This window comes from Antechinus flavipes, chromosome 4 (genome assembly GCF_016432865.1).
Source record: "Antechinus flavipes isolate AdamAnt ecotype Samford, QLD, Australia chromosome 4, AdamAnt_v2, whole genome shotgun sequence".
NCBI classification, from domain to species: Eukaryota; Metazoa; Chordata; class Mammalia; order Dasyuromorphia; family Dasyuridae; genus Antechinus; species Antechinus flavipes.
The window spans coordinates 1,838,636-1,907,937 of NC_067401.1; the positions used below are offsets into that span (position 1 = coordinate 1,838,636).

Below are 69,302 nucleotides of genomic sequence, written 5' to 3' on the forward strand. Positions count from 1 at the left end.
CGTGGCCCTGAAAGTTTGCTCTGTACACGTGCCCTCGTTTAACCCCCACAACATCCCCTTTTCACAGATGGAGAAACCGAGGCTGATGCTGAGCAGGCTGATTTCAGAAAAGCCTGGAAAGACTCAGGCAAAGGGAGCAGGACCCAGCCCTTTTCCACAAATGGTGTCACATCCAGAGAGGATTGTGGGACCGAGCCAGGTCCGGGCCGAGCATTTCGGCTCCTTGCTTGCTGGCTCCTCCCTTCTCGGGCTTTCCCCCTTCCGGCCTGATATTGCCAAAGTGCCAAAGGAAATCTGGTGATAAGAATCGGGCTTGTATAATCTCTATCAGATTGCCGCTGTCTTGGGGAGGGGGAGGGAAGGGAGGGAGAAACATTCGGAAGGCAAGTTTTACAAGGATGAGTGTTGGAAACTCTCTGAACATGTCATTGGAGAAACAAATACTGTTGAAAATTTTAAAAAGAACCTTGGAAGAATCAGAGAATCCTTGGAAGGACGAGGCTGGTCAGTCACTCACCTTGCGTCTATTGCAATTATTGTCATTATTATTATTATCCAAAGGCAAAGAAAGCAGCGAGGCAGAGTTAGGAGGAAAATCAGAAGGTTTTGCCCCAGGTCACTCAGCCAGCGCCCAGAGGGAAGTGACTTGCCGGTCTCACAGCCAGGACACTCCCGATGAGAGCCAGGCCCATTGCTGGGTCCATGGTTCCTGCATGAAGACGATCAGACCGGCCCCCGATCTGCCTTTAGCGACCGGCCCCTGGCCTGCCTTTAGCGACCGGCCCCCGGCCTGCCTTTAGCGACCGGCCCCCGGCCTGCCTTTAGTGACCGGCTCTGCAGCTGCGGCCGTTGACGGGAGAGAAAGTGCAGAAGGCCCCGGCGGCGCCCCCGGCTCCCGAGGCAGTGAGCTGTGCCCGCGGCTGGGCTGCAGAGGGGGCCGAAGAGCGTCCTGCCGGTCGCCTGGCTGGGATGGGAGGGGAAGGGCCCGAAGTCTCAGGGGCTCCCCCTGGTTCCCAGAGACCAGCTGGCTTCAGGGACATAACCTGGGCAGTCCCACGGTGTCCTGGGCACGTGGCACCGTCACCAGGGGGGCTCCAGGAGCTTTATCAACATCACCTCGTTTGCTCACCTGCTCCCTTTGCCTAGAATAGAAACAGTGCAGTCAAAGCCCATTTGGGGCTTGGGGGGGGGGGCATCAGGGGCCACATGACCTTGGAAGGGAGAAAACCCCAACAGAAGGTCCCTGGCCAGATGCCAGAGGCAACAGTCAGATCAGAGGTCAATGCCCATGACTCTCCATTTCCTACCCGTGAATCATGTCCTCTTGTCCGCAGGGAACGAGACCTTTATCAGGCATCTTGCTGCAAAGGTTTGCTCCAAATGACCTGTTTCCCTTATAATTTTAGCTGCGTTTGGTTCTGTTCCTGCAAAACTTGTTCTGAAATTTAATGCAATAAAAAGTTCCCATTTTATCATCTATAAGCCTCTTTGTCCTTTATTTGGTCGGGAAGTCTTCCCCTTTCCAAAGACATGAAAGGTCATTTCTTGTTTCTTAAATTGGTTTATGAAGTGCCCTTTCCTATATGAGTCAAGGATCCATTTAGACAGAGCTTCACTTGGTTTATGAGTTGAGATACTGATCTAAACCTCACGTCTTCCCAACTGCTTTCAAGTTTTCCCAGGAAATGGTCCAGTTGCTGAGATGTTTTTGTTTATCAAACAGGTTCCTTTCCAGGGGTATGCTGTGTACCTATTTTATTCCTCTCATCCACTTCTGCATCAGTTGGACCAATCCTTGGTCTGGGTTTTCTTTCATTCATTTGTAACATTTTTCAATTCTGAATTCTTTCCTCCAATTTCTTTCTTACAGAGAAAGAAAAACAAAACCCATTGTGTGTGCGTGTGTGTGCGTGTGTATGTGTGTGTGTGTGAGTGTGAGTGTGTGTGTGCAAGTGTGAGTGTGTGTGCGAGTGTGTGAATGTGTATTGTGAGTGTGTGTGAATGTGTGTGAGTGTGAGAATGTGTGTGTGAGTGTGTGTGTGTGGGTGTGTATGTGTGTGCGAGTGTGTGTGTGAGTGTGTATGTGTGTGCGAGTGTGTGTGTGAGTGTGTATGTGTATGAGTGTGTGTGAGTGTGAGAATGTGTGTGTGAGTGTGTGAGTGAGTGTGAGTGTGGGAGTGTGTGTGAATGTGTGTGAGTGTGAGTGTGTGAGAGTGTGTGTGTGCGAGTGTGTGTGAGTGTGTATGTGTGTGCGAGTGTGTGTGAGTGAGTGTGTGTGTGTGAGTGTGTATGTGTGTGCGAGTGTGTGTATGTGTGAGTGTGTGTGTGTGTGTGTGTGTGTGTGTGTGTGTGTGGTCAAGGGGCAAAAATCTCAACTTCTCCATGTCTAAAAAAGTCCTTCCATTTGTAGTGGGGATGGGCAGCGTGTTCCATCACGAGTCCTCTGAAATTGTGGCTGGTCTTTGGGTTGACCAGAGTTCTTGAGCCATCCAAAGTGGTTTGGCTTTACAATGTTGTTATTGCCCCAATTTTTCTCCCAGTTTTGCACACTTCATTTTGCATCAGTTCATACAAATCTCCCCAGGTTTTTCTGAAATCATTTCATCTAGCACAATAATCTTCCATAGCATTCATGTGCCATAACTTTTCAACCCCAGTGGATGAGCACCTCACCTCAGCTCCCCATTCTTTGCCACTCCAAAAAGAACTACTATCGATATTTTGGTACATTTGGGTCTTTTTATGCTTTTTCTTTTTATATCTTTGGTATAAAAACCTAGCAATAATATTGCTGGGTCAAAATGTCTGCACAGCTTAATAGCATTTGGGGCATAGTCCAGAAGGCTTTCCAGGATGGATAGATCAGTTCACAACTCAAACAGCAATGAATTTATGTACCTGTTTTCCTAAAGCCTCTGAAGAATCTTCCATTGTATTTTTCTCCCCCAACTTTGCCTATCTGATAAGCTGGTGCCTCAAGATTGTTTTAATTTTCATTTCTCTAATTTTAGAGCATTTTCATTCATATTATTATTTATATTATCAATTGGAGAAAGTCTTTTAGTTGTGTAAATTTAACTCCGTTCCCTAACTATTTTAGAAATATTGAGAAACTTGCTGCAAAAGAATTTCTCATGTTTCTATTTCTTTTCTCATTTTTCCTGAATTGGTTTAGTTTGTACAAAAAAAACTTTAAATTTTAAGTAAGCAAAATTGTCCATTTTATCATCCAATTTTTCTATCTGTTTAAATGTTTGGCAATGCATTCCTCCTCTAGCTTATGATTTGACAGTCAGGTCCTTCCATGGTCTTCTCTTATTTATGACATTAGTCTATTTTTCTAGATGATGAACCCACTTGGAGCTTGCCTTAAGCTATGGTATGAGATGTTAGTCTATACTTTGTCACTGTTGATCAGTCATTTTCAGTCATGTCTGACTCTCTGAGAACCTATTTTGGGTTTTCTTGGCAGGTACTAGAGTGGTTTGCCATTTCCTTCTCCTGTTCATTTTACAGATGAGGAAACTGAGGCATACAGGATTAAGTGACTAGCTCTGTGCCCTGCAATACCTCCTAGATGACCCATTCCTATGCTTAGTCTTCTCCAGATCACTTTTCAACTTTCCCAACATTTTTTTAAAAATCACATGACAAGTTCTTGTATCAATATATGGGGTCTATGAGTTTCTCAAACACTAAGTTACTGCATTCATTTGTTTCTACATGTTGTGTACCTAATTGGTTACACTGATTAGCCTCTCTATTTCTTATCTAGTCCCAGATTGTCTTGATGATTGCAGCTTCATAGTATAGTTTGAGATCTGGTACTGCTAAATTCCTTCTTTTCCCATTTAAAAAAAATTCATTATCTGATATTCTTGACATTTTGTTTCTCTAGATAAGTCTTGTTATTTTACTTTGTTTTCTATAAAATAATAAGAAATATAATGAAATGATTTGTCTTAGTCTGAGAGAGATAAATTGAGATCCCCTCATTATTGCAGTTTTACTATATTTTTTTCTTCTCATAATTCATTTACTTTTCTTTTAAGAATGTGTACAGTTACAAATCATTTTTATGACTACCATCTATGGCCTTTTCATGAGCAGTTAATATTTCTCTATGCCTTTATTTCTATAAAGTGTTTTAATTATATTAATATACTTTCTTAGTGTGTGTCAATGGGTGTTTTCCAAGTATTCCAAAGTATTTATATATTCTGCAGTTATTTAAAATGGAATTTCTATTTATTTCCCCTTTTGCTAGATGTTGTTGCTATTACACAGAAATGTCGATGATCTATGTGTATCTCATTATTTCTGTGACTAGACTGAAGTTAGTAGTTATTTCAATTAAATTTTAGTTGATTTGCTAGGGTTCTCTAAGTAAACTCACTTCATCTATAAAAAATGACCATTTCATTTCTTCTTTGCTATGATTATTCCCTTAATTTCTTTTTCTATCTTGACCCTGACATAGTGATATCGTTTTGCTTTTCTTTGAGCATGAAAGATAACAATTTTAGATAGGTAGATAGATACATGCATAGATACATAGATAGATATTACATATATGAAGAAAATAACAGTATCAAATACATATTCATGTATCACATTTGTGTGTATATATATATAAAATGTAATTTCTCTGTTTATCTCTTTTAGTTATGTACATTTTTTGCTGTTGCTTTATCTCCTGCCTTTTTTTTTAATTTCAGCTGAAGCACAATAAATTTTGCTCCAACTCTTTATTTTAATTCTGTATGAGTCTTTCTGTTTCAAGTTCATCTCTTGAAAACATGTTGGTTAATTCTGGTTTTCTAGGCCAGTTTGTGAAAAAAAAAAAAAACCTGAAATAATATATTTTCCACTTTTCTAAACTTTCGATTTTGGTTTAATTTTTCTTCTTGTCTCATGGAGCCATTAATTTCTATTTGGTCACCATTAATAGTACTATCTTACAAATGAAGAAAATGAGGCTCTTGAAAGTAAATTGGTTTGCTAGAATCCCATAGCTATTCGCTGTCAGAGCTAAGACTCAAGCACGGGTCTATCCGACTCCACAGCTCCACTCCAGCCTCACGGCAGGGCTTCATCAAATCCATTCATTTTCAAATTCAGAAAGGCCAATTATAGCTTTTGGGTGCAACCAGTCTTGGCACAAATGTGACTGAGAAATAAGACCTGGAAAAGGGCCTCAGTTGGTGAGTAGGAATAACCAAGTGATGCTTTCCAAGCACAGCCAGTAAGTGATGGACCAGTGAGGAGAGGATGATGAGTCAAAGCTGGGAGGGCCAGTCCTGGTGACTATGGTCTGATTCATTCCTAGCTTCCATCAGTCACCCTGCTGCCGATGTGACCCTGGGGAGAACTACCACCGGCACCAGCTACTACAAGCTGGAGAAGGAGCCTCTCCAGACACAGCCCCAAGCCCATTCAGAGACACTCCAGTGAAAATAGCTCCAGACGCGGGGCCAGGAGGGAGATTTGCTCCCAGGAAAAAAGTGTGATCTGTATAAATGAGAGGGAAAGTCTCATCAATAGCTCCATTATTTCCTTGGGAGGGCCTGCTGTCTGGCAGCAGAGTGAGGGGACTGGCGTCCAAACCTGTGCTACGTCCAAGGAGAAGGGCAGCACGATGTGGGACCGCGCGAGCCTGTTTCTTCACTTCCTATGGAAAGAGCCACGAATGGCTGGGCTAAGCACATGTTCTGAGGCTGACTGGACCCCGCAGGAACAAATAAAAATAGCGCCCCGGGCCCAGCCCTTGGGGGCAGCCTGGCCGGCGCAGCTGGGGTAGCGTTGGGAGGTGGCTGACATGTTCAGAGTATCACACCCAACGGCTGGACCGAGCTCAGGCCCAGGGGGCCACTCCGGAGCTTCTGGCCTTGGTCAGCATCAAAGGGTTTGTCCTGAGAGGCCAGTCGGTAATTCAGAAGCCAGTTTACCCAAGATAGAACGTTTCCAAAACAGTAGGAAGATCTTATCAGGGCCAGGAGAAGGGATCTCCGGTCCAGGGGCGAAGCCATAGAATGATCCAATCTGCGGCCAAAGGATTCTAGTTTGTTCATTCTCCAAAATATCTGCTATGGGATGGAGAGACCTGGGTTGGGGGGGGAATAGCTTGGTGAGGTGAGGGGAGCGCTCCCGGCAGAGAACCCGGGTTTGGATGCTGGCTCCGGGCTCCTCGGACCTGTTTCCTCCTCTATAAAAGGGGAGGATGGGCTGGTTGACCCCCGAGGCTCTTTAAAGCGACATGTCCCTAGACATCAGAGTGACCCAGGACACAGCCCCTCTGAAGACTGGCTGCATAAGCACAGGTCACAGAGACTCTGAGTGTTAGAAGCGGATGTTGGAGACCTTGTATTTCATGTAGTTCAACTCTTTCACCTTACAGAAATGGAAACTGAGGCCAGCAAAGTAAAGCGGATCATCCAAGACCAGAGAACAGCTCATCGTAACATCGTAAACATATAAGACTCGTAAATCTCCATTCAGAAGACACCCCCTTCTGAGAGCTGGAGCTCCATGTAGCTGTTTCTGTCTCTCTGTGTCCCTCTCTCTGTCCCTCTTTTCATTCTGTGTGTCTCTTTCTCTGTGTCTCTCTGTGTGTCTCTGTCTCTGTCTCTCTCTGTCTCTGTTAGCTCCATATTAAATGGAGCCCCGTAGAAGAGACCCTCCCCCAGGGCCCAGGTCAAGGCTCAAGACATAGTAAGAAGCTGATGCCCATTGAATCCCATCCACTTAAGCAAATGTTTGTACATTTGTATAAACGCCAGTATATACAGCAAGTGATTAATTAGTGTTGGTGTGGAATGGACAGACCCAAAGCTGCTGGAGATTAATGGCTACCCAGAGGATTGAAAGGGGGAGTTCGGAGGGAACATTGTGGGAGTTTCCCCTCCCACCCTGGCCCCAATTATAGCACAAAGGGGGCTATGGAAGCAGAGGGCAGGGCCCCCTCCCCCACCTGCCCCACGCACGTGTGCTATGAGGGGGCCATGGAAAGCAGGGGAGTGTGGGAGCCAGGAACATTCTCCCCCTGAATGAGTCATGTTCTGGGGGAGGAAACACCATTTGGTGACTGAGGGTCTCCCTTGTGTGCTCTTTGAGACGTGCATAAGGGCAGCTGTGTTCCCATGAAGCCACGCCTCTGCAGGGCCGGCCCGGCCCAGGTAGCTCCCATTTCTAATTCTGGGGACTTTGGGGCTGAGGGGCAGATGCGGGGCTCCCCACCCCCAGCCCCTGGACCACAAGCGCCCCTCCCACACGATGGAGCCTTCTGGACTTCCCGCCCCCACCCTCCCCCAGCCAGGCAGGACCCAGGGCCCAGAACGGGCTCCCTCAGGCACCCTGGCACCCACCCCGGGGCACCATGGGACCTCCCTGCACCCACCAGGCTATGGTGACAGCCTCCTGGCTTCTCCCTCGGCTCCCGGCAGCCTGCCCCCCCCACCTCTCTTCTCTTTTTCGTTTCTCTCTTGTCTGTGTATGTGTCTCCTGTCTCTCTGTCTCTGTGTCTGTCTCCTCTCTCCCCTCTCCCCTGTCCCTTCCCTTCCCCATCCCTCTTCTCTTTCTCTCTTCGCTCCTTTTCCAGCCCCTTCTTTCCTCAGCGTCTCCATCCCCCCCCCATCTGTTCTCCTGGCCGAAGACCTCTGGTTTCTCAGCCCCCACCTGGGCCCTTCCCCCACTCCACACCCCTGCACCCCTGGCCCTGCAGCCTAGAGGGCGCTGCTGCTCTTCCCTGGGCAGCTCAGCCTGCGGGCGTTGGCCCTGGGGTGGGCGGGGGAGGGGCCCCCCCCCCCGCAGGCTGGGGGGGGGGAAGAGGCCTGTGTCTGTGATCACTTTCAGCTGGGCAGCTCCTCCCAAATATGGGCAGAGGCCTGGGCTGCACCCCCCCCCCAAAGCCCGTGCTTTTATCACCAGGGTAGGTCGCTCCTCGAAGCTGCTGAGTTGGACTGTTTAAGCCCGAGACTGGGGTTCCGGACTCCCTGCGGGGGCTCGTGGCTCTTCTGGGGCCTCACAGGCCTGTGGTCCCAGAAGATCCATTTCTTATCCTGATCTCCCTCCCCCCCCCGGGCGTTCTGTGCTCTCCCCAGGCCTCCCAACACCCCCCCTCACCCCCTTCTTAAAGCAGCTGGAGAAAGCAGTGGCTGAGAGCCCAAAGCCAAACACACGAATCCATTTTATTAAGCAGACTCCGCCCTTCCGGCCCGCGGCCCACCCCACCTCCAGAATCGGTCCCCATTCTGGCCATGAGACCCCCGGCCCTACCAGGGCCAGAGCTGAGGTGGAGGGGGCAGGGAGACCCTCCCCATAGCCCTTCTTTCTGGGCTCCCCCCTCCCAGAAAATGGGCTAGGTCCCGGTTCCCGTTCCCCCATCTGAAAAGTCGGAAAGGGAGAGAGAGCCACTGTGTTTAGGAACCCCTGCCCAGGACTCCGCGATCAAAGGGGCCCTCTGAGGACACACGTAGCCAATGGGGGAGAGCCCCCCGCCAACAGAACCTCAAAATCAATCTCAGAGGCACAAGGGGCTTCTGAAAGCATCTAGGCCACAAAGTTTAAGGCGTTCTGGCCCCCTTTAGAAAGTCTGGGGAAGCCTAGGGACATCCTTCCTGCCCCCCAACACCCACATGAGTGTGGGGGCACAAACACACACACACACACACACAAACACACACACACACACACATACAAACACACACACACAAACACACACACATCTTGCTCAAAATATTGAAGAAAATGCCAAACCTTACTGAGAGTTCCAAGTTTCCAGACCCTCAGAAAATTTCAGGCCCCAAGGGAGGAACTCTTGCTCTAGACCAAGGCGTTCAGGCAGTTTTCAGAAGAAGAAATCCAATCCAAATCTTTAGTCATCTAAAAAATGCTCCAAATCACTATTGATTAGGGATATGCAAATTAAACAACTCCGAGGTTATTCGATGGACTGTTGCACGCTAGATTGCTTCCTATTTTTTTGCTTTTTTTTTCAGCATGGTTAATATGGAAATAGGTTTTGCATGATTTCACATGTGTAACTGATACTACCTCTGTAGCCTTCACATTGGATGAGGGAAGGATGGGAAGGACGGAGAGAATTCAGAACTTTAAAAAAATCGAATGTTTAAAAAGAAATAACACTTTTTGTGAAGCTAGACTGACCCACGATTGAGCAGAATTCTCTGCTCAACAATCCAGACAAATGGTCACCCAACCTCTACTTAAAAACCTCCAGGAAAGGAGACGCTACCACCCCCTTGAGATTTCCCCTTCCATGCTGGGACAACTCTCCTGGTTAGGAAGCCAAACAAGCCTAAATCATCCTCCATAATCTTCCCCCACTGCTTATGGTGCTGCCCCAGGGGTGAGATTGATCCCTTGTCCATGTGAAGTCCCTATAAACACTGGAAAGCTTTCTCCTTTTCTCCAAAAGGCCCAGTCCTTAAAAAAAAAAATTGGCCTAGAACATGGTCCCCGGCTCTTCCCTGCCCTGGCTGCCTTTCTGGGGATGCTCTCAGCTGGCTTGTTCCCCATCCTAAACCATGGCTCTTAGACCCCATTCGGGGACTGACGAATCAAGTCGGGGCAGGGACCAGCCCCTCCCTGGCGGTAGCCATGACGCTTTTGGGCCCCCTTGGAATGACTGCTGCTTAATCTGGCCTCCCCAGTTTTGTTCTTGCAGAAGCCATTTCTCGAACACAAGCTTAAGACTTCTGGTTTTTCTCTACTGAGTTTCGTCTTCTTTCAGTTCAAGCCAATGCCCTTCTGTGGCGAGAACGTTTGGGTTTTCATCTGATCAGACACGACAAGGAACAGTTGGCGTAAGCCAGTGGACTGCCCAAAGGCTTCCCCCGGTGCTCCCTTAGAATAAGAGGCTCGGAGCGAGAAGGGCATCGGCGCCCCCTCGGAGGAGCGTGTCCTCCACGAATGCCCGTCCAGCTTCCATCTCCCTACACTCCCACTGCTCCCAGAGCCAGCCGTTCCCTGCCTCGGACCGTGTCAATGTTAGAGCACTTTCCAAAGCGTCGCTCGCCCTGAGGCAACGGGAGAAGATGGAGCCGAAGACGTGCTTTATGTGACCTTGAGGTGGAGCACAGATCTCAGCCGACTGCCTCCATGTCCACCAGCGGCTATGGGGAGGAGATGCTTCCTATCTGCAAGGTGTTCAGAGGGAGGAGGCGTCATGGCAACCTCGGGCTAAGCCATGGTCCCGGCCCCAGCATCAGAGAGGTAATGCAATCCCCTTTGCCGGACCCACTGGCCTCCTGGGTCCTTGTCACCCACGAGCTCATGCTCTGTTTCTAGGGGCCCTTGGCCTTTGTGTTGCCTACTGGGCTCCTGGGCATGGGAAATGTGGCAGATGCTGGTAAAGACGCTGGCGTCCGATGCCCTCTGGGCTCATAGTTCCAGAGCTAGTCTCTGCCACAGGGACACACGCATCCACCCTCACACAAGTTGGGCAGGAGCAAGGGAGCCAGCCTTTCCTTTCAGAGAGCATCTTGCTGCCAGGGTGCTCACAGTCGGTGCTCAGCGGGGGGATCCCTTGGGACCCCTCCAGCAGTTACTGATTTAAGAAATTGAATTGAAAAGAATTGAATTTATTAATTGATTTCACATGTATTTACATTTCTCTTTCTCAAATATTCATACCAGCACCTTTTGAGACAGGAAAACAGGGAAACAAAGTCCCTGATGGATGAACATTATGGAGCCACAACTAATGAGGAACGTGATGAAAGTAGGCAAGCACTGGCAAGTTTGAGCAGAGGGCAGAACGCAGAGCCAGGAAGGCTCCAATAACGTGAATAACTTCAATTTTGCAATGGCCAGCTGGAAATTAGCTGATAAAACATAATCCCCTCTGATTGGTAAAGAGTTGGGGGATCACAGAAGCAGAATGTTGTAACTGTGATGAAATATGGGCTGCAATTCTGCCTCAGACACTTAGGAGGTGGTCACTCAATGGCTCTGTGCCTCAGTTTCCTCACATGTAAAAGGTACCCACCACAGGGTTGTGAGGAGCGAATGATACCTTAAAGCACTGTAGAACTGTTAGCTGTTATTATTACTACATCATCAGCTCTGATCAATTGGTGAATTGGGAGGTTTATGGGCTGGGGGTGTCCATTAGGAAATGACTTGTGTAAAAAACCAAGTACCTTTAAAAATAATACAAGGCCTCTGTGTGTGTGTGTGTGTGTGTGCGTGCATGTATTGTGTGTGTGCTGATGTGCACGTGTGTGACGTCATTGTGTACATTGTGCACATCTGGGCGAGTGTGTGTGTGTGCATGTGTGAGGTCACGTGTGTCTTGTGTGCACTGTGCACATCCAGGTTGGGGGGGGGGTCTCTTAAGGTCTGTCTGTGAGTGTGAGAGTGTGTCTCTGTGCATGTGCCCAGGTGCACACTGGGAAGTCGTGTGTCCGGGGGCGTCTTATGCACATCTAGGTGGGGGGGGGGGGGTCTCTCGGTGTAGGTGTGGGTGTATGTCTATGTGTGGATCTGTTCGTTTGCACAATTCAAACCAGTCAAGAATTTTAACGAGAAGGGGGAGGGCAGTGCTGAGCCAGATGGGGGGGGGGGAGCTGGAGGATAATCCCATTGCACACAGAATGAAGAATTTGGCAGGAGGAAGAGGAATGCTCAGAAGACAACGCCCAAGAAAGGGCAGGAAGGAGGTCAGCCTCATCAGGGCCCGAGCTCAAGCCAGAGGGCAGACAGGGTCCCTGTCCCTCTTCCTGGGGTAGACAGAAGCAAACATAGGCTGATTGCAGGGGAGCAGCACTGGACAGGGCAGATGATCTGAGGCTGCTGGGGGCACCAGGAAGGTGGCAGAGGTGGCTGCCCGGAATGGGGGAAGAGTAAGGACAGCCCGCCGGGCAGACTCTGTATCTCTCCATCCTTCATCTGCTTCTCTTTTCTCTCCCAAGGAGAATGGATTTGGGACTAAGGAGGGAAGAGGAAATGATAATGGACTTAAAAGATCCTGTGCCCCTGACATTTAGGTGTCCTGCTTGACTAAGTTAGCCAACAAGCACCTGTTAAGCACCTACTATGTGCCAGGGTATGTGCTAAGTGTTGGGAATGCAGTGAAAAGGAAAAACAGCATCAGGAGCTTCCTGAGGACGAGGAGGTGAGAAGGGAGCCCCCAGGCCTTCTGCCCCTGACAAGTCCCAAGTCCCTCATTCCAGCACTGCATAAGACTGGGCCACAGGGCTCCCCTACCCTGCACTGCCAAAGGAGAGTGAGAGGACTCCATGATGGCTGTGCCCCTTATCGTTGCTTTTCTCCTCAACATCCTCATGCACCGGAATGTCCTGCCTCTATCCAGGCCCTATCTTTCACATCCTCCTCTTCTTCCTAGGGCCACCAACTAGAAGAGTTCTAATTGGAATGGGGAAAACATTTATTAAGCATTCATTTTTTGTCAAGACGTGTGCTAAGTTCAGGGGAATTCAAATACAAAAGCTGACAGTTTAGGGGACTCACATTTAAGAGGATCAAACTTTACCTGGATGGTAAGGCCCCAGAATCCTCCTCACCAACCTGGGCAACTAACTCCTGCCTCCATTTTCACCCCTCCTGTCCTCAGACACCTCAGACTTTCTCCTGGAACCACTGCCAGGCCTTTCACTACAACTGGAAGGGCCATGCCTCTGATCTATAACCATAATAATAGCCTTTCCTTATCCTATTGTTCTCCAAGCTTTTCCCACAACAAGCCAGAAATGGAAGTACTACAAGGATCTTTAATCCATTTAATGGATGGGGAAAACAAGGCTCTGGGAGGTTAAGGGACAGACTCATCTAGTCATCAAAGGGAGATTCAGAACTGAAACCCAAGGCTTACTTCATATTCCTTCAGCCATACTTTTGATATCCCTATTGAGTCAATCCATCTATAAACATTTATTAAGCATCTACTAGGGGTCAGGCCCTGGGCTAACTTCTGGGGATACTACAAGAGGCAAAAGATAATCCCACACCTGAAGCTTATGATCAAATGGGAGAAGCGATATGCAAACAAATCTATGGAAAGCAACCTAGATACAAGATAAAGAAAAAGTAAGGGAGAAATTAGAATTAAGAGGAGTTGGGAAACACTTCCTATAGAAGGCAAGATTTTAGTTGGGACTTAAAGGAAGCCAAGAAGCTCAATTGTTGGAACGGAGAAGGGGAAATGTTCCAAACATGAGGGACAGTTAGAGAAAATGCCCAAAGCCCGGAGACTTTGGCTCAAAAGTCTCAAAGAATATGAGAAGACTGGAAAGGGAGGAGGGGCCTGGGTGATGAAGTCTCTGAACACCAAATTAAACATTTTGTATTTGGTCTCGAGGGCAATGGCGAGCCTCTGGCATTTACTCAGTGGCGGGGAGGAGGGTGACAGTTGGATCTGCACGTTAGGAAAATCACTTTAGTGGGTGAGTAGAAGATGAACTGGAGTGGAGAAAGCCTTAAAGCAAGTAGACCACCCCCCCCCCCAGCAGCAGGGTCTGCATCAAGCGGGAATAGCATTAGAGAAGAGATGCAGCAAAGATGAAATCGACAAGAGATGCTGCTCAGGCAAAACCAACGAGCAATGCTACACAGGCAAAATTGACAAGAGATGCTGCAGAGGAGAAATCGACAAGAGATGCTGCACAGGTGAAATTAACAAGAGATGCTATACAGCCGAAACCAACAAGCAAAGCCACACAAGGGAAATTGACAAAAGATGCTGCAGAGGTGAAATTGACAAGAGATGCTGCAGAGGTGATATCAACAACTGTACAAGTGAAATCAACAAGAGATACTGCAGAGGTGATATCAACAACTGTACAAGTGAAATCGACAAGAGATGCTGCAGAGGCAAAATTGACAGATGCTGCACAGGTGAAATCGACAAGAGATGCTGGACAGGTGAAATCGACAAGAGATGCTGCAGAAATGAAATTGAAAGGCTTAGGTACCATGTGGAATCTGAGGGGCGGGAGGAGTCCAGGATGATTCCTAGGTTGGAAGCCTGAAAGAGAAATAGAAGAGAGGTGGAGTTTAGGAGAAAGATCATGAGTTCTGTCTGGGACATGTTAAGTTTAAGATGTCTACTGGACATCTAGTTCAAAATGTTGAAACAGTTGGAGATTTGAATTTGGAGATCATCAGAGAGATTGTGGGAAGAAAGGTAGATTTGCGAACCATCAGCATAGAGATGGTTATTAAATCCATGAATGCCTGCAGATACTTTAAAATGCCATCTCCACCTAATCATCCCAGTAGTAATTCGAATCAACTGGCATTTATTAATACCTATTGTGTACCAGACATTGTGGCAGATATTGGAGATATGAGGGGAAAAGTGAAGTAAATGTTAACCATGGGGAGCTCACTTTCATTCTACTATGTATATACAACATGTAAAGAGATCATTAAACATAAAATGAAATTAATATAAAGTAATTGGGGAAGGAGGCACGCTACCCTAATAATTTTGGGGATCTCAAAAGGCTCTTAGAGAAAGAAGGTGACTGATTCTCCTTTTCCAATCTTCTTAAACCCTGCTCCACAGCACATCCTGCACCACAACCAAGACTCCATCTTTGGGTTCTCAGTATTTTCTCTAGCCATCCCCCATTCCTGATGCTCTCCTTGATCTTTGAAGAGATCTAGAGATTAAAAGAGGCAATGGGAGGGCATGTCAGACATGGGGAATAAACTCATCAAGAGCCTAGAAGTGAAAGCTGGAATGTCATGGATGATGATGCAGAGTAATGTATGAGCAGCCTGGAAAGGAAGGGGGAATAGAAAGGACCCCACATTCCTGGCTCAGGAGTTGATATTTGATCCTAGCTAATTCTGATTGGCTTATATCTCTGAGGCATTCAGAATGTATTAATATATTGCTTGGTCCTTGAATTTGCTGTCTAAACAAGCTTCCTATTAAACACTAAACTCCTTGAAGGAAGGGAGTTCCCAGTGCTCTGCATACAGTAAAAGGATATTGTGAACTAAATTGTCCTGGAATGGAAATGGAGGCCCTGGGTGAGGGTCAGTCCCTTGTCCTTCCAGGGCCTTTTATAGAAAGAAAAGACAAGACCATGGCAGTGTGAACACTTCCCTGGGGTAAATACCTTAACCATCCAGCCTGTTGTCAGAACATACAGGCATCTGGGACAGGGGAGAGTACGAAGCACGGTACCAGAAATCACGAAGCCCGAGTTCCAGCTCTAACTGTCCCTTTCCTTCTGGGCAAGTCAGAAAACGTAAAACAAGAGGACAAGCGGGACTGGAGGGGGGACACCCTGGGTTCCTCACCAATCTCACAGCCAGTGATCCTTTGAGTCCCTTCCTAGCTTTTTCTGTGGGGAGTGGGGAAGACCATGGCAAAGGCATCATCTCAGGAAAAATGAGCAAATGAACAAATATTTTGTTTTCACCTAGTGAAAAGGCAACTTCTTGTTGAGTCTTTGCCTGGCTCACGGAGCAGAGAAAATCACTGATGGAAATCAGATCATTAAAAAGAATAGTAAATACAGAGGGACAAGCCCAGAGACACAGACGGAAACAGAGACAGGTAGAGACATGGAGACAGAGCAGACAGCAGAGAGCAAGAGAGCCTACAGGGAAAGGCTGGACCTTCCAGGCTCGTCATTTCTGCACATTTGGGACTGTGAGCAGCCCAAACTTTTCTGAAGCTGCTCCCAGAGACTAGATGGCAAAACTCCGTCCAAGTGTGTCCCGCTTAACGCGGCTGGGGGATGGTTGGGAGGCCCGAGCAAGGCCAGTTTCTCAGAAAGGCGTGGTGTGAGCCTTGGTGACTAGATCCCAGAGAGGTGACGGACGAGGGGAAAGGGAGAGGCTCACGCAGCCGCAAGAGTGGGGGAGGGAAGGAGAGAGTGGGGGAGGGAAGGAGAGAGAGAGAGGGAGGGAGGGAGGGAAGAAGAGAGAGAGACGGAGGGAGGAAGAAGAGGATGCGGGAGGGAGGGAGGAGAGAGAGGGGGATGGAGGGACTGAAGGAGGGACGGAGGGAGGGAGCCTTTCAGTGACTCATTCTCAGACCTCAAGTTGAAAAGCAACTGCCAGAGAAAGCGCCCTCCCCTCTGAGCTCTGGAAAGCGCTCCAGCTGCAGCGTCCGCCCTCCCTGTCTCCGAACTCCCTCCCTCTCTCTTTCTCCTCCTCTCTCCCTCTTTCCCTCCGTCTCTCCCTCCCTGCCTGCCTCGTCCTACTGCAACTCCGGGCGAGGGCAGAAAGCCAGGAGGGGCAGCTCTGTGCTGGGCGCCGGGGTTAAAGGGAGCGGAGTTCCAGGAGGCGGCAGAGTTGGGCTCGCTGCTTCGTCGGCTCCTTCCCTCCTCCTCCTCCTCCTTTCCGTCCTTCTTTCCCCCAGCCCGCCCTAGATGAGCTACCCCTCCGGGCGGGCAGAATGAGGCTGAGCAGCGGCGGCAGGAGCGGCGGCGGGAGCCGGCTGCTCTCCTTGTTGCTCCAAGGATGTCTGCTATGGGGCTGGGCGGCGGCGCAGGATATCGCCCAGAAAACCATCGCCTTCCAAGGTAAGTCCCCCTCTCTGTCCTCTCAGCAGCCGCCAGGGGCCTTTGGAGGCAGCCCGGGGGACCCTGGTGGGAGAGCGGGGCTCAGCAATCAGCCGACTTCTCGGGGACGCTTAGAGCTCCCTGGTCCTTCCGCCGGCCCTCAGGAGGAAGATCTGAACTCAGCGCCCCGCCCGCGGTCCAAAGCTGCCCTGGGGCCTCTGGGTGCTCGCACCAGCGGTCTTTCCTTTCCGCGCACCGGACTTAGCAGGGATAGGAGGGAGAGAGAACAGGGGAAGAGATGGGCGAGGTGCTCTGCAAACTAAAGCCCCGGACCCGGCCCGGTTCTCGGCTGGCCCCGGACCGGCCCGGTTCTCGGCCGGCCCGGACCTAGCCTGACTCTCAGTTTCCCTGATTAAACAAGTGGCGGGTGATCCAAGGTGATTCCCCAGTTAGCTGAGACGCAGCATTTGGGCTTTTGTCCCGGGATCAGGGGGAGATGGCTGAGAAGCCCAGGGCAGCCCCCCTTCCTCTTTGCTGTGTCTCCCCTTCAGACCCCCCCCCCCCCGCCAAGACCCCTGGGCTTCTGCCCGGCACTTCACCCACCAGAAGTTCGCAAATGAACTTCTGGAACCAGCTTGGCCCTTCCCACCTCCCGATCTATCCTGTGGGGCCATCCTAGCGGACCTGCTGCCTCTTCTCCCCACCCCCGCCCCACTTTTGTGAGCTGGGGTCGAAACTCTGGGTCTGGAAAAGTGGCAGCCGAGTGGAGGCTGGCACCTGAGTAGAGACTGGCACCCCAGCAGAGGCTGGCACCCGAGTGAGGCTGGCACCCCAGTGGAGGCTGGCATTCCAGTGGAGGCCCCAGGCTGATGCTCCCCTCTGCTCCCAGCCTACGGCTGACCCCGGATGCCTTAAGGAGGGGGGGAGGGCAAGCAAGAAAGGAGCGAGCCCTGAGCCTGTCCCCTCTGCAAACAGACTGTCCCGTGGATCTGTTCTTCGTCCTGGACACCTCGGAGAGCGTGGCCTTGCGGCTGAAGCCCTACGGGAGCCTCGTGGATCAAGTGAAGGCCTTCACCAACCAGTTTATTGACAACTTGGTGGACAGGTAAACTCCCCGAGGACAATGGCCGCTCATCTCTCCCGCTTTTTTCCCCGGGGGGCACACAGCAATGTGGCTGCCCTGGGAGCCAGGCCTGAGTCTCAGCGCCCCTTCTCCCTGGGTGGGTGCCTCAGGTGGGCTCACTGGGTGGGCACTGACCTTTCTCTGGACCTCAGTTTCCCCACTTCTCAAATGAAAGGGTTGGAGGGGTTGTCCCCCCAAAACCTCAAAGCCTGACCCAGGTCTGTGACGGGCTCTGTGCCAGGGTGCAGAGCAGACCCCAGGTCACCAGCCTCTGGAAGCTTCTGGGCTAGATGCGGGGCGAGGGAGGGGGAGGGCCCCTGAACCCAGATCTCTAGCCCAGCCTGGGAGAACCTGGGAAGGGGCGGCCAGCAGCGCCTGCAGTTCCCAGCGCGTCCTGAAGAGGGCAGGCCCTTGTTAGCAATGCCGGGCTATCCCACAGTCTGGCTTTGGACGCTTCTGCCTCTGTCCCATCCCGGATGATGGATGCCCAGGCCCAGGCCGGGGGCGCAGAGCGGAGGGAGGGGCTGATCCAGCCCAAACCCAGCAGCAAAGCAGGCGCCTGCCCCGGGGCACGGGGAGCCCCCAATGAGCCCAGCCCTGCTGCGGGGGGAGAGGGGGTGGGGAGGGGGCACGGGGAGCCCCCAATGAGCCCGGCCCTACTGGGGGGGAGGAGGACATACCTGCCTGGGGGGTGGGGAGCCCCCAGTGAGCCTGGCCCTGCTGCGGCTAGGGGGGGGGAGAGGGCACAGCTGGCCGGGGGGGTGGCGAGCCTCCAATGAGCCCGGCCCTGCTGTGGGGGGAGGCGGGCACACCTGCCCCGGGGGGTGGGGAGACCCCAATGAGCCCGGCCCTACTGAGGGGGGGGAGGAGGGCACACCTGCCCCGGGGGATGGGGAGCCCCCAATGAGCCCGGTCCTGCTGCCAGGGGACAGACGGTTTTCCTTCCTTCCCTCCTTCTCCTTTAGCCTGCTACCTGTGGGGTTTGGTGCCTTGGGCGTGGGCCCAATGGCAACTCTGGCACTAGCTAGAGAGCAGTCCAGAGGCCGGGCGCTGCCTGGAAGGGCAAAAGGGGTGGGCAGTGGATGCCCCTCTTTTCTCTGGCTCCCCAGTGCCCAACATCGCATCTGGCACCTCAGGGATGCTGGAGATAGGCTTGTTTAGTTGATGGAGTCTGTCAGTGGGGCTTTGGACAAGTCATCAGAATTCCCTGGGCCTCAGTTTCCCCCTCTGTTAAATGGGAAGACGGATTCTTCTCTGAGCTCCCTCCCACCTCTCTCGGGTGGGGTCCCCAGTCAGGGCAGAAGGACCCCAAAAGATGCACAGAGCAGGCGGGAGCTGTGGGAGCCCCAGGCAGGAGAGGCCCCGGGAGGGGCCGTGGAGCCAAAACAGGCCGAGCTTTCTCTGAGACTGTCCCAGAGGCCCGTGGGAGCCCTCCGGGTGGAGGTCACTGCCCAGGGAAGCAGCTCAGGCTGGGGGGCTCCGGCCAGGGCGAGGCTCCATCCTCCCTGACTGGCCAGAGGAGGCTCCGGAGGAGTCCGGCAGCACCCGTGGCTTGGCCCTCAGGCAGGAGCAGCTGCTCCTCAGTGGGATAGAAGTCAGTCAGCAAGCAATGTTAAGCACCTACTACGCGCTGGGCGCTGTGTTGAGCTCTAGGGGACCAAGAAAAGTCAGTCTCTGCCATTAGGGATCCCCCGGGGAAACAGCCCATAAACAAGGTGCAAACTGGATGTCCGCAGGCTGGGCCGGAGCTGGCCACAGAGGGAGACTGAGGAGGGCGTCAGACAGAGGCCAGGGGGCAGGGAGAGACCGGGGCCTTCCAGGCCAGAGAGAGCCTGGGGCCGGACACTGAAGGCCTTGTTCAGGGGGCGGCAAGAGGCAGGGGCACGCGACGAAGAAGCCCACCCCCTCATTTTCCAGGGCAGGAGAGCCTGGGGGGGCAGCCAGTGGCCCCCAATCAGGGAGAACCAGAGCTGGAAGGGGCCGTGCTGCTTCCAGGATCCCAGGCTGTCCCCCCACCCCTGCCTCCCTGAGCCCCCATGGTGGAGACTGTTTCCTCCAGAGGCTCCTGGGCAACAGGGGCCAGCAGGCAGGGGAGCCCCAGAAAATGCATTAATGAGACTCCGAGGACGCCGAGGGGGGCTGCCGTCAATCGCCGCAGCCACGTACCGGGGGGCACACAGGGAACACGATGGGGGTCCAAGCTGGGGTCCACACGGGGAGAGTCGAGAACCGGGGCGGGGGCAACGGTCAGCTGGCACACCCCGTACACCGCGTACTTCCACTCGGCTCGCCAGGTACTACCGCTGTGACCGCAACCTCGTGTGGAACGCCGGAGCTCTCCACTACAGCGACGCCGTGGAGGTCATCCAAGGTCTGACCCCGATGCCCAGCGGGCGGGACGGGCTGAAGGCCAGCGTGAGCAGGGTGAAGTACATCGGCAAAGGCACCCACACGGACTGCGCCATCAAGAAGGGGATCGAGGAGCTGCTCATTGGGTGAGTCGGCCCAGGGGGTGGGGGCTGTCAACACCGAGGCACAGCCCGGGGCAGCTCAAGGGGCAGGAGCAGGAAGGTCCAGGCCGGGCTGAGCCTTGTTCCATGGGGACCCACTGAAAAGGGCAAATGGCAGCCTGGCTGTGGGGAAATGGCCCAACTGGACCTGCCAAGCTCCCCGGCCTCTTGTTCTACACGGAGATGAGCTAAAGGAGCTGGGCCTGGTCAGCGGAGCAGAGGCCGAGGGGAGGAAGAGGAAGAGGCTGGTCATACAAGGCACAGGGAGAGAGACGGGGAGGGGGGGAGAGAGAGGGACAGAGAAACAGAGAGACAGAGACAGAGACAGAGACAGATACAGAGAGAGAGACAAGAGACAGAGAGAAAGACAGAGAGAGAAAGAGAAAGAGACAAAGAGAGACAGAGACAGAGAGACAAAGAGAGAGATATATATAGAGAGAGACAGAGAGACAGAGAGAGAGAGACAGAGACAAAGAGAGAGACAAAGAGACAGAGAGACAGAGACAGAGAGAGAGAGACAGAGAGACAAAGAGAGAGACAAAAAGAGACAGACAGAGACAGAGAGAGACAGACAGAGAAAGAGACAGAGAGGAGAGAGAGACAGAGACAGAGACAGAGACAGAGAGATACAGAGAGAGAAAGAGAAAGAGACAGAGAGAGACAGAGAGACAGAGAGAGACAGAGAAAAGAGAGACAGAGAGACATAGAGAGAGACAGAGAGAGAGAGAGGGAGACAGAGACAGAGACAGAGATAGAGGGAGACAGAGGGAGACAGGCATCCCCAGAGGAGATGAATGTGTGTGTGAGTATGAGTGGACAGGTGTGGGGTGGGGGAGTTTGAGTCTCTCGGATGCCTTTGTGAGCCATTTGGACACTAGCCTCTCATCAGTCCCATGGCGGGACAGAACGGGGGCCTCCCAAGTCACAGGGCATCCAGCCTCTGACTCCAGGACCTGGCAGGGCCCTTGTACCTTGAGCCCTCCATGCAGCCCCTGAAGGGATCTTCCTCAAGCTCAGGCCTGAGCAAGTCTTCCCCCCCCCCCCACTCAGAGAGCTCCATGATCTGATGTTAACTCCCTTGTCAAGCGGCCTGCTGTCTGTGGGACTTTGATTTCTCTCCCTTCTCTGAGCCTCAGTTTCTTCCTCTGTAGAGTGGGGAGGGGGCCCTCGGAGGTCTCTGCCAGCTCTAAGCCACACCCTTAGTCATGGAAGCTCTATCACATTGCTCGCAGTCCACTGAAATCCCCCAGATCTCCCATGTGTCCTCCAGCCCTGAAGTTGCCCAATGACTATTTGGACCAGTGTTACACTTTACATTTGCTTCCATTGAGTGTGTATCCAAATGTTTCCTGATTCTGTCACTCAGGGTGTTAGCCACTCCTCTCCATCCCACACCATCTGATAATAATAATATCTAATTATATAAAATATATTATATGTATAATATGACATATAATATAATGGATGAGGATGCCATCTAATCCTTTAGGGAAGCATTGATTAAAGTGCCAAGCGGCACAGGCCCGGGCACGGATCCCTAAGGCACTTCACTGGAGACCTGCTTCAAAGCTGAGGCGTCATTCTTGAGTCTGGATCCCAGTCTCCCCAGCCATGGTCTTGTAGCCCGTATCCCTCCATCTTGTCCCCACCAAAAGTACAAGAGATTTCTGCCGGATGCTTTGGCCGTTCCTGTGCCCGGGGTTTAACAGAGGAAAGGAGCTTCCGAGTATATTCTGCCCTGCTCTCATTCTGTCGCTTTTATCGGCCAGTGACTGGCACATAGCATGCCTTTTGGTGGCTCGGCTTAACTTAATGTGGGCTTTTAGCTTTCCGCCGGGAGTCTGGGCTGGGTTCGGTATTTCCTGCCATACCTGGACTCCTAAAAATAGCTTGTGCCGTTGGTCGGTCAGAGGGCAATGCTCGTGCACTGATCTTCTCAGCATCTCCCCCTTCCCTCCTTATCCTAATACAAAAGAAGTTTTCTTTACTATAACTTCATCCCCTCTTTCCAGGGGGCTGCTCATCCCTCGTGGGCCAATCGCTTCCAACGAACTTTAGGCCCAGCGACCCCACATCTCCCTCCTTGAACGTTGGTATCAACCTTCCTCAACCAAGGGGGCATTTCAGGCTCCACCGGTGCTTTTCTGTCCCCAATTCTGAGTGGGCGTGGCAGGCAGTGCCCCCCAGAGTCGCACCTTTTTCCTCCCAGAGCCAATCTCTCCTCCTTGGTCAGTATCAGGTCAAAACTAATGGGAACCATTTTATCTTCCTCCACATTATAAAAAGGAAATTATCATTAAGACGGGCCCAGAATTTATTATCTGCTCAGAAGAGGGAGGGAGGGGAAAGAGAGAAATGGGGAGGAAGGGCTGACTCCAGTAGAGATTTAGTTAATCAAAGTTCCCCACGGTTACAATGTCTCATTTCCACGAAACAGTAACAAGTTTCCCAAACCTCCTTCTGGTCCAGTGATCTGTAGTATATTCCCAAGGTAATACACCTTCTGGTTCTCCTTTGATTAATCCTCATTCAACACACTTCTCCCCTTAAGCGCCTAGATTTTCCTGCAGGAGTATATCTCCTTATTATACAAGGCTATTCCTTTTTTCCCATTTCTTTTATCAATTCTGCCTCTACTGCACAAGAGAGCTCAACTGCTTATTTAACATCCTTTCTTCAAATGAATTATTTCCAAAAGTAGCGAGAAATTCGAGAGTACTCCTGCCCTGCGTGACTCAGCTCACCTAAATCTTCAAGGTCCCATTAAAATCTTTTAGTAACTAGAATATTTCCTTTCCCAGGGAATAGCGACACCCACAGAAACATCCCTTCTCTTCTACTCCTGTGTTTTATAATTAGGTTATGGGGTGGAAAGAATACTGTTGCTTATAAGGTCTGGGAATGGAGAAGAGAGAACAAGGCAGGATATAAACTCATCTACTTGGAGGATTAAACAGTTGAGACAGAGTCATCCTTAAAAAATGTGAAATGCTGGGACATCTCCCAGATTTTCCCGTTAATGAGTAACTGTGGGACTACTGGGTTTCAAGGCCCAGTTCAAAAATCGTGGCTCAGAAATGGAGGAATCTTTACTACAAAGGTTTTCAAGACCCGTTATTCGTAGCGGTATCATTCTAGATGGGGTAAGTAAGTCTTGGGCCTGTTGGTTAAAGGGGCTTTAACAAAAGCCAGCCCCTTGTCGCTGCATTTCTCCTACCTTGACATCCCTTGAATGCTGCACAATCGTTGGCCCAGATTGATCACGTAAGGTTTTGATGGGCTCCCATTTCCTAGAACTGCAATCTCTTTTTGGGTCTTAAAGCTCCTGGGTCTTTGGGTCACCCGGGAGCCTTAATCCTGGCCCCTGTGGCTCATGAATGTGTCTCTAAACACCGCAGGGGATCCCACCAGAGGGAGAACAAGTACCTTATTGTGGTGACGGACGGCCACCCCTTGGAAGGTTACAAGGAGCCCTGTGGCGGGCTGGAAGATGCCGTCAATGAAGCTAAGCACCTGGGCATCAAGGTGTTCTCCGTGGCCATCACACCTGATCACCTGGTAGGTCCTGGGCCAAGGCCGTGGGGAGAAGGTCAGGAAGCACCTGAGGCTGGGGGCCGACCACAGAGATGCCAGGCGGCAGCTCGGGGCCTTTGTCCTGGGTCTCTGTGAAACCCGCTGACAAACCCAAGAGCCCCAGGCCAGACAGTGACAGATCTGGCCCGGGATGGCCTTGAGTCAAGCTGTGGGGGGCTGGGCCAAGGGGGAAAGGGGACACGCTCCCTAGAAAGTCTCTGTCACCTCGTTGAGGGCTCAAACTCCTTTGGCCAATTACTGGCCATCCCCATCTACCCATCCACCCCTTTGTCCCTTTTCTTCCTCTCCTTTCATCTCCTGCCCATTTCCCTTTGCAGCTTAGTGCCCCCAGCTTAGAATGGTGGGGGGAGAGTCCCGGCATTGGAAGTGGGTGACCTGGGCAATTCTGCCCAGACCTGTCCCATTTTGTCCCTCTCCCTCCCCCCCCCCCAGCCTATTTCAAGCAATGGCTTAACTGAATTACTGCTCTGGGGAATGTGATTCCTCTTGGAGGCACAAGGGAAATGGCTTGGAACCACGAGAGGGAGGGGGGTCCTCGCTGGCTCCTGTGGGGCTGCCATGTTTACACTGGGTCTCCATCTTTCTGGGTTCCAGGAGGCCAGGCTGAGCATCATTGCCACAGACCACACATACAGGAGGAACTTTACCGCAGCTGACTGGGATCTCAACCGGGACTCGACTGAGCTGATCAAGGAGACCATTGACACCATCATCAAGATGATTGTGAGTGGGCTGGGGTTGTGAGTGGGCTGCGATTGTAGTGGGCTGTGATTGTGAGTGGGCTGTGATTGTGGTGAGCTGTGATTGTAATGGGCTGTGATTATGAGTGGCTGTGATTGTGAGTGGGCTGTAATTGTGAGTGGGCTGTGATTGTGAGTGGCTGTGATTGTGAGTGGCTGTAATTGTGAGCGGGCTGTGATTGTGAGTGGCTGTGATTGTGGTGAGCTGTGATTGTAATGGGCTGTGATTATGAGTGGCTGTGATTGTGAGTGGGCTGTGATTGTGAGTGGGCTGTAATTGTGAGTGGGCTGTGATTGTGAGTGGCTGTGATTGTGAGTGTGCTGTAATTGTGAGTGGCTGTGATTGTGAGTGGGCTGTGATTATGAGTGGCTGTGATTGTGAGTGGGCTGTAATTGTGAGTGGGCTGTGATTGTGAGTGGCTGTGATTGTGAGTGGCTGTGATTATGAGTGGGCTGTGATTGTAGTGGGCTGTGATTGTGGTGAGCTGTGATTGTAATGGGCTGTGATTATGAGTGGCTGTGATTGTGAGTGGCTGTGATTGTGAGTGGGCTGTAATTGTGAGTGGGCTGTGATTGTGAGTGGCTGTGATTGTGAGTGTGCTGTAATTGTGAGTGGCTGTGATTGTGAGTGGGCTGTGATTATGAGTGGCTGTGATTGTGAGTGGGCTGTAATTGTGAGTGGGCTGTGATTGTGAGTGGCTGTGATTGTGAGTGGCTATGATTATGAGTGGGCTGTGATTGTGGTGAGCTGTGATTGTAATGGGCTGTGATTATGAGTGGCTGTGATTGTGAGTGGCTGTGATTGTGAGTGGCTGTGATTATGAGTGGCTGTGATTATGAGTGGGCTGTGATTGTGAGTGGCTGTGATTGTGAGTGTGCTGTAATTGTGAGTGGCTGTGATTGTGAGTGGGCTGTGATTGTGAGTGGCTGTGATTGTGAGTGGGCTGTAATTGTGAGTGGGCTGTGATTGTAGTGGGCTGTGATTGTGAGTGGGCTGTGATTGTGAGTGGCTGTGATTGTGAGTGGGCTGTAATTGTGAGTGGGCTGTGATTGTAAGTGGCTGTGATTGTAGTGGGCTGTGATTGTGAGTGGCTGTGATTGTGAGTGGGCTGTAATTGTGAGTGGGCTGTGATTGTAAGTGGCTGTGATTGTAGTGGGCTGTGATTGTGAGTGGTCTGTTGCTCTTTCCTTTCTGCTGGCTCATCATGAGGCACCCTGGCTTTTAAGCTGATACAAACGTGGAACTTAATCCAACTTTTCCATTTCCTTTTTCAGAAAGACAATGTGGAGCAAGTGGTGAGTCTCTCATCCCAGCCTCCGCCACCTTCTCTCTCCCCTCACCATCGCCACCCCTGCCACAAGTGTGGGCGGGGTGGGTCGTGGTGCTCCCAGACTGTCTCCAGGGAAGGGAGGTGCTCTCAAGGCTGGGAGGACCATTTGGAACGGTCGTGAAAGGGCTCTTTGGGGACCTGGGGCTCTCTCTGCCTTTCATTTCTAACACCTTTGATTTTTCCTTTTTTTTCCAGTGCTGTTCTTTCGAGTGCCAGGTAAGTGTGACTCCCTTGACCCTCCCTCCCCATCTTGTGCCCTTATTGAGCAGGCCCTGTGCTAACTGAGGCTCTTTTTACTTGATTTACAGCCTGCCCGAGGCCCTCCTGGGCCGCGTGGTGACCCTGGACATGAGGTAAGAAAATGCCATCCTACTGCGCGTGCCATCCCTGGGAATTGTGGCTGGGAGAAGGGATTACCGAGGGATCCGGCTTGTTCTGCTTGGACCCAGCTGACAGGATGCAGAACAGTGGGGGAAGCTACAGATTCACCAAGAATAACCCCCCCAGGAGCTCAGTCCCCAGCAGAACGGGCGCCCCCAGAAGTTAGGAGGCTCCTCGCTGTCAGGAAGCTCCCCAAAGACCCTTTCTGCCTTCGGGATTCTGGAAGGGCTCTGGCCTCTTGCTACTCTGAAGGATTTTAATTTGTGTAGCAGAGACAGGGGCTCCTTCATTCATTCCACAAACATTTATCAAATAGCGACAGCCCGTTGGGCGGGTTCCTGGTTAGGATGGAGAAGGAGAGGGAAATTTTGGATAAAACTTGGTACCCGCCCTCAGGTCACTAGTTTGGCCTTAAAAAGCCACATTCCCCCAGGAGCCTCAGTTTCCTCATCTGTAAAATGAGTTGGACCAGCCAGCCCCAAGGTCCCTCCCAGCTTTTTAACCTCTGACCTGGGAAGGGATGGTCCCACTGTTTCTCTGTAGGCCCGGCCGCCTCTTGCGGGCCCTTCATTATTGCTTGTTGATTGGCTGATTGATCTTTGCCTGTGGTAAGGAGCCACAAGACAGAGAGCAGACCCTTCATGAGAAGCTCCGAGGGAGGTCTGGGGCGGGTGCCAGGAGGGTGAGGGGAGGCCATCTCTAAGCCCCCTCCCCAGCCTAAGGGGGAGAAGCCTGGTGGAGTCCAGGATGTAACAGGACTTTCCAGTTCCCACTTTCCAAGAGCCCCTTGGGAGGGAGCTCCAGCGGGCTGACCACTGACATTTCCTGGAGGGGCACTCCAAGCCCTCCCTCATCTCCACCCATTTACATTCTAGGGAGAAAGAGGAAAGCCCGGGCTTCCTGGCGAGAAGGGAGAAGCTGGAGAGCCGGTGAGTACTGGGGGCTCCGGCCGCTTTCTGTAAGAATCGCGCTTCCTCGGGCTCCAGGCGCCCCAGCGGGAGGAGAGCGTGTCCCGGCCTTTCCGGGGGGCTCGGCTCTGACCTACAGCCTGGCAAGTCAGACCAGATGAGCTCTGGGGCCGCCCCAGCCCTGAGCTGCCAGGTCCTCGCCAGCTTCCTGAGACTCTGAATTAGGAAGCGCTGGGTCCAGACCCCCACTGAGCCGTGGCCGGCACCGTCACGGGCAAGACTTCCCCTCTCCCCTCCTCGTTACCTGGAGAATGTGTAAGGACTGCGGGACCCTCAGCGCGAGGTCTCAGCGAGTCTGTGGGAGGGGCAGCTCTTCTCCTGATCACTGTCCTGTGCTTCCCGTGTTCTCTGGAGACTGCCCAGTCCAGGCCTTGGCGGGGCTTCTGTCTGCCAGGAACGCGGCCCCAGGACACAGTGTAAGCAATGGATGTAGAAAATGGAGGCCGGATTCCGAATCAAAGGTTCTTCTTCCCTGGGCCCTGGTCAGGACCCCCGGCCACCTCACTAGGCCCGAGGACCAGGGGACCCTTAAAAGGAAAGGAGCCCCCAGACTAAGAGTGTGCCCCAAACACAGCCAGTTCTAGAAGGGTGAGAGAGGTACAGATGCCGTCCCGCCTTTAGCAGGAACAGTCTGGGCCTTCTCACCACCCCGGCAGCCATCACCAACCTCGCGGGGAGGCAGAGGGGGGAGGCAAGTCCCCCCCGCCATGGTGACTCATGATGACAGAGCAGAAATCTCAGGCCCAGGACTTGGCGGCCAGTGCGAGGGACGTCCGGCATCCATGACACTGAGCCGGGCGGTCATCGCCACGGGGCTCCCGTGTGCTACCCACATAAGGGCCACGTGGCAGAGGAAAGCACTAAAGTGCCCTCAGAGTCCTCCCCACCCGGGGTCTCCTCCACCCGGACCTCTATTTGTGTTAGGGGTGGGAGGTGTGAGGAGAACATTGAGTGACTTGAGAACCCAGTGACCACAAGACTTCATGCCCAGCCCAGCAGAGTCAGAGCTGCTAAAAGACGGCCGCTGTGACCCGGCCTCTCCCATCAGAGATGGCCCTTGGCAATCCTTGTGGAACAGGGTCAGCCTTCTGGAGAGCTCGTCACCCAGCAGATGGCTCCTGGGCAGGAGAAGGGACTTTTGTCCTTCCCTTTCTCACTGAGAAGCCTGTTTATCTGAGGGGTGCAGCTTTCCCCATTTTACTGGAAACATTTCTGCTCTTCCCACTCAACCCCATCCCATAGTGATCCTTTTTGTGACTCTGTGTTGGACTTCTCTCCCGCCTCCCTCAGAAACCATAATATTTAGCCTCTATGCCCAAAGCAGCATCTCCCCACCCTCCTACTGCTCTTTTGTAGCAACAACAGAGGGTTCCCTTCCCCTATGGAGGACAAACCCCATGAGCTGAGTGTTCCAAGCACAGAGGAACTGTGAGTCACGAAAAACCCATCAGCTTTCTGAGACAAATATAATCCTGATACTTAAACCAGGGAAGGATAAAGCAAAGAAAGAAAATCATAAGCCAATATCATTTAATTATATCGATTCAAAACATTTGACAAAAAATCTAAATCAACCAGATTTCTGGTTAATAGACTGTTATGCTATTTGTCTTTTTCTCTATAACTAGGCTTGCTATTTTGAATGATGACACTAGATTGCCTAAGAACTAAGAATGAAATGGAAACCATTGCTTTTAAAATGATTTTCCACCCAATGGTTAAACAATGATCAGCCCGCTGTTTCAAAATTAATGGAAAATATTTGTTAAGTATTTTGAGTACTAGAATTAGATATTAGATTTTAATTTTCATTAGTTTAATTCATACTATTTTGAATAATAAGAGTGGAGGTTTGATTCTACCGTTATTTGTTAGGTATTACCAGACAATAATCACCGCCATTTTAAACCAGGTGCCAATCTCTTTCTCTTGTTCTAATTAGTCAATGAGCACCGCCCCCCAGTTTCTAGGGCGGCTGGGTCTTAGGCTATCAGCAATAGGAAGTCCTTCCTCTCCAGGGGCTTCATTAGGAACCCTGCCAGAGGCTCTCCCATGGGAGATTTATACTATGTGTCACTCTCTCTTTCTCCCTAGGGAAGACAAGGTGATCTTGGACCTGTGGGTTACCAAGGAATGAAGGTTCGTGGGCATCTCCTTTTCAGAAACTACCATTTCTCTGGTATTGTTGTGTCCCCTCCTGACTTTGCGAATGACCATTTCCTGCTTTTTTCATTGTGATCACTAGGGAGAAAAAGGAACGCGGGGAGAAAAGGTAAGCGCCGGGCCATTCTGTGGCCCCCTGTCCCTCCTCGGCACGGCCCTGGACGTGGCTCAGCCACGGAAGGCTCTGTATCGGCCTCTCGGGCCAGAAGAGTCTGGCCTTGCCAGCAGCAGCAGGGCCCTGACCACCCCCCCACATTCTCCCCCACCCGTCATGTTTGGGAATCTGAGCTGAGTCCAAATAAAAGTTAATCTTTGGCTCATCAAGGAGGGGCATCCTGCCCCTCCTCAAATGGTGAAGGGGAAGAAAGCGGCTCCGGGTTCACATCTGTCACTCCCCAAGAAGCTTCCCTGGATAAGCTTCTGTAGAGCCAGGGGAGCCCGTGGGCTGGGCCCAAGTCACAAGGACCTCACCTCCAGGCTCTTCCTCTCTATTTCCACAGGGCTCACGAGGACCTAAAGGTTACAAGGTCAGTTCTCCGCCCCGCGGTCCCTCGGGGTCTCCTTTTCTGCTCTAACACGGCCGTGCCTTTGGTGACCCCCTTTGTGCCTTTTTCTATTGTAGGGTGAAAAGGGCAAGCGAGGCATTGATGGCATCGACGGGCAGAAGGTCAGTGTCTCATCAGGGTGGCCGCGGGGGCTCTTCCAGTGCGGGACGGCCATCCTCCCGGGTCATCGGCCCCCGCCCGGTCCGGACAAGGCTGTCCGTGGGCTGCCATCAGCAGCGGGGAGATGCGCAGGGGGGGCCGAGTGGCGGTCAGCCTGAGGCAAGGCTGTCTTTGGGCTTTGTGACCGTGCCCCAGAGAGCCTGACCCCCTTCAGCTAGGCCGTGGCAGGGCATCCCCCACGCGTGGCAGGGGGACCGTGTCTGGCCCATTAAGGGGGCTTTCTTTCCTTCTCTCTTCACAGGGTGAAACTGGATACCCCGGCCTGCCAGGGTGCAAGGGATCTCCAGGATTCGATGTGAGTGCTCCCTTATGGGGTCTCTTTGTGGTGGCTGCTCATTCATTAGTCACCAGTGTGCGCAGGCCCTGAGAGGGGCCCCCAGCGGGGCGACGTTCTCCCGGGAACGAGGGAGGGAACTAGGCGTACACAGAGAAGGAGATGAAATATAGGGGAAGCGTGAATGCAGAGGGAGCCCCCGGGGAGCACTGTCCACTCTGGGGGTGGGGGCGGCCTTGGGCTCGGCCTGGAGAGAAGCTAATTGACCGGGAGGCTGAGGAGAAGAGGAAGAGGGTTCCAGGGACGGCGGGTGTAACGGCTCGGACAAAGCATGGAGGCTTTAGAGGCGAGGAGGCCGTTCTGGTTGGGGGCGGGGGGCCAGCCCGGAAGAGTCGAGAGCCCGCCGTCCTTCCCTGCCTGGAAGCCCAGAGGCGGCGGGAGCTCCCGAGCCCATCAAACAAGGCTGTGTCCTTTTTTGCAGGGAGCCCAAGGACCTCCGGGGCCCAAGGGAGACCCAGGTTCTTTTGGCCCAAAAGGAGAAAAGGTAAGTCAGGTCTTTTCCACCTGGGGGAGCCAAGAGGTTAGGAGGCAGGTGACCCCTCCCTGCCATGGAGCCAGGAGCATCCGAGTTCAAATCCTGCTCTTGCCCATCCCGACTGGAGGACTCTGGGCAACAATTCCCCCTCTCCGTGCTCCAGGCACGGACCCCTGGGGTCAAGCTGCCCGCCCAGCTGCCAGCTCCCGCCTAGAGGCCCCCTTAATGCCGGCCGGAGGGGGCTGAGCCTCCCCGGCACAGTCTGGCTCTGGGAAGCCGCAGCCTCGGCAGGGAGACGTGGAAGCCGACCGGCTCGGGAGGCTCGGCTCCAACCTGGGGGAGACGTCGTGGCCTTGGGGCCTTTTGGGTTCTAATAAATCGTGTTAGAGAGGATGGGGCGCAGGTGGGAAAGATGGCTGCCGACCCAAGGAGGCTGACGCGCGTTCCCTGGAGCAGGAGGAGCTGGAGGAGCCGGGCTCCTGAGTCCTTCCAGCCCCACCAGGGACGGACTGTGCCGGGGCCCAACTGCCCGGTTTACTGGCCCATACCATGAGGACTCAGATGCACACACATGGGCACTCACATGGGCACACACAGGCACTCACATACACACATGGGCACACACGGGTACACACACACACACACGGGCACTCATGGGCACACAGGCACACTCACATGGGCACACAGGCACTCACACATACATACACGGGCACACACACATACATACACGGGCACACAGGCACACTCACATGGGCACACAGGCACTCACACATACACACACGGGCACTCACATACACACACGGGCACTCACACACACACACGGGCACTCACACATACACACATGGGCACACACGGGTACACACACACACACGGGCACTCATGGGCACACAGGCACACTCACATGGGCACACGGGCACTCACACATACATACACGGGCACACACACATACATACACGGGCACACTCACATGGGCACACACATATAAGGGGAAAGCTACGTCAGCTCCACACAGAACCAGCCGGTCTTTGTCCCACGTGATGCTGGCGCTCTGGCTGAACGGAATGGCCGGTTTAATAACTGCTCCACGGGGGCACCGGCAGCGCCAGTGCTGGAAGCTGTGCCCTGAGGGCGCAAGGCTGCAGGGAAAGGCTGAGGGACGCCCGTGTCTGGGGAGGAGACCCCGTGAGTCCTGGGCTCGGAGGCCCCCTGAGCCCTCCCCTAGGCAGGAGGGTGTTCCTAGCTCTCCATGAAGGCCCCTCGCTGCACAGACTGACCCCGCGGTCTTTCCTTTCCTAGGGCGCGCCTGGAGATGATGGAGAGGCTGGAAGGCCCGGAAATACTGGACCCCCAGGAGAGGAGGTAAGGGCATGACCTCGCCCAAGCCCGGGGGCGTCCCCAGCCACTCTGCCGCCCCTCACGTGTTTGTGTCCATCTTCGTCCTAGGGCCAGCCCGGAGAACCAGGACCCCCCGGAGAGAAGGGGGAGCAGGGCGATGAGGTTGGTGAGACGGGGCTCGGGTCCTTGGTGGGGCCGCTCAGCTTCAGGGCCGGGTCCCCAACCAGTGTCTTTTCTTATTTTCCACGTAGGGAAATCCCGGCCCCGACGGCCCCCCCGGAGAAAGGGTAAGACCGGCCTCCTTTGTGGGACCCGCCATCCCTGAGGGGAGCCCGGCTTGGTGGGGGGATGGGGAGGGCATCTCAAGGACCCAGGGAGGCCTTTAGAAAACTCAGTCCAAGGACTGCTCGTCTTGACCAAATGATGGCCTTGGGGAGTTGCCCCGTGGGTCAGGCTGCCCCCCGACATCCCAGCCCTGGTCTAAGGGTTGAGGACTGACCCCGTGGCTCACAAGCTGAGACACCGAAATGAGGGTCTCGCTGACCACGGCTGGCCTGGAAGATGCCCGGGACCCGGCTGCCCTTCGGGGGTCCAGCCCAGGAGCAGCCTGAGCCCGGGGCAGCCCTGCTGGCTCCCACCTGGTCCCAAACATGCTGAATTTTTGTTGCCCCGCCTCTTTTTAAACAGGGCGGCCCCGGAGAACGAGGACCCCGAGGAACCCCGGGCGCGCGGGGGCCACGGGGAGACCCAGTAAGTCCCATCCTTTGTTTTCCACCCGGGGACGTCCCGATTTCCTCCTGCCCCCCAGAGGCCAGCAAGACCCTTGGCTCTCTGACATGTACGCCCCTGGCCCTGGGTGGGACCGGCTGCTCCCCCGGGGTTCCCACAGGTGTGGGAAAGTGTTCCACCTCCTAGAAAGGGAAAAACAGCCAGGTGGGCCTGAATCCGCAGCCTTGGGAAGCCATCACAAGCAGCGGGGAGCCCAGGGTGGGGTGTGGGCGACCGGAGAGCCTGCCCTCCCCGTGGGAGTGGGGGAGGGGGTGCACGGGGGAGGGACATCCCCCACTGTCCCCAGTGAGAGAGGCGGGCCCCCAGCAGGGTCCGGGGAGTCAGCAGGAAAGTATTCTGTGGCTCCAACTAGAGGCTGACTCATCCCCGGGTCTAACGTATAGTCTCGGGCAGGGGCCCAGAATCAGGAGGTGCTGGGTGTGGTGACCATGTGGGCATGGAAAATGGGGCCCGGGCTGCTTGGCTCCCACTAGTGACCCAGGAGCAGCTTCGTGCCTAACGATGGCCACAGGGAAGGGAGGGAATGGCCCCAGGGCAGAAGGGGATGGAGGCCGAGCAGGTGGCAGAGCAAGGGCCCTGGTCAGCCCGGCAGGGGCAAGGGCTGCCTCCTGCTCTCGGGCAAGGAAGAGCTCACCAAGGTTCAGAAGGCTTTGGCTTCTCCAAATCCAAGTCAATGCGGTGACCAAGAAATCAGAAATGGAAGCTATGGCAGAAGGGAGGGAGGAAGGAAGGAAGGGAGGGAGGGAGGGAGAGAGGAAGGGAGGAAGGGAGGAACAAAGGAAGGAACGAAGGAAGGAAGGAAGGAAGGAAGGAAGGAAGGAAGGAAGGAAGGAAGGAAGGAAGGGAAGAAGGAAGGGAAGAAGGAAGGGAAGAAGGAAGGAAGGGAGGGAAGAAGGAAGGGAAGAAGGAAGGAAGGGAGGGAAGAAGGAAGGGAAGAAGGAAGGAAGGAGGGAGGGAGGGAGGGAGGGAGGAAGGGAGGGAGGGAGGAAATGAGGAAGGGAAAAGAAGGGAGGAAGGGAAAAGAAGGAAGGAAGGAGGGAGGGAGGGAGGGAGGGAGGAAGGGAAAGGAAGGAAGGAAGGAAGGGAGGGAGGGAAGGAGGGAGGAAGGGAGGAAGGAAGGAAGGAAGGAAGGAAGGAAGGAAGGAAGGAAGGAAGGAAGGAAGGAAGGAAGGAAGGAAGGAAGGAGGGAGGGAGGGAAGGAAGAAAATGGATGGAAGGAAGGAAAAATGGATGGAAGGAAAGGAGGAAGGAAGGAAGAAGGAAGAATGGATGGAAGGAAGGAAGGGAGGAAGGAAGGAAGGAAGGGTAAGGAGGCAGGGAGGGAATAAACATTTTTAACTGTAGAATTGTTCATGGTACTTTGGGCACCCTGGGTCAGCTGCCACATGTCTCTCAGCTAGCAGTCTTGGTTTAAGACTTTAGAAAAAGCAATGGTCCCACCCTGGTGTGTCCAAACTTCTGGCAATCAGAGCTGTTACCATAAATGCAGAACAAGTTTGGGGCACACTCTCGAAGGAGACCGTGAATCAGAACCTGGGCTCTATGGACAGATTGCAGAGGATCTAGGGACCACCTGAAATAATGATAACTTTATTTTAATGCATTTGACTGTGCCTTTTATTTGCTGCGTTTAACTCTATTTTGGAGGTTCTGGGGGCTTCAGCAGCCTGTCCAAGGGGTCCCCGGCACAAAGCGGGTTCAGAGCCTTTTCAGACTCCTAAGAGGTGGCTCCGAGCTTCCCCTCCAGACCCCAGCAGGGGGTTTTAACATTTCTCTCCTCTCCCGCCCTTGCTGGAAGCTGACCTAGACTGGAATATTGGTCTGGGTAGAGATGTTGGGGTTGGGTTGGGCCTGTGGGGGTGGGGTAGGAGTTGGGGTTCGGGTTGGTATTAAGGTCAGTGCTGGGACTGGGTTTGCCGTTGAGAGTCCGGTTGTCATTTGGGCTGGAGCCGATGCTGGCGTTGGGCTCAAAGTCATGGCTGAGATGGGTCCGGGGCAGAGTTTGGGCTCGGTGTCGGTGTTGGGGTTCGGGTTACCCCAGGGCTTCTGGATGGCTGGGAGAGCTTGTAGCGGAGGAGTTTGGTCACAGCAGGTATGGATTTACGTCCTTCCTCTTTCTCCTTTCAGGGTGAGCAGGGGCCACAAGGTGACCAAGGCCGAGAAGGACCAGTGGGCGTCCCCGGAGACCCGGTAAGCCCGACCCCCTCCCTTCCCCTAGGCAGGCGCTGTCCCCCCGGTGAGTGCTGGCAGTCTGCCCCCAGCCTCTCGGCCCCCTCGGCCCTGCATCCCCGCCAGAGCTCTGTTTTTTCTGGTTGCCTTATTCCTCCAGATGAAAGGGGGCTTTAGAAGGGGACCCCTTCTCATCCGGGCCTTCCAAGGGCAGCTCTAAAAACTTAGCAGGGAGAGTTCTCCCCAAAGGGGGGTCCTGCTCCCGACCATCCTGGCCACAGGCCGGGGAGCCGCCAGATGTTCTAACCTAAATATTTGGGCCGAACTGGCCAGACGCGGGGGCTCTGCAAGGCTCCCGGCTGGATACCACATGCTCCTTTTCATTTCCTGTTTGGAAAGACTGGTGTGCCATGTGTGGACAGACCGGACTTTTCCCTGGGCCCGAGGGATGGGGAAGGGCCCACCGGGTCCAGGAAGACAATTTGGGACTGGGAGGGGCCGGGGTCATCTGTTCTGCCTGCGTGGGAGGGGACAGGGGCCCGCTTTCCAAAGCCACGCAAACGGCTTCCGCGGCCCCCAGAGCCTCATGGCACCTTCCTCCCCACGGGATTTTAGTGATTTCTCAGTAGATGAGCCCTCACCCCCTTCCTCCCCAGAGAGCTGCTTCTGAATCAACTGGGGGGATTTTAGCGATTCCACAGGCGGGATTTTAGCGATTCCACAGACGGGATTTTAGTGATTCCTCAGTAGATGAGGAATCCTCTCCTAGTCTGGGCCCTTCTTTGCCCCCTTCTCTCACCTGTCCAATGAGTCCAAAGTAGCTGAGATTGGGACTTCAAGCCCAAAGGAGGGAGGAAAATCGCCCTCACAGCCAGTGTTGGATCTGGGGCTGGGGAAGAGGCCAGACTGGGGATTGGCAGACCAGCCCAGGGTGGCAGAGCTGGAGGGGGCACAAAAGACCACTAGGACCCAGGGGGGAGGCCCCAAAGGGGTCCTTAGCCTCCGTCTGAAGCTCCCAGCCTCACCACTTACTACCAATGACCTTGGTCTCCTTCACAGAAGGGGCAGCCTCCAAGGGGCGGGTAACGGCAGCCTTAGGGGGGGCTGTAAGGGGCAGCACCCGTCCGATGGGTGGCAGGCTGGGGGCATTTTCTGCTTCAATGGCCAGTGGCTATCTGGGCCAGAATCTTGGGGCTGTGAGGGGCTTCAGGCCCCCTAGTCAATGCTCTGCCTGAATAGGAATCCCCCTACTTGGCAAGCCATGATCAAGCCTCGCTTGGGGGTCTCCAAGGAGAGCCTACCGGCTCTGGAGGATGCCCGTTCCACACCGGGACAGCTCTGATCATTCAGAAGTATTTGCTGATAAGAGCTAAGCCCGGCTTCCGTGGCTTTCCCGCATCTCCCCCGATTCTCCCCTCTGAGCCCCGTAGGGCCAGCCCCACCCTTCCTCCTCCCGAGTCTCTCCAAACCAGGGCCCTCTCTCTGCCTTCCTTCAAGGGCACGTTCTCTCTGCTCCAACTTGTTGGGGTCTCTCCTAAAAGGGGGCCCCAGAGCCGTGGGGACATGGAGGGGGGCCTAGAGCGTGTTCAGGACCACGGGCAGATCCCCTCCCTGCCCTGGGGAGAAGCCTGCTGGCTCTGGGCTCAGGGGGCAGCCCTCTTCTTGGTTCTTGCAGAAGTCTCCTTACCTCTGATCCTGCCCAGGGGGCCCTCGCTGACTCCGTGCCCAGCTCGCCCTCTGTCCCCCCAGACTGCCAACCTCAGGGTCGTCCCCCCTTCTCCCTGACCCCTGCTCTGTTGGTCAGATCTCCCTCCGCCTCCCACGTGCGCCGGGCCCTTCATCACCTCAGCCTTTGAAGGAGCTTTCTGTTTGTCCTCCCGCCCCAAAGCTCTGGCCTCCCTCTCCAAAGCAAGCTTGCCCCCAGGGAGTTTCCGGGAATGGAGCGGACCCTTTAGTCAAAAACTGGCTGCAGGTGTAGACACAGCCTGGGGGATTCAGATGCATCCAAACCCGGGGGTCCGGGGGGTGGCGTCCCCACGTCTTTAGGCCCAAACTTCTGTGAAACCGGACCCTGGGGCCCTCGGGGCCCCCTCCTGCCTCTGTTTAACATGGCCACGTGCCACAGTGGAGGGTCCTGCAAGACCTGGCCACGGAAGGTGGGCCCGGCCCCCATCGGTCACCCGGCCGGTCAGCGCGGGCCAAAGGCGGGGCTTCCCTCAAGCATCATCCCTCCCCAGACCAGGTTTGCCCAAAACACCGACTTCTGGGCTGCCCGGCCCCAGACACTCACCGGGTTCCCTCCTCATCCAGGGGGAGGCCGGACCCGTTGGACCCAAGGGCTACCGAGGAGATGAAGGTCCTCCAGGACTGGAGGTGAGTAGCGGGAGGAGCTGGGTGGCCCTCGCCTTGGCCTGTCCCGATGCGGTCCCTCGTCCCCCGGGGGGGCAGGAGAATCCCCCACTCTGCCTCTACAAAATGTAGTTTTTTATGGCCTTCACATTAAGGCCGCACCCGATAGAAGGAAGTGTGGTGGAAGATGCCGCCGTGACCCCATCCCGCCAGCCTCCTCTCCGGCTTTCCCAGCGGCCATCGGGCCCGGGTCCTCGGCCGCTCGCTCTCGCTCTTCCTTGTGGGGCTGCGTCCTTCCCACGGCGCCCTCCCCTCCCCCAAGCATCCTCAGGAGAGCCTCCTTCCCTGGGCTATATGGGGATGTCCCCCCTTCTCCGGGAACTCCTCTCACTGTGGGAAAGCCACAACGGTTTCCTCGTTCTCTGGCCCTCCCCGGCCCTGCCGTTTTTCTGGGATGAATTAGAACCAAGTGTGGACTCCGAGCCCTGAAAGCTTCTCCAGTTGTTTATCTGTTTATCTCATTTATTTTTAGTTTGTTTGAATTTCTATTTCTCTGATTAATTCTCTAATTATCCTGAGGTGATTCTTCCTCCTTCTATTCTTCAGGGTCCCAGAGGAACTCCAGGTCTCACAGGCCCCCCCGGAGACCCTGGTCTGATGGGTGAAAGGGTGAGTGAGCGCGGGGTTTCTGAGGGCTGCCCCTGGCTCAGGAGGGAAGGCCCTGGGAGGCAGGGCATGGGCAGCTCACGCTGGCTGGGAGCAGCCCGAGGGAGCCGCTTCCCATGCCCTGGTCCCCCTAGGGCGCGGTGGGCCCCCCAGAGGCGTCCAGGAAAGGCAGAAAGGACAGCTGGGGGGGGGGTCAAACAAGCACCTGGACGTTCCATTAGGGAAAAAGCCAAAGGCAAACAAGCCTCAGCTCCCCCCCAGTTCCCCTCCCAGCTCCCCTCCCAGCTCCCCCCCAACTCCCCCCCAGCTCCCCCCCAGCTCCCCTCCCAGCTCCCCCCCAACTCCCCCCAAGCTCCCCCCCAGCTCCCCTCCCAGCTCCCCCCAGCTCCCCTCCCAGCTTCCCCTCCAGCTCCCCCTCAGCTCCCCTCCCAGCTCCCCCCCAGCTCCCCTCCCAGCTCCCCCCCAGCTCCCCTCCCAGCTTCCCCTCCAGCTCCCCCTCAGCTCCCCTCCCAGCTCCCCCCCAGCTCCCCTCCCAGCTCCCCCCCAACTCCCCCCCAGCAACCCCCCAGCTCCCCTCCCAGCTCCCCCCCAGCTCCCCTCCCAGCTTCTCCCCAGCTCCCCCCCAGCTCTCCTCCCAGCTTCTCCCCAGCTCCCCCCAGCTCCCCCCCAGCTCCCCTCCCAGCTCCCCCCAGCTCCCCTCCCAGCTTCCCCTCCAGCTCCCCCTCAGCTCCCCTCCCAGCTCCCCCCCAGCTCCCCTCCCAGCTCCCCCCCAGCTCCCCTCCCAGCTTCCCTCCCAGCTCCCCTCCCAGCTCCCCCCCAACTCCCCCCCAGCAACCCCCCAGCTCCCCTCCCAGCTCCCCCCCAGCTCCCCTCCCAGCTTCTCCCCAGCTCCCCCCCAGCTCCCCTCCCAGCTTCTCCCCAGCTCCCCCCAGCTCCCCTCCCAGCTTCCCCTCCAGCTCCCCCCAGCTCCTCCAGCTCCCCTCCCAGCTTCCCCCCCAGCTCCCCTCCCAGCTCCCCCCCAGCTCCCCTCCCAGCTTCTCCCCAGCTCCCCCCAGCTCCCCTCCCAGCTTCTCCCCAGCTCCCCCCAGCTCCCCTCCCAGCTTCCCCTCCAGCTCCCCCCCAGCTCCTCCAGCTTCCCCCCCAGCTCCGGCATCCCCCCCCCATGTGTATCTTCCCGGGCTAGCGCACAGGGGATGCCGGGGGAGAGGCCTCCTGGAGGGTGCCAGGAGGGGCGGTGAGGAGGAGGGAGGGGGAGGGAAAGAGCTACTTCCCCCCTCCCTCTAGTCCAACCGAGCCACTTCTAAGGCTTGGAATCGAGCCGGCTTCCTCAGGGCTCTGGTCCCTGGGGGCTCTTGGGGTCTGACTCACGCTGGGGGCAAAGGACAGGAGCTCGGTCGGCTGAAGTGAGGGGGAAGGGCGACCGACTGGAAATCCCCGTCCCGTCTGCCCCCTCCCCGCCACGGGCCTGGCCCAAGGAGCACAAGGGGCTGCGGTGCTTTTCCCTCTCCGAGGGGCAGAGGCTGCGACTTCCTTTGGAACTCGTGGTTTCTCCAAACTTGAGACTCCTGGACGTTTGTGTGGGAGAGTGGGGGGGGAGAGGGGGCGGCCTGTCTATGTGTCAGGAGGGTCCGGCTGGGCCCTGCCCCCCCCCCCAGCAGAGCTCCGGGCCCACTGCGAGCCAGGGATGGGGGAGAAGGGACCAGTTCCCCCCCCCGGGCCCAGCCAGAGCTGCGAGGGCTCTTGGGGGAGGGGCAGCACCCCGCAAGGGGCTGCAGAGAGGGTCGAAGTCAGGGACAGGACCCCCCCCAGGTGATGGGCAGGCCGCAGGCCTTCTCTGGACTGTTCTCCCTTTCAGGGTGAAGATGGGCCCCCCGGGAACGGAACAGAAGGCTTCCCCGGCTTTCCAGTAAGTGATCCTGCTGCTCTGTGGCCTTGGGCGAGCCCCCGCTTCCGTGGGGCAGAGGCCCCTCATCGAGGCCGGGCCCCCGCCTCCCTCCCCCGTCTCTCGGTCTGACTCCGCGCTTCCTTTTCTCTCCCTCAGGGATACCCAGGAAACAGGGGCCCCCCCGGCATAAACGTGAGTACGGCCCACACTGGGGTCTCTGTGGCTGCGAGGGCTGGGGTCCTGCAGCCCAAGGCTCTGTGTCCCCAGGTGCTGGGATGGGCCCCGATCCCGGCCTCCAGGAGATCCCCTTCCGTTGCCCCAGGGCCAGTGGGGGGCAGTGATTTTAGTCTCCAGGGAAGCATTCCTCATCCGGCCCCAACAGAGGCTGGATTCTGGTCCCTTTGTCAAGTTGCCTCCCTTGAGGCCGGACCGCAGGGCATCCTGGGCCCCCAGCCCGGGGCCTGCACCTCCCAGGGGCCGCTCGGGACCCTCCCGGGACTAACCGGACTCATCTTCCCCCCACGCACAGGGCAGCAAAGGCTATCCCGGGGTCAAGGGCGATGAAGGAGAGGCCGGTGACCCTGGAGAGGATGTAAGTAAGGAGCAGAATGCCCGGGTGCCAGGAGGCAGCCAGCCCCCCGCCCAGGGTCCCGGGGAGCCGGCCCCACACCAGTGACCAGGGCGAACGGTGGCCACTCCCAGGCCCCGATCGGATAAAGAGAAGCCCCTGAAAGTCCATCCTTCCAATCCCCCGAGGGACCGGGCGACTTCTTCCCCAGCCTCCTCTCTGCGGCCTTCCCTCCCCCCAACCACACCTGGGACCCCTCCTCTGTGTCTCCCCCCTCCCCGGCCTTCACAGAGCCCTTCCCGGGCCTGGCCCCTGGGCTGCCCCCCCCGTCTCACACACGCACATTTCTGTGGGATTGGCTCAGGACCATCCGGGCCCATCTGTCCTTAACCTGCTGCGGCCCGTTTGCCCCCCACCGCTGCCCTTCCCCTCCCTCTGGGGCCGCCCACTTTTCTGTCCCCCAGGACGAGCTGCGATCCTCCTCCTCAGAGACAAACCAGCTCAGCAGCCGCGGGACCCTCTGGCCTGGGGAGGCTTCCGGGGGGAGGGTCCCCCTCCCAGGGCCTCCATTCTCCACACAAGTGACACTTTTCTTGCTCCTTGCAGAACAACGACATCTCAACCCCAGGTGTTAAGGGAGCCAAAGGTTACAGAGGCCCAGAAGGCCCCCCGGTGAGTAGCATCTGAGGACGTGAGAACGCCCAGGGAGCCCGGGGGGGGGGAGGCTGGGGGGGGTCTGTCCTCCTTTTTTGGCCGCCACGGGTCCCTCCCTTTGACATCCAGCCCAGCTCCAAACAGCCCGGGAGCCAGAGGGCGTCTGGGGGCCCCTCGCCAGCGAAGAAGGGGCGAGAAAGCTCCGAGGGACACCCCACCTTTCTGTAAACTGTCTGATGTGGCTGGGAAAAGCCCCTCCCCAACTGAAGGCTTGGAGTCTCAGCTCGGCTTCTAGTTCCCTTAGGAGCACGGGCTCCGGTGTAGAAGCCCAGAGGTTCCTCCTCCCCTGAGGGAAAAGTGGGGGCTGACGGGCCGCGGGGGGCTCGCGCACCTGAGTGCGCCCCTCTGTGGGGAGCTCCGCCCGGTCCCCCAGCAGCAGGGGGCTCCCCGCTCGCCTCGGTCAGCCACCGGGAGGTCGAGCCCATGGGGCTTCTCCTCGGGCACCTCATCTCCCCCTCTTAGTTTATTTTTCTCTCACCCAGGGACCCCCAGGACCCCCAGGGCCTCCAGGACCCGATGTAAGTAAACAGTTGCCCACTGGGCCATTTCCCCTGATGATTTCCCTTCCACTGTCCTGGGAGAGAGGCTCACTCTGGGCTTCAGCCATCGGTCTGCTTCCAGGGCTGGGTCTTGTTCAAAAACTGACCCACGCTCGGGACTCAGCCCCAGAAGCTGAGAATCCAAGGGGTAGAAGGCATGGGGGGGGGTGGGAAAGGCCCCTCTTGGGCCTCGGGTTCCCTGCCTGTGGAAGGAGGGGCCGGGCCCCCCGGCCTGAGTCCTGCTGGGGCCCTCTCCATGATGGAGCTTCTCTGCCCCCCCAGTCCTCTCTGGGCCTGGGAGCCCGGGGGCCGCCTTCCCTCCTGGAGCCCCAGAATGACGGCTCTTTTCTCTCTGCTCTCAGGAGTGTGAAATATTGGACATCATCATGAAGATGTGCTGTGAGTGTCCCTTCATACTGGGATGGCTGCTGTAAGGGGGCAGGGGGAGGGGGGGGTGTTTGGGGGCAGGGGCGCCGCTCCCCCAGCCCGTGCATCCGAGGGCCATTTATCAGGCTGGGCCGGGGCGGTCTCTGCCCACAGAAAGTCAGTCTCTGGGAGCATCCTCAGCTCCACGACATGAGGCAGAGACGCGGAGCACAGGGGGCTCAGGAAGGTGAGGGGCACAGCCAGGATGCCCCCCACTCTCCGTGCTTCTGCCCCTCCCCCTGCTGAGCACGTTGGGAGCTTCCCCAGCGAGGGCAGGATAATCCCGGAGCCACAGAGCAGGGGGGCCCGTCAGTCCCACGGAGAGCTCGCCTCGTTTCTGACAAGAGCCCCCGATCTTGCTCGTGTTCTAACTCCTCTTTCCCTTTCTCCCCCCAGCTTGCTGTGGTGAGTAACGATCACTTTGCAATGCTTTAAACTGCGTGGGTTCGTATGGTTCTTCCCCAGCCTGGCCAGGCCCCACTCGGGCTGGGGGAGGGGGGTCACCCAAGGCTTGCTGGGTTCAGCTGGGATGGGACCCACACGTCAGAACCAGGGACAGCGCCGAGGCAGGAGGGGAGGGGGGACCCGGGACAGCGGAGGCAGGAGGGGAGGGGGGACCCAGGACATCGGAGGCAGGAGGGGAGGGGGGACCTAGGACAGCGCCGAGGCAGGAGGGGAGGGGGGACCTGGGACATTGGAGGCAGGAGGGGAGGGGGGACCCGGGACAGCGCCGAGGCAGGAGGCGGAGGGGGGACCGGGGCGGGCTTTGATGGCGCTTTACCGGAGGTGACAGTCAGCCCCCGCGTCCCCAACAATAGGGGCTGCTCTAAGGCTGGGGGGGCCTCTGCCGTGTCTCGGCCCTGCCGGGGGTCTCGGCCCAGTACAGAGATAACGCACAGAAAGCCTGCCCAGGCCCAGCCTTCCCAGGGCGCCCGCCTATGCTTCTTACACGTGTCTCCCGCTCTCCCGCAGAGTGTAAGTGCGGGCCCATCGACATCCTCTTCGTGCTGGACAGCTCAGAGAGCATCGGGCTCCAGAACTTCGAGATCGCCAAAGACTTCATTGTCAAGGTCATCGACAGGCTGAGCAGGGACGAGTTGGTGAAGGTGAGGCCGGGAGCCCCTGGGGCCCAGAACTGCCCCACCCCCGACAAGCGCTCCCTCCAGGGCACCCCCTGGGAGGCGTCCACCCCCCCTCGGGGCATCGGACGGAGCCCCCCCACCTCTGAAGTGACCCTTTGTTTTCAGAGGTTTCCTTTCTCCCAAGGAGCCTTCAGGAAGACAGGATTGCTTGGCCTGTTTACCTCAGGCTGTCCCCCTGTACGCTCCCTGCTGCTCCCCAAGATCCCCCACGAGAGGGTCCAAAACGCAGGGATCGCCGGGCGTCCCCCTTCCCATCACTGCGGGACCTACAGTGGGCCTGGGCAAGCTTTACAAGCCAGGGAAGCGCTCCCACGCCCCCAGGGCTAGGATCAGAACCCACCCCCACCCACCCCAACCCCCCCCCCCCGTGGCCTGTGAGCCATTGCTGAGCACCCTGAGTCAGCCAGCCCATCACCCGGCCTTCCTGTGAAGGAGAGAAGGGGAGACACTCTCATCCCCACAGTCCTCCCCTCGCGTCTCCAGCCCCTTCCAAACCGGGCCGAATATGGTGGCGGACGGCGAGAAGGGAGTGAGCCAGAGTGCGCCGGGGAGCCCCCCCAAGGCCCCGCAAGTTATCCCCGATGCTGCTGCCCCTGGGAGAGAGCCTTGGGCCCAGGCCAGTGCAGCATTCCATAGAATCTCAGAGTCTCGGAGCGGGGAAGGCCCCCAGAGACTGTCACTGACCTTTACTAGACAAACTGAATGATTGAGGACTTCCTGCCTCCTGGGCAAGTAAGGCAAGAGACAAGCTTGAAACATCCCCTGCCCCGAAGAACTTAGAGTCCTCCCTGCAAACTCTCCAACAGGCTACAGGGAGGAGGGACTGACTGCCCGTTCTGCTTGGGACCGGGCTCTCCCGGTTAGGACATTCAGTCTCACTTCTTACCTTCACCTGGAAAACACAGGAGAAAACAAGTCCTTCAGAGGTCAGGCGACTGTCAGCCTGATTTGCCCAACTTCTCCCTCCTGTTCCCCTCCTAACTTGGGCGGCGGAGGTGCTCTCCCAGAATGCCAGACACCTGGGAAAGGAAGCCCCGTCTGCCCGCCCAGCTTCCCGGGGAGGAAGTCGGCTCCCTCGGGGGCTCAGAGCGGCCACAAGGATCCCAAAGGAAGCACGATTGAAACGTCCGCCTGACCCTAACTCCTGAGAAGCGATCCCTAGACATTGGCGGGGCCGTTCTGGGGGGGCCGAGGGTCCCACCTTGCACGGATCACAAAGTACTGTCCAGAATCGTGCACCGAGTTAGAAGGACGCTGAGTGAGGAGCATCCCCCGACACGGGCCAGACGAAACCTCAGGCCTTCATATTTCCACAGTCAACAGAGCCCCCAAACACTGAAAGCTGAGCTTCTCTGTGAGCTCCTCACCCAGTTTATGGCCCCAGATATGTCCGAGGAGTTCCAGCCGCTAAGTCTTCCAAAGCCTCGCTCTCTGCTGCCCCACCCACCCACACACCTTGACTAGCCGCCCTACTCGGACTTCCACTTCCCTTGGCCAGAATACCTGTGGGGAGGGGCTGCTCCCAAGTGAGAGCAAAGGCTGCTGGGGGAGCGGTCACGGTCGCAGGCCAGAGCAGCAGGGTAGAGGCTGCCGAGTTGGGAGGTGATTTGTTCCTTGTTGATTGATTGGTTCGTTCAGATTAGAAATGGGCCACTCTCTCCCCCTCACTTTCTCCCAGAAAATGCCTCCATCTTGCTTTTGACTCTCCACTTTCTTCGGTAACTGTTTTATAGTTTGAACCCGGCGAGTCCCACGCAGGCGTTGTCCAGTACAGCCATAACCTAATGCAGGAGCACGTGAGCCTGAGCGACAACAACATCCAGAATGCCCACGACCTGAAAGAGTGAGTGCCCCAACCCCTGCTCTCCACTCTCGGCCGCCCCATCCGCTAGGACCCGGCCACAAAACGGCCACACTCTCTGCCCCCGAGTCCTAGCGGCCGTCTCTGGGAGCTGGAGCTGCACCCTCCGGCCACATCCACTTCTTGGATCATTATCTGGGCGTTTGGGACACGGCACAAATGCCTCCTTTAGAGAGAGGACCAAATTATGGTGACGTTACCCCATTTTCCATTTCTTGGAAGATGCCAGCAAACATTCTGACTTGATTGTTTCATTTTCCAAAAAAAATCAAATGAATGACCAATAGGATGAGAAAAAGGGAATCTATCCCTGTATAAAGAGAAAGAAGGAAACTTTCTGTTGACATCCCATAGTCCTCCTCATGTTTGTCCAAAACAAGTGCTTCCAAGATGACATTATCCTCCAATTCATCCCTTAACAAGCAAATATTAAGTACCTACTATGTACCAGACATTCGTTTAGGGTCCCCCAAGATGTTCTGTCCGTCCCACATCACTAATATCAGCCAGTGACCCTCCCCTGGAAAGGGCGAGTCTGAGAGCTCCTGCCCTCGCCTGCTCAGTGTGGAGAATGACACAAATGCCAAATTGTCCATGGTCAGCCGGGGAGCACAGGAGCCACACGGCCCCCACACGGACCATGACAACCTATTGTGTCGGGCAAATGTCACTGTGCCCCTTCCTCCATCCAAGGAGGAAGCAGAATGGCCGATAGACCAAGGGAGTTGTTAATCAGGCATTCCCGTGAGCCAAGGTGTTCTGGGAGATGGCGCCGCGACGGGAGATTGCGCGGCGGGAAGGGCAGGGAGGGAGGGCTTGGGTTCTGATCTCCTTCTGTGGCTGCAGGGCGGTGAAGAAACTCCAGTGGATGGCGGGAGGCACCTTCACCGGGGAGGCCCTTCAGTACACCAGGAACAATCTGCTGCCCCCCACCCAGAACGAGCGCATCGCCCTGGTCATCACAGACGGGCGCTCGGACACCCAGAGAGACACGACGCCCCTGACCGTGCTCTGCGGAGCCGACGTCGTGGTGAGTGGGGGGGCCGCCGGGCCGTCGGGGGAGACACGGGGCTTCCTCGTCACGGTCCCGGCAGATTCAGAAATGAAATAAGATCTAGCGTCAACCTCGTTTCACGAGCTTTTATTGAGCACCCACTGTGTGCCTGATGCTGGACCAAGCGGCGCAGCCCAGACAGAGACTGGATCCTCCGTGTCCACAGGAGCTCCCGTTCTGGGGGGAGGGGGAGGAGGGGGGAAGGGGATTGAACATAGATATACGGACCTTTGGGTAGAGAAGGAATGATTTCAAAGACTTCAAAGATTTAGGAAAATCCCAGAGGAGGGAATAAGATTTCGTCCCAGAAGAGTCGCCCACCAACGGCCTTTGCCCCCACAGGTGTTTTCCCTGGGCATCAAGGATCTCTTCGGGGGCACTGCCAGCACGGACCAGCTGAATGAAATCTCTTGCCAAGGCCAGACAAGCTCCCCGGGGAAAAGAACGGGCATTTCCCTCGTCAAGGAGAATTACGCAGAGCTCCTAGACGACAACTTCCTGAAAAACATCACCACCCAAATCTGCATCGGTGAGCACCCTGGGCCGGGGGTCCCAGGCAGCCTTCCACCTACTCGCTAGGGATTCAGGGGGCCGTGCAGCCCGTGTGGGAGGAGCTAGCCCAGGAGGAGTGTGCGTGGGAGGAGCGTGCTTGGGAGGAGCCCGCCCAGCACTCGCTGCCTGTGTGAGGGGACTGCTCAGCCTCAGAGAGAGAAGTCAGGGAGCCCGGGCTTTATGGGGAGCCCCAGACAAGCTTGGCAGGAGGATCCCAGTGGGGGGGGGGAGGGGGCGGCTTTAGGACAACCTTTGGTCTGGGCTGTTGCCCGCCCAGAGAGAGCAGCACTTCATGGTGAGCCGATGGGTGTTTAAATGGCCATCAAGTCTCAGACTAAATGATCAGAGTTTGGGGGAGAAAGGGAGAAGGTCCCAGACTCTGGGAAAGAAGGGAAAGGCCGGGGACCAATCGGGGCCAGCCGGGGTCTGGGGACACCTGGAGGGACCCATACTGTGCCCTGGGGCGCGCCGGGCCGGGCTCTCCCTGCTCCTTCTCCCCGCCAGTGGCCGGGGCCTGACAGAAGGCGCTCCTCCCTGGATGGGCGGGGCCTCGGGCCGGACAGAACCGGGTCTCTCTGGTAGAGGTTGATGTTTGTCCTTTTTCTCCCCCTTGCAGATAAGAAGTGCCCAGACTACACGTGTCCGAGTGAGTAAAGGTTCCCTCTTTGCTGTGTGTCCCCAGGACTTCGGAGTCCGTCGTATTCACCGGCCTCGGCCCATTTTGTTGTGTTTCGGGTGGGTCCCGTGGGGGGAGGGGGCGCCTCTGGGGATGCCCGCTGACCGCCGCTTCCTTCCCTGCAGTCCAGTTCACGGCCCCGGCGGACATCACGGTCCTGCTGGACAGCTCGGCCAGCGTGGGCAGACACAACTTCGAGACCACCAAGCGGTTCGTGAAGCGCCTGGCCGAGCGCTTCCTCACGGCCCAGAAGACCGACCCCTCCTACGAGGTCCGCTTCTCGGCCGTCCAGTATAGCGGCCGCGACCAGCAGAGCCCCGACACCGGCTCCCTGCAGTTCCTCCAGAACTACACCGTGGTCTCCCGCAACATCGACAGCATGAGCTTCATGAACGACGCCACCGACGTGAACGCCGCCCTCCGCTACGTGACCTCCTTCTACCGGCGATCGTCCTCGGGGGACCGCACCAAGAAGAAACTCCTGCTCTTCACCGACGGGAACTCGCAGGGGGTCACCGAGAACGCCATCGAGAAGGCGGCGCAGGAAGCCCAGAAGGCGGGCATCGAGATCTACGCCATGGTGGTGGGCCGGCAGGTCAACGAGCCCAACATCCGCGCCCTGCTCAAGGGGAAGAACGCCGAGTACAACGTGGCCTACGGGGAGCGCCATCTCTTCCGCGTGCCCGACTACCAGTCCCTCCTCCAGGGAGTACTCTACCAAACAGTTTCCAGAAAGATTTCCCTCCCCTGAGGGAGGCGGAGGGAGAACTTCTTATGCCCAGGGGGCGCGCCCTATGGTCCTCTCCCACCCCAACCCTCTTCCCACCGACCCTTAGAAACAAATAAAAATGTGATTTGTGATCTTCTCAGCCTCCCCGTGGACTTAAAGAAGGAAAAAGATCCGAAAAACGGAGCCCGAGTCTGCTCTCTGCACGTCTCCTCCAGCCGCTCACAGACCCCCTCGCTTTTAGCCCCGCCCCCCCATAGCCCTGCATGCCAGCCCCCGGCGGGAATGCTTCCCTCCCTGTCCTTAGCCCGGCCAGCTCGGACAGCAAAGTCCCTCCCGGGGAGCGCCGCTTTCACGGGCCTAAAACCACGGGCGGCCGCCAGGGCCCGGGTTCCCTGCTCCCGCGTCCTCCCGGACTCAGTGTTCCTCCGCCCACCCTTTCCCTCCACACCCCAGGGCTCCCCGACCTCCAGCTCCCACAGGGCCCAGGACCCTGATCCAGGGAAGGGCAGTCCGCGGCCTCCCGGGAACGGTGGCCCCCAGGCTGGCAGCGCGCGCGGCCCAGGGACTTCTGTCCGCTCCGGGGCTTCCCAGAGAGGCTCCTGTCCCTCGCCAGTGCTTCTTTTCTGATTGTAAAGGCGCAGAACAGGCCCGGCTGATGAGGAGCCACATTAGGCTTAGGAACAAAGGTGCTAGTTTTCCTCTTGCTGTTTACATGTCGCCCCGAACCTGCCCGACCTCCCGCTGATGGAACCGGAGCAGGGCCAGCCAGCACTGCCGAGGGGCTCCCGCTGCCACGGGTTTCTTTTGTTCCCCAACTCGAATACAACATTGCCCCTGAAACTCATAGTTCATCTTACCTTGTACACAAATGCCTTTTATCTCTAGTCAATTGTTCTCCTTGTGTTCTGCTCCGTTGTGTCCACACAATAATTTGTCCAAATAAATGTTTTTCCACAACCTCTTTGCAAAGTCATCTCTAAGGGCCCCTGGGTGTTTGCCACCCGTGACCACGGAAGTGGGAGGAAGAAGCAGAGACGGATGTTGGTCAGGTGCTTGGGGGCGGGCTCAAGCTCCCACGTGGAAGGTGGCTCCCGGGAACCCTGATACCAGCAGGAGCTGGGCCTGGTTTCTCCTGGGCGGAGGCAGTTCCGTCCACCGGAACCTTGCAGAAGCTAGGGAGGGGGACGTGTCTCCAAGTTGAAGAAGGTTTAACATCCATCTCTTCTCCCACCTTCTCCCATGGAGGCTCCGAATGCCTTACAAGTAGTCCCTCTTTCTAAAAGATAGTGTTCTCTGGGAGCAGGTTTCTTGGGGGCTTCTGGAGGCAGCCTTAGTTTCAGTTCAATATAATAATCACCTCAAATGCAGGCAGCTGTTAAAGTCCTTTATTGTCTCCTTCAAAATAGCCCAGTTAGTTTTCTTAGAGGCCCATCTCTCTCCTCGGTTCCGACAGCTCTTGCCGCTAGTCCTTTGCCTCTGCCAGCCTCTGCCTCCAGCTCCCTCTGAGTCTCCAGCCCGCACAAAGCTAGATGGGGAACGAATCTGTCTCGCCTCCCAGAGTGGGCTTGTGGGTTTCTGACTTGGGAATCTCCTGGACTTGGGAATCTCCCAGAGTCTCTAGACCTTGTGGGAGCTCCTTGTATATGATCTCTCAAGGGTGTGAACTCTCCCAAAGGTATGAACTCCAAAGGTGTGAACCCAGAACATAAGGATTGTTTCTATCAACTCCAGGGACTTAGCACCTTGTTTCAAGCTCTGGCCCATAATACCCTCTGTCTCTCCTTCCTTTCAAGCTCTGGTTTCCCTTGTCCCCTCTGGAGCCAAGATGGCTGCAGTGATTCCCCACGCAGGTCAGGGGGATGTGTCAGCCTCTCTGCAGGAGGCACACCGCCTGCTAACAGAGCCCTCTCTCTGGGGGTTTCTTCCTGGAGGGGAGAGGAGGACCCTCCTCATTTCAAAGTCCACAAAATGGCATTTTCTCCCTCGTACTGACTCTCAAAGGCCAGGAAGTGTACGGAGTTTGCAGAAAATGCAAGTGCTTCCCCCTCTTGGTGCATGGGCCCACCCTCTCCTCAGTTAAGTCTCCTTGTCCATCTCAGCCTGCGCCCTCGTCTCCTGGAAGCCTCGTGCTACTTTGCACTTGCAAGCACTGCTGGGCTGAATGAATGGCAGCCTCTGGGCTGCCCCCTCCACAACAGCTGACCTTCGGACCACGTGGCCAGCCCCTCAGAGAGCACAAAGTAGAGTCTGAATGATTGATTCGAGAAAGGACCTCAGGTCTAGTACCTTAAGGTGAATCCTCCTAAGACAATTAAGATGGAGGAGATTTTGGGCATGGTGCTGGTTTTCATGGGCAAACATCGAGCTCAGCCCAAGGGCTCTGGAGACCTTCAGTCTGTAGTCAGTCTAATCCCTCTCCTCTCCCCCACTTCCCCTCGGAGCCTCCCAAACACTGAGCTAGCTCTGGCAATGTGTGCACCAGCCCCATTATCCAAGGGGACATGCCCGAAAAGGGCATCGCCAAAGGCAAGCGAGCTTTACCCACATTTCTCCATTAGCTGTTTCTCCAATGGCTCCACATCTGGGTTATGTGGTCCTGGCTGATGGAGAACATCTGCTTTCTCAGTCTTAATTGTCAGGCCCAAATTAGCACAAGCAACAAAGAATGCTCCCTAAGGACTCCGCCTCAGAGGCTGCTTTGAGTCCACAAAGGAAAAGCTCCCTCCATTTTAATCTTGGCCTGTGGCCTTTTTAAATTAAATAATCCGCCATTGCCATAACCCTTAGACTCTGATGCCATCTTCATCCTTGTGGAAGGCATCTGACGACATTACTGGAAACATCAGGCTGAAAAGGTGTCAGCAAACACTCAGGCCGGCTCCACTCCTCTGCTTACTAGGGAAGCGCAAGAGCTTAGTCTGCCATCCAGAACCCAGCATGGAATTGGACTCCAATACTGACAAACTTCCCTGGGCAGCCCAACTGGGTGCCAGGCACATAGAGTAGAAAGAACTGACTAAATCGCCCCAAAGCTCCTCGTAGCTCTGAACCTATGGGGCCAAGTCACAAAATCATCATCTCCCACAAGCCAGCTTTCTGGGGACAGTTTTAAAGCAGGAAGAAATTTCTTCCAGGTTTTCCAAAGCAAAGACCAACAGAGCAGGGACAACTCCTTTCCCTGAATCACACCCAAGCATCCAAAACTTACAGACTCCCCAGAACTAGCTCTGAAAATAGCAGTGCAGAAAAATGCCCAAATTTGGGACAATCCCTTCCTACCTTCAAATGAAGAAAGCCCAAATTTAACATAAAGTTCAAAGTCAAGAAGTAGTCTAGGAAAAAGAGAAAACAATAACAAAAGTGACCACAAACAAGTGATTACAGAAGCAGGGAAAAGCAAGAAAAACTCAAAAGAAGATAACAATACAAAATAACTTACATGCAAAAGCTTAAAGAAAAATGCAAATTGGACACAAGTCCAACAAATCTCTTTCCGGAAGAGCTAAAAAAGAGATAGGTGTGGTAAGTGGTAAGGGGAAAGCCAGGAAAAGAAATGAGTGATGCAAGAAAAATATGGAATAAATTAAATTTGGTTTAAAAAAAGAGAGAGATAAAAATATTTTTAAAGTAACAGAATTTTTTAAATACAGAATTGGCCAAATGGTAAAAAAAAAAAGGGGGGGGGAGGATTCTTAAAAAGCAGAAATAAATGGCAAAAAGAAGTATAAAAGCTCTTTGAAGATTATAATTCCTTAAAAATTAGAATTGGGCAACTGGTAACTAATGACTCCATGAGACATCAAAAAACAATAAAATCAAATCAAAAGAGTCAAAAAACAGAAGAAAAATCTTATCAGAAAAATAACTGACCTGCAAAATAGATTGAGGAGAGATAATTCAAGAATTATTGAACTACCAGGAAACCATGAAAAGAGAGAGAAATAGAGAGAGAGAGAGAGAGAGAGAGAGAGAGAGAGAGAGAGAGAGAGAGAAAGAGAGAGAACACGAACATATTTTAAGAAATTATAAAGAAAAACTTCTGATATCTTAGATCCCAGAAGGTAAAATAGAAATTGAAAGAATCAACTGATCACCTCCTGAAAGAGATCCTCAAATGAAAATCCTCAGGAATGTAATAACCAAATTCCAGAGGTCCCAGATCAAGAAGAAAATAGTGCAAGCATCGAGAAAGCAACAACTCAAATATCATGGAGTCACAATTAGGATCACAGAAGATTTAGCAGCATCTCTGTTAAAGTAATGGAGGGCTTAGGATATGATATTCCAGAAGGCAGAGAAGCTAGGATTATGGCAAAACTGAGGAGGGACATGGATATTTAATGAAATGGAAGATGTTCAAACATTCCTGGTGAAAAGATCAGAGCTGAATAGAAAATTTTATTTTCAAACACAATACTCAAGAGACATAAAAATATGAAAAAGAAAACATAAGAGATTTAATAAGGTTAAACTACATTCCTATGATTCACATAACTGCTAAGAATTTTATCATTATAGGACAGTTAAACGGAGTTTACATAGATGGAGGGCTCAGTTCTGTGAGCACATCATGTTGGAATTATCTTCAATGAAGGAATGAGAAAAAGCAACGTACTAGGAGGAGGGGGAAGGGAGAAGTAGAAAGGAAAATTTTGTCACATAAAAGATTTGCAATGCAAGGGAGAAGTTTTACAGTGAAAGGGAAAATAGAGGGGCAGGCTTATCAGCAAAACGGTTCAATACACACCCACTTGTATATAGAAATTCATCTTACCCAATAAAGAAATACGAGAGAAGGGGATAAGAAAAAGGGCAGGAGATATGATAAAAGGGTAAGTGGATTAAGGGAGACTGTAGATAGAAGCAAAATAGAGTTTTGTGGAGAAACAGCATAAAAAGAGAAAAGTTTCAACAGAAGAAAATGGGATGGAGGGTAATAAATAGTGTATATGAATGTTAATGGGATGAGCTCACTCATAAAATTGAAGCAGGATGAATTAGAAATCAGAATCCAACAATATGCAGTGTACAAGAGACATATGTGAAACATAAAGATACACAGAGTTAAAATAAGGAATTGAAACAGAATCAAATGCACTTCAGCTGAAGTAATAACAACAACAGGCAAGGGTAATAATTATTATCTCAAACAAAGGAACAGCCAAAAAAACTAATTAAAAGAAATAATCAGAGAAATTAATTTTATTTTTTTAAGTACCACAGATCATAAAGCCATATCAAAATTTTTTACAGTAAGTTTCTCTGATAAAGGCCTCATTTGTCAAATACATCAAATCAATATAAATAAAAATAAATGAGTCATTTCTCAGTTGAGAAATGGTCAAAGAATACAAACAGGCAGTTTTCAGAAGAAGAAACCAAAGCTATCTAGAGTCATATAAAAATATTCTAAGTCATTATTGATTAGAAAAATGCCAATTAAAACAGTGCTGAGATACCATCTTACACCTATTAGAAATAGCAAATGCTAGAGGGGATCAATAACAAATGTTGGAGGGGATCACAGGAAATAAGTACTCGAGTGACTTGCTGGTGGAGTAGTGACCTGCTCCAACCATTCTGGAAGAGAATTTGGAACTATGAACTATAAAGTTGTGCACACCCTTTGAAAACCCAGCACCATCGCTATTCCACTGTCCCATCGGTATCCCACAGAATAAAAGAAGGAAAATGATCTCTATGTACAAAAATACTCGTAGCACCTCTTTGTGGCATCAGAGAACTGGAAATTGAGGAAATTGGGAAATGGCTGTGCAAAATGTGTATTGTCGCATGTGATTGTGAGGGGATAGTACTGTTGTGTGAGAAGCGACAAGTGGATGGTTCCAAAAGCACATGGCGAGACCTGCATGAACTGAAGCAAAGTGAAGTGAGAAGAATCAGGAGATTGTGCATTGTAATAACAGCAATGTTGTCATGACGATCAGTTGTGAAACTTTGGCGACTCTGATCAATTCAGTCATCAAAGATGATTCCAAAAGACTCATCGTAGAAAAATGCTACCTATCTCCAGAGAGAAAACCGATCAACCGAGTGAAAATGGAAGCTTTCTCACTTTTTTCTGCTTTATTTGCTTTTTGCAATATGGCTAATATGGAAATGTGTTTTGCATGACTTCGCATGTCTAATTAATACCATATTGCTTGTCTTCCCAGTGGGTGGGAGAGAGATGGGAGGGAGAAAGAGAATATTTGGAACTCAAAATTTAAGAAGAAAAAATGTTAAAATAATGAATTTTTTAAACCAGCATGGATTTCTACTGTCTGGTTCTAGTTAGGTCAGCTATTCTTCCTATTTTTATTTTTCCATCTGCCACTGCCCCTTTCTCTCTGGACTATGGGATGAGTGTCCAGACATGGGGGTCCCACATGCTCCGGAAATTCACATATTTGGTTCTTTGGGGGTTTCTCGGTCATCCTCTTCCCGGCCTGTCTATAAAGATTTGGGGAGCTGGGGGACTCATGCCAGGCCTCCTATAGACTTGCTTTCTCTGCATTGTTCTTTACTGTTTTGTGAGACTTGTGATTCTCCATCCTTGGCCTCTGTAGGTTTGTGCAAACGAGCGCTGGTGTTGCCCTTGGCCGCCATGACTCCGCTTGGCCAAGAGACCGAGCGCTCGTTGGCTGAGAGTTTGTGGGGCCCTTCGGCCGTCCTTGTTTTGGTAACCGCTCTGCCCTGGCCAAAACTCCCTGGGAACTGGTGAGAATCGGAGGGGACGCAGTTGCATGTGCCCATTTGCAGAGTCAGCGCTTCTCTGCTCCCTCGCCTTCCCATCCTCGCCCTTGCTTCTGATTTGGGGACTGCCACGGATCCCACATTGATGACCGGCTGTTCCGGCCTTTGAAGAGACAGCCAAACATCTGGGGGGAGGGGTGTATGTGTGTGTGTGTGTGTATGTGTGTGTGTGTGTGTGTGTGTGTGTGTGTTCCACGTCCAGCTCCTTCTGAGTCACTCGTTGAGAAAAGCTTTCAGGATGTACACACATGGGCTTCTGGAAAATCTACAAACCACTGGCTTCTTTCATCTTCCAACACCAAACTGTATTTCCATAAATGAGGGAGAAAAGATCGTGGACAGACAAAAAGACCCAGAGACCCAGAGAAGGAACCGACTGTTCTTACTTTTGTGTTGAAAGCACCAAATATCAAAGCATGTTTTCCTTGGTTTCGAGGCTATCAAATATTGTGTAGCATTCTTCTTTCTCTGAGCATTCACACACATATTCCCCGTCGAGCTTCCTAACTCTGGTCCACAGATGTTTCTATATGAGTCCATCCATTCAAGATACAAAGTACTTCTTCCCTAACCCCAGCTCGTACCTGTCCTGGGTTCAAATCTAGCCTCTGACATACATGACATTTGATATGAATTCTCTTCATCATTTTTATTGTTGCTTTATTAGTGTTCGTGTGAAAGGGAACCCTTTTATCTAGCAAGGACAGTTTTATGGATAAAGAAACTGAGATGCTGCCAGCTGCAATGGGAATCACCCAACCTGAGGGTCTGGGTTCAAATCTCGGCTCCACTTTTACTTGCGAGACCTTGGACAATGCATTTTCCCTCCCACTTTCAACCCTGGCCTGTAAAACGCAAACCCTGAGCAGGATGTTGTCGGGAGCGCCTCCAATCTTGCATCTTCACAGCCCAGCATCTACACACGCGGGCCATCCCCGGGGGGGCCACTGTGACGTGCTGCCAGAAACGTTGCCGAGCCCTCCTTCCAGTCCTCCCGCACCCCCGAACCTTCAAGGGCATCTTTGGCTTGCCCCCCTACACTCCCCCGACCCCCCAGGGCCCAGCTGGGACCCCACACTCTTTCTTCAGGAGGGTTTCTCCCTTAGGACCCTTCTTCACCACTAAGCATCAGCCCCCTCTTCTCTCAAAGGTCACGGAATTCTAACTGACCAAGCGAGAAGGGACCCCATCACCCTGCCCGTGCCTTCTCCCTTGTTCCCTAGCGCCCCCTTCTCACACAGGGGAGTACCTCCCAGAACCCCATTGGGCGGAAGGGCCTGGATCCTCCATCCTTCCTTCTCCCAGACCCTCCTCCATGCCTCCTCCCTGCGCCGGGCACTTAGTAGGTGCTGTAATGGACTAAGCAAGGCCATGGTTTGGCTCTCACAGCGCAGCACCGGGAAGGCCACGGACTCTGGGGAGAGCCCCGGGTGCTGCTGCTTGGGGATGGCCTTGGGCTGACTGACCAAGGGCCCAGAAGTGCTCAAGCTTTCTGCAGCAAAGTGCATAAGTACTTAATGACCCCCCGGGCAGGAAAAGCCGGTGGAGGGAGAATCCCTCTTATGTTCTTGTACAGGAGGACACACAGTTGGTCCCCGAGTACGTCTGAGACAGAGACTGCGATGGGCAACGAACTGGGATTTAACAGGAGGAAGGCCCTGGGGCAGGTTTACTTAGGAGCTCCCTCCATGCTTTCAGTGATCCCAAGGTTCTTGTTTGGTGCCAAATTCCTCCGGATGGGCCCGCAAGTGGTGGAATCCCCCTTCCCCGGTATTTAAGTAGCAGATGAGCAGAAAAGCAAAGACGATGCCCCTGGCAGCATGAGACAGCACGAGACCGATGGGGGAAGATCCCCAGGGCTCCCCGGGAGCGGCGCAGGAGGCGGCTGCTGATGAGCTGAGGAGGAGAAAGGCCTGATGGCTCCCAGTCCTTGGGGGCTGTGGTATGCTGGCCAGCTGGAGGAAGCGCATCCTGGGGAGATGGGGGGGGGCTCCCCAGAGGGCTTGGAGAAGGGCCACGGAAGATAGGACGGCTTGGGCGCGTGACCTGCTGCACGTTGGAGCATCAGCCCACATCATGAGGCTCCCAGACCCACCCAAGGATTAAAGCAGCTGGCTTAACTTAATGGTCCTCTTTCTTTCCCTAGGACACTTATTAAGCCCCAAGCTGTCTCCTCTGAATTCAGAAAAGGAGGATTGATGGGTCCAAGATAGCCGCCATATGTGTTCCTGCTGTTGGTCGATGGCAGCTGGAGAGAAGCTTGTGGGGAAGGAACTTTGGATCCCAATAAAATAAACTGTTCTCAGCTTGGTACAGGAAGGGAGGAAGGAAGGAAGGAAGGAAGGAAGGAAGGAAGGAAGGAAGGAAGGAAAGAAGGAAGGAAGGAAGGAAGAAAGGAAGGGAGAAAGGAAGGAAGGAAAGAAGGAAGGAAGGGAGTGAGGAAGGAAGGAAGGAAGGAAGGGAGTGAGGAAGGAAGGAAGGAAGGAAGGAAGGAAGGAAGGAAGGAAGGAAGGAAGGAAGGAAGGGAGGGAGGGAGGGAGGGAGGGAGGGAGGGAGGGAGGGAGGGAAGGAGAGAGGAAGGGAAGGAGGGAGGGAGGGAGGGAGAGAGGAAGAAAGGAATAACCTGAGGCAAGAAAAAGGAGAGGGGAGCAAGAATAGAGATGTGGACATGCAGACCGGATTGCTCAGAATGAGGCCATTTTCTGGGGAGGGCTGCCTGGGCAGCCCCTGAACAACGGACAGCTGGACCCCGGGTGAAGTCAGGCCTGGAGACTGTTTGTTTCTCTGCTAACTTGGACTGAAAAGTCTCAGCGGAACTCTGAGTCTGCCAGTAAAGCAAAAGTTCAGCTCCTTCTTGGAAGCCGATGGGGGGAGCCTTGAGGCCAGACTCCAGGCCGATGTGGGTTCCAACTGTCAAGGGGAGGCAGCTGTGATGGGCCGTGTGTTATCAGCTCTGAGGCATTTCGGCTGCCCCTCCTTATTGTGTAAGGACACGAAGACTGAGAAGCTGAACGGTAACAGCCACATCTCCCTCCCGGAGCCTCAGTTTCCCCATCGGTTAGAGGGGGGAGCTGTCAGCTCAGCTCACGGCCCTTCCAATCTGGTCACTCTCCGCCATCCAAACCCAACCATTTCTGAGTGCCAGGAGTCTGACGAGAACATCACTCAAACGATCCGTCAACTGGCACTCGGCCAATGCCTCCCCTGTACCGGGCACACCGGAGGGGGAGAACACGGGACCGGAAAGGGCCCTCGCAGCCCCCGATCTACCCCTTCTTTTACAGGTGAGGGACTAAGGCCTTGAAAAGTTAAGAACCGTACCCAAGATCCCGCAGGTTGTGAGCAGCAGATGAGGCTATAAAAATGAAAAGGAGACACCCCAGTCTCCTACCAACCAGTCACTCAATGGGAAGGCATGAAGCACCTACTGTGTGTCTGTGCCTGATGCTGAAAAGACACCAGCAAAGGGGAGACGCCCCCTTCCCTCAGTCTTCTTCAGGGCAAGTTGGGTTACAAAAGGAAAACATACTCTCTCCTTTGCTCCCGTATTAAACCTGAGCCTGGTGTATCCCCCCCACCCCCCGCTCCCTCAGCATCTTCAAAGCCTTGGCTCAGGTGCCAACTCCCACAGAATCGTGAGGCTTTGGCTGCTTGGTGCCCTTTCCTCGAGCACGCCACCTTTCATTCACTCTCTGTGGGCCCTAAAGCCCTGGGCAGATGGGAGCTCCTGCCGGCAGGGCTGCTCCCTCCATATGTTGGCAGCCCCGGGCTGAGCACAGTTCCTGGCTGGCCCGGAGTGGGCACCTCGAAGTAATTGTGGAATTAAATTGAACTGCCCCAGTTTGGTTGAGTCGGCCTAACACCAGACAAACAGCAGGGGATTCCAAACTCCAGATAACACCAGGCCGCCCCCACCCTCCCTCAGAGTGCAAGGAGGGGGGAGCTGATGGCCCTTGACACGGGGGATCTGAGAGACGGCCACACGGGGTTACTCAACAGCCTCCAAGTTTCAGCTCGGCACTGATGAGCACAGCTGCAGGGCTCTCTTGAGTATTTGGTAATGGGTTTTAAGAGGAAAGACAGGAAGCAAGGAAGAGAGAGAGAGAAAGAGGACAGAGGGGTCCCAGGACGGGGCAGAGAGCCCTGGGGCAGCTTTGGCAGTCTTTAAGTATAATTTTCAAGTTAACAAGCATTTATTATATAATTTCTCTCCCTTCAGTGTCCCCCCCATCCCGAACAAAGCCCTTGTGACAAACGTTCCCAGCAAGCAGAGATGCTGATCCCCTCCGGAACCGGGTCCGGTTCTGCCCGGAGCCCCTCACTCTTCCCCGGGCCTGGGCCATCCTCAGCGCTCGGCAGCCTCCACTTCAGCGAGTGCGGCCCTGACCCGTCCTGGGGCCTCTGCCCTCCCGGGTTGGGTTTCTGGACGAGCTGGCACGGGGCTGCCCCGCAAGGACGGTGCCCGTGGGACACCCGGGCCAGGAGCCCTGGGGCCGGCTTTCCGAGCGTTGCTCCGTCCTCCTCGGCCCGTCCCTTGCCAGCTGTGCTGCAGGAGCCTCTTTGATCCGAGAGCCTCACAGATGTTCCCCAGATGTGTGTGAAAAGCCTTGGAGATTAGATGAATCACGGCTCGGCGGGGGAGGGGGCCCATTAAGCCCTTCTGAGAGGATCCAGGAAAGGCCTTGGAGAAAGGAGACGTGGCTGTTACTGGAAGGCCAGGCCTGGCCTGAAGGTTCGGAGGAGGCTCCCAGCCCACATGTGGCACCCAAGTGTTCTCCGGGGGCTGGGAACAGCCACGGCCGAGGAGAGAACACGGAGGGGGCCGCGTCCCGCACGAACCTCCCCTCGTTGCTCTTCCCAGCTCCCCCAGCCTCCATGTGAAGCCCATCCCGGGGCCTCTTCCTCTGAAACACCATCCTGCATCCTCATCCTCGGCTCCGGCCTCCTCAGAACTCACGGAACCCGGGCTCTCCTTCTATCACTACGATGGGCATCCACGGGCGCTTCACCCATCCCACCAGGCGGTCAGTGCTCATGGGCAAGAGGGCCGGCCTTCACTTCCCTTCCATGCCAGCTGCCTGTGGTCTTACTCAAGGGACAGCACCAATCGGTGGCTCCCAGGAAAATCTTTCTGTAACTTTGCTTTCTGGGAGATCATCAGCTTGGCCATGGCCTCCCAGAGAAACCGAGCTTTCCTGCTGGCCAACTGCCCTCTGGGAAACCCAATACCCTGACATGGAGCCCCTCCCCACGGGGAGGAAAAAGTGGGGTCCAGAAGCAGTCACTGAGTCCAACCTTTAACTGAACAGGAAGAGACTCCAGCATCCCCAGGGAGGGATCAGACGCCTTAACTTGCAACCCCCCGGAAGGGGAAAGTCACCACCTCCTGAAGCAGCCCAAGCCATTCTAGCTCTCATTGTTAGGGTGATTTTACAAATCTAAACCATTGGCTGTTCCCAGCCCTGCCCCCCTGGCCAGTCAAAGTGGGCTATAACACCTCCTCCAGGTGACAGCTCTAGAAACCCTGAACTCACCTGAGCTGCCTTCCTGAGCCTTCTCCAGGCTAATTCTCCCAATTCCTTCCATCTTTCCTCAAGGACAGACAAGGAGCACCTGCTCTTTGGATGGGAGGCATCCCAGGAAGCCAGCAACAAACCCCACCTCTGCAAACTGGCAGGAGGGCCTGAGCCCCATTGGAGCAACTCGCAATTCCTAAAAATTGTATCGCTAACGGGTTGGTTGTTGTCCTTCATTCTCAAAGAGAGCCAAAATGACATCATTATGTTAGAGATAAGTTAAACGTGTCCGACTATGGCTGATACAAGTGGTCATGACTGAAAAACGGCAGCAGGGACCACCGACACTTATTACATGTTTCCTAGAAAAGAATAAGCAGAAACTGAACTCAGGGGTAAATGATCAATCTTTGAGGGCAGCCAGGAAAGCTAGACTCAGAAATAAGCAGTTCTTGAGAAAACATGTGGATTTCCAGGATAGGAGAAGAGGCTGTTGGAAGCACATTAATAACATTCCCCATGTCACCAAGGCTTCCTTCACCTCCCGCTAGTGTCCTCAGCACTCCATGCTGCCCATATGCATGAGCTAGCAGGTCCCTGAAACTGACCAACAGCTCCATAAAAAAATATCTTTGGGGCAGGAATGATGGAGGGCTGCGTGTGCAGGTGCACTCAAGAGACGGACGCCTCTCCAAATGGCACTAACTAGCCCACAGAGATTTGAAAATCTGAACTCTGTGTAAGGAAGTTCTCTTTATTCTACTTAATAGTATTTTTTCCCAATTATACGCAAAGATGGTTTTCAACATTCATTTTTCTAAGATTTTAAGTTCCACATTTTCCTTCTTCCCTCCCTTCGCTCCCCAAGGTAGCAAAAAACAAAACAAAAAAAGTAAAAATAGTGCTCTTCCGTCTGCATTCAGCCTCCATAGTTCTTTTTCTGGATGTGGTTGGAATTTTCCTTCACAAGTCTATTGGAATCGTCTTGGATCACTGTATTGAGGATGAGCTAAATCTATCAAAGTTGATCATTACACAATGTTGCTGTTACTCTGCACAATTACTCATCATTTCTTATAGAACAGTAGAATTTCATTTGTTGTTTCCTTTTAACATGAATGACTTTACTAATCAAAAGGAGGCAGAAACAAGAAGAGTTGTGAAAGGAATTCTAAGAAAGCAGCACACAGAGAAAAGACATTTACTGAGGTTAAAAATGCATAAAATGTGCTTTTTTGTGGTATCAACTGTGAGAATTAATAACATAAGGCCTTAGAGGGGAAACCCTAATACCCAGAATTGTTCGATGATTATGGACAAATTATATTGCCTAGTTGTGATGTAGTTGGTATAGAAATGATAGGTAAACCTGTGGGAATTGATGACATCACTGAGACTGTGTAGGAAAAGAAGAGGATCTAGAACAGAGTTTTGGGGCTCCGTGGTCCACAGTTAGGGAGCATAACATAAATGACGAACCAGAAATGAGACTAAGAAGGAAAAGTCAGATGAATAAGAGAATTGGGAATGAACATTATCTGGGGAAGAAAGTATCTGGGGAAAAGTAATCAGCAGGGCCAAATGCTGCATAGGGGACTGAGATGGATATGGAGTTAGAAAATGCAATTAGACCATTAATGAAAAAAGTCATTTCTGTTGAATGATGTACTCAGAAGATAAGACTGCAAAGGGCTGAGAAAAACAGGGGAAAGTGTAGTCACAAGTCCACAAATGGACAATTATGAATTTGGCTGAGGAAGGGAAGAAAGAGTCAAATCAAGGGCTGGGATTTGCTTTTTGTTTTGAGGATGGAAGATATTTGGGAATGTTTGAAAATAGTTGAAAAGGAACCAGTTGGTAAGGAGATGTTTAAGATATGAGAGAGAGAGGGAGGAGGAGGAAAGGAAAATGGGAGGAAAGATGGGAAGAAGGGAGGGGTGTTATGGGTGCATTCTGCTGGCAAGAAGGCAAAAGTTGCAAAACAGGATTGAGTGCGCATGTAGAAATCTTGACCTTGGCAAAAAAAGTAAGGTCAGCTCCTTGTCAGATAATGAGGAGGAGGAAGGAATGGAAGATCATATCAAGAGGTCAGAATGACTAGTTCATGGGAGAAGGGGGAATTAACATCCAGTGATCTCTATTTTTTCAGGGATGAAAAAGTCATCAGCCAAGGCGGAAGAAGTGTGGGAGACAAGAAGAAAAGAGAAGGCTTGGGATAGTTTTTGTGAGGATTGAAATGGGGAACAAGGAAGCAATAACAGAATTGCATTGTATCAAGGAAGGCCCAGTTGAGGTTGGAAAACATGGGTCTGTCATGTGGCACAAGTGTGAGATATCAGCCATAGAAATCAGGAGAAAGAGTTAAATAAGAGACTAATTGAGGCTTCAAGTCAGAAAAGTTTCTTGCAATTAGAGCTATCCAAAATGGTCAGTCTTAGGAGTGGATTTCTCATCACTAGAAGCCCTCTAGGTAACTTCTGTCAGAAAGGTATAAAGGGAATTCCCATTCATGTCTGAGTGGGATTCAACTGATGAATACTTTCTTACACTCACTCTGCACTCTGCACATCTGTGTTCGCATTGCTCCTGGCTTTGCCCTCTGGGACCGGGCAGAACAAATCCAATGCTGCCACATGATAGCCCTTCAAACATTTGAAAACAGATATTATGCCATATCCATCATCCATCCCAACTCACCCCCTCAATTTTCCCTCCTCTCAGCCAGACATCCCCAGTTTCTCCAGCCAATTCTTCTATAGCCTGGAGGGCGACTCCATTATTTCCTCCAACCTTCCTATCTTTTTCACACCCTAGTTAATTATCTTAGAACTGGGACCAGACAAGTAGATCCTCTGGCGTCTTCCCTACTTTCTGCTAAACCATTGTCAAATGGCAAGATTAGCTTCCCAATAGTTCCTTTGGGAAAAGTCTGGGGATTCTGGTGGATGACTAGCTCACTGTGAGTCACCAGAAGGACAGGGCAGTCAAAAAGAGCTTGGGTCACAATAAAGATGCACTGATTCCAGCAACGAGCTGATGGTCCCTATTCCCTGTCCTTGTCAGGTTGTAACTGTAGTCTTGTGTTCATTTCTGGGCATGACATTATAGAACGGACATGAGTGAATGGATGAATAGCCAGAGGTGGACAATAGGACATTAAGAGGATTGGAGACCATGCTGTAGGCAGCATGGAGTGATGAGGACACTAGCGGGAGGTGAAGGAGGCCTTGGTGACATGGGGAATGTTATTAAGGTGGTTCCAACACCTTCTCCTATCCTGCCCTCCCAAGGACAGGGATATTGAACACCAAAAATGGGACCTTTACACTTTAGGACAGGAGATTTTTAGAATCTCAGAGAAAATGATGCGTGACCTTAAGAAAAATGTGAGACAACTCAGATCTGGGAACAGGGAAGGAGGAAGAAGAGCAGAGGCAGAGAGGAATGCTCTCCCTCACATTAGAGCAAGAAGGCTACAGAAAGGCTAGGTCCCCATTTGGAGCAAAAGAGGGGACGTGGATAAATAACTTCTGCCGTGCACCCCTTGCAAAGAGCAGTGCTAGCCAGCTTTCACATAGCTCCTGGGAACCAGAACTCGTCAGGGGCAGCAGTTGGGGGCAGGCCCCTCCTAAGCCCAACAGCCCTTCTGCTCCATCCCTTTCCCATCCATCTCCTCCATCAGTGAGATTGAGCTTCACCTTAGGAATGGTCAAGTGAAAAAATGGATAGAGATAGTTGTTGGCCAAAGAGAGGAGTAGATATTAAAAGATGCAAAGGTGCCCCAGGGTTCTGAGACCCAGACAACTCCTCTGGTTTGGAAGAGCTGAAAGACCCCGGGGTCTGATCTATCACTCATTGCTGCTTGACACAAAGAAATCCCAGGCGATGAGAGACAAGGCCGTGGTCAGATTTTCATGTGATCAGGGAATCCTCTAAATGTCAATGCCCGGCTAAGTTCTTGACGAATGACCAGAGAACAGTCCTGTGACAACCGGGGACCCACCAGAATTCACTGGGGATAAATCCCCCCAAACTACAGGCAGTGCCCTTTTGGGGAGAAGTGCCAAGCTGCTCAGTCCCAGCCAGGGAAGCTCTCTAGCTGAAGTGGGATGCAAAAGACCTGTGTTTGGGTCCCTGTTCTGCCATGTGTGTCCTCCACAGAGTAAATCCCTTCAGCTCCCTAGACCTCATGCTCATCATTTATAAAATTAGGTGAGTGTGTGAGATGATCTCCAAGGCCTTTTCCATCATCTCTAAAGCTGTAGATTTACCAAGAGATTTCTGCCGCAGTAATTGGCTGCGGCGTATTTGTACCCATTGAATACCCAACACACGAGACTGTTAACTCATGAGCCAGTCTTCAGGGGAATTCCATGGGGTCCCACGGAGGAAAGTGTCCCATTTGGTGTGTTCTCAGTTGGAAGAAGAGGGAAGAAACCGCCCACTGGTCCATGTCACCAAGCTGAAACGGACAGTGACGCCTGACAACCCTTCACGCGGCAGGAGGCGGACCAATCCAAGGTAATGCAGCTACAATTGGTGCATCTTACACTAGGACAGGGACAAGACTTAGGAGCCCCATCTGTGGGTTTGCAGCGTGCCCTGAAACACCAACAAGTATGGGGATCCCCGAGCTTTTCTGCAATATGAGCTAATTATGGTGGCAAGAAAAATTCACATTTATAGAATTTGAAAGTTTGTGAAACACTTTATACATATTCAACCCCATTTAATCATCATAACAACGAGCTGGGAATGTGCTCTCATTGGCCCTTTCTTATAGAGGACCACGAAGTACAATGTCCCCTCCAAAGTGTGGCCAGCCTGAAAGAAAATGGGGATGTCCAAATTTCAAGATGCTCAGACGTAGCAAGGAAAAGATACATAGGAACTAACAAACGGAACAGAACTAAAAACAAAGTCCTTCCTGGATAAGAGTCGCTGGGTGTTTTTACATTAAAAATGATTTTTTTTTTTTACTCTTTCCAGCATGATTTTAATGTCTGATAGTAAGGATGTCTAGTAGGTCTTCCCAAGCCAGATGTGTCCTAAGGAAGGCTATTTCTCACTCATTACGGGAGAGTTTTCGAATATTACCCAGCATTCTCCGTGCTTCCATTCATGGACGTACATTGGATGAGTCAGTAGGAGAAATGAGAAACTGACTCATCCATAAATGTGAGCTTCACACCCTTGCTCTAAGTGATGGAGTCTCTCTTTAGGCGCTGTTTGCTTCTGGCACCCACAGTCTCTCGGCACGTGGAACCGGGCAAGGAGGATCTGTGCTCAGGGGATTAAGGTCTGAGCCCAGGGAGCCATGGCTGCTTACGCAGGTGCCAGCGTCTCCTCTGGGGGAGCCCTGTCTTGAGCTTGACAGAAGTGTACAAGGATGGGGAATACGCGATCCCAGGTGCTGGAAGGCCCGGGCTGGGGGCGGGGTCAGCACCTTGGAGAGATCCCTCACCTGCAATGGTCGAGTTGGTGATTGGGGTGGGGGATGGGGAGGAGAAGGGGAGGAGAAACAACCACAGACCTTGGGAGGGAGAAGTTGTGAAGTCCCGGGAAGTGCCTGGTGAGATCATGGAGTCCGAGAGCAGGTGGGGGCGGGAGCGCGGCCCTTCGCAGGGCAGGTAAGTGGGGACGTGCCAGTGAGCACATCCTGGAACCCCTTGGAGAGAGGGTCCCGGGGCTCGGGTGGCAGCTCAGAGCAGCTGGAGGCTGGCTTCTTCTGCTCACTCTGTGCCGTGGCTGAGAGAGCCCAGCGAGCGGGGGTGGGGGAGGGAACCACGAAAAGATTGGGGGCTGAGAGAGCCCAGTGAGGGGGGTGGGGGGAGAGGGAGAGGGGAGAGAGAAACCATAAAAAGATTGGGGGCTGAGAGAGCCCAGCGAGCGGGGGTGGGGGAGGGAACCACGAAAAGATCGGGGGCTGAGAGAGCCCGGGGAGAGGGGGACAATGCAAAGACTGAGGGCAGAGCTTGTCTGGGAGTCATGGGGAAGGGGAAGGAGGAAGGAAGTGGATCAGAAACGTGGGAGGAAAATCGGGACTGATGAGGGTGATGAGAAGTACGGAAAAGTCCATCTATGGGAAAGGCTACGAGCTTTTATTAGGCACCCACTGAACCCAACGCAAAGCGGCAGCAAGCGGTGAGCTCTGAGCTGGTCCCGGATTCACGTCTCAGCCTGACATGGCTGCCTGTGTGACCGCGGGCCCGGCCCATGCGTTTCCTCAGCTCCCAGATGAGGGGGTTGACGCCGGTGGCCTCTGGCCGCCTTCTGACTCGCCGTTTCTGCTCCTGTGCCAATGACCCGGGGTTCAGGAGGAGAAAGGGGGAGGTTTGCACAGATCTAGTTGTTTCAGAACTAAGCACCCCCCACCCCAGGGAGCCTTTAAAGCTGGCGAGGGGGACGAGCTTATCCGTTAAGGGGAGAAGCCCCAGTCCCTACGTGGGTCCCTTCGATCCCCTCAATAAGCCCAGGTTGAAATTTCCAGGAGTGTGAAGTGGCCGCTCGCTCCCCCGAGAGCTAGAAGATGGAAGGGATGAGTCACGCCCCGGCCGGGCCCGAGCCTTCTCTGGACGCCTGAGCTGAGGAATGAGGCTGCCGGGCGCCAGCTGAAGTTACACCAAAGGAAAACAACGCATCAAAGCCGGAGAGCTCGCGGCTTCCCGGGGGAGATTCTGGGGAACGAGGCTACGGGCCCCTGACCCCATCCGGCCGCTGCCAGCCCCACCCACTCGGCCCCGGGAGCGGAGCCCGGCTTGGGCAGCGCCATCGGCTCCCCCTCCCAGGGCCCCCGAGGGGCCAGTAGCGCTCCTTGCACATGGGGAGGCTGCCGGTGTCGGAGGCCGGGGGCGCCCCCAGGAACGGCCGGGTCCCGGGGAAGGGGGACGTCCGTGGCCGCCAGCGGTCTCCCGACTAGAAGATTGTCTCGTTCCGAGACCAACACGTGGAGACCCTCAGCTTCGGCTTCTCTTGCGTTGGAGAAGCAGATAGAAAAGGGTCCGAGTGACCACGGAGGGCCCAGGGACCCAGAGGCCCCTCTCCCTTCTATGGCCTGGGAGTCCATGGGCAGTGAGGGGGAACCGGGCGGGCGAGCCCGTTAGCAGCAGCTACAGCGGACTTCCCTTTGCCAGGCTCTGCCATGGCTGCGTCTGCACGAATGGAGGCCGACGTGGGGGGCCTTTCACAGCTGCCCCCATCAGTGTCACTTCCTCCCCCCCGTGGTCAAGTCTCCATTCAGGGGCCAGACCCTCGTGTCCTGTGACTGTCCACACAGCCGCGTCTGCCGATACGCGTCTGAATCTGGGGGACAATAGGGTGCTCCCCGCTGATTTCCCAGGGACCCCCTCCCGGGAAGATTCAGGACGCTCTCTCTTCAGCATGCAGCCCACGGCTCCAACGGTCTTGTGATGGAGGAGCCGTCCGACCCAGAGGGAGGACTGTGGGGACTGAGTGGGGATCACCAGAGCATCTCATTCCTTTTGCTGTCGTTTGCTTGCTTTTTTCCTTCTTTCTCATGTTTTCCCTTTTGGATCTGACTTTTCTCGTGCAGCGTGATGATTGTGGAAATATTGTAGAAGAACTGTACATGTTTAACCATATGGGGCTACTTGTCATTGGGGGGGGAGAAGGGAGGGAAAAATTGGAGCCTAAGGTTTTGCAGGGGTCAGTGTTGCAAATGATCTATGCATATGTTTTGAAAATAAAAACTTTAATAAAAAAAGCTCACGGGTGGAGAGATGGAGGGGATTCGGAGGCCACTGAGTCCTGCTGATCCCGGAGAGGGGAGGGGACTCCCCAGGGTCCCAGAGCTACCGCCACAAGGGGCAGAGTGACCCCCCCCACTTCACAGAAGAGGAATCTCTGGCCTTCACTCCCCAGAAGGTGAGGAAGTGCCACAGTCACACTAACGGCAGATCCGGGACTGCAGCCAGTGAAGGAGATTCTGCAGCGACAGTTTGGGGCTCATGTTCTCCGCCATCCGCCCGCTGCCCACAGGGCTGGTGAGGAAAGCCACGAGCTCGCCTCCGTCCCGAGGCTTCCTGGGGCACAGACATGGAAGGTCGTCGCCGCCCGAAGGTGTGAGTAGTCCCAGGACCAACTGCTTCCGTCCCCGTCCTCGGGCGCTGAGCCTGGGCAGAGGAGCTGGTTTTGCTACTTGGGAGCTCGAGTCCCAGCTTCTTTCTACGCCTCCTCCTCCTCTGGGAAGTGAAGGGGTTAAACCCCCAGCCCTAAATCTGGGCTCCTCAAGGGAAGGATGACCAGGAATCTCTGCTAGTCCCGTGGGGCATTCCCCGGAGGAACAGCTAGTCCTGGGGCTGGTCCCGGCAGGGAATACACCCTCAAACAAGTGAAAAGGACTGGGGGTGTGGGGAGGAACCCGAGACAGGATTTCAGGGGATAAACTGGAAGGCCATCCCTCCTCCTTCCCCCACCCAGCCCACCTCAGGGACTCCTCCAGGTCTCCCCCAGTATCTAGCATTCTCCCCCCACCCCCAGCAGGGACTTTGGATGGACTTTCTGGTCCCTGCCCTGGCCACCTCTGGTCTCACTCCAATAGATTGTAAGCTCCTCGAAGACATAGATGCATCCACTTGTGTCCCTGCATATAGCAGGTGCTTAATAAGTGCTGACCGAATTGAATTGTTGAATGAGCGGACTCAGAGGCTCTTCCCAAGTCTTCTTGTTTTTATTGTTTACTTAGCACAGAGATGAATCTTCTGATC

The 69,302-nt window shown here is 54.1% G+C and overlaps 1 protein-coding gene and 1 long non-coding RNA gene across 2 annotated transcripts in view; one reads left to right on the plus strand and one right to left on the minus strand.

The window, feature by feature from the left end:
- The first annotated feature begins 16,060 nt into the window (after positions 1–16,060).
- COL6A1 (collagen type VI alpha 1 chain) lies at positions 16,061–49,261 on the plus strand. The gene is made up of 35 exons (XM_051998343.1): positions 16,061–16,526; positions 17,481–17,610; positions 19,923–20,123; positions 23,537–23,696; positions 24,327–24,455; positions 25,748–25,768; positions 25,999–26,019; positions 26,112–26,156; positions 27,060–27,113; positions 29,247–29,291; positions 29,398–29,424; positions 29,816–29,842; positions 29,938–29,982; positions 30,282–30,335; positions 30,796–30,858; positions 32,146–32,208; positions 32,293–32,346; positions 32,436–32,471; positions 32,872–32,934; positions 35,101–35,163; positions 37,453–37,515; positions 38,098–38,160; positions 40,013–40,063; positions 40,199–40,234; positions 40,572–40,634; positions 41,217–41,282; positions 41,807–41,842; positions 42,226–42,262; positions 42,686–42,694; positions 43,262–43,395; positions 45,165–45,274; positions 46,139–46,322; positions 46,689–46,875; positions 47,515–47,544; positions 47,700–49,261. Exons 1-35 carry the CDS (start codon positions 16,400–16,402, stop codon positions 48,323–48,325), a joined length of 3,123 nt encoding a protein of 1,040 aa, XP_051854303.1. The 5' UTR covers positions 16,061–16,399; the 3' UTR covers positions 48,326–49,261.
- Positions 49,262–68,184: 18,923 nt separating this feature from the next.
- The window catches only part of LOC127562542 (uncharacterized), a 4,708-nt gene continuing 3,590 nt past the window's right edge, over positions 68,185–69,302 (minus strand). Inside the window, exon 3 of the long non-coding RNA XR_007953696.1 lies at positions 68,185–69,302. This exon is cut by the window's right edge and continues 203 nt beyond it. This is a non-coding gene — a long non-coding RNA (uncharacterized LOC127562542).

Bases quoted from the DNA above. Each gene is read 5' to 3' on its own strand.
- COL6A1 (XM_051998343.1), top strand. From the start codon at position 16,400: ATGAGGCTGAGCAGCGGCGGCAGGAGCGGCGGCGGGAGCCGGCTGCTC. The intron at 32,347-32,435 runs GTTGGTGAGACG...TTTTCCACGTAG, and splicing joins AGGGGGAGCAGGGCGATGAG to GGAAATCCCGGCCCCGACGG. The intron at 41,843-42,225 runs GTAAGTAAACAG...CTCTGCTCTCAG, and splicing joins CAGGGCCTCCAGGACCCGAT to GAGTGTGAAATATTGGACAT.